Source organism: Muscardinus avellanarius, assembly GCF_963383645.1.
Source record: "Muscardinus avellanarius genome assembly, chromosome: 13".
In the NCBI taxonomy this organism is placed as follows: domain Eukaryota; kingdom Metazoa; phylum Chordata; class Mammalia; order Rodentia; family Gliridae; genus Muscardinus; species Muscardinus avellanarius.
In genome coordinates, this window is record NC_137799.1 from 40,578,560 (window position 1) to 40,649,369 (window position 70,810).

Below are 70,810 nucleotides of genomic sequence, written 5' to 3' on the forward strand. Positions count from 1 at the left end.
TCAGTGTGAGACCCTGTTTCAAAATAAAGAATAAAAAATAGGTCAGGGGGTGTAGTGCAGAGATCAAATGCTCCTGGGTTCCATCCCCAGTCCCTCCCCCCCCAAAAAAAAGAACAAAAAGAAAAAGAACCTAGACGAGTAGCAGTTGGAAAACACCTGGAGGTTACTTGGGCTATAAGATGGGTAGACCTATCAGAGGAGGATCTTTACAGACGTTTATCATTCATGACTTGCCGACAGCCATATACTGCTCTCTCCTGGGAAGTCCTGGGAATCCTATAGCTGCTTGGAAACTGGGCTTTCAGTACCCTCAGTAAACCAAGAACACTGCCTACATACTCTTAGAAGCTTTCCTTTCTTGATTCAGGCACTACACACGTACTAGAAGCCTATGATTCTGAGTGTGGCAGAGGTAGAACTTTTTTGTGGTACTGGAGGTGGAACCCAGAGGCTTTCTACCTCTGGGCTATACTCCCAGACCTTTTTATATTTTTATTTTGAAACAGGGTCTCACTAGGTTGCTAAAGAGCCTCACTGAGTAGCTGAGGCTGGCTTCGAACCTGCGCTGATCCTCCTGTCTCAGCCTCCCAACCGGGATTACAAGCGTGCGCTGCCATGCCCGGCTCAGAGGTAGAACTTTGAATCCATAAAGCTTTTATGGTGATAAAGGCCCAATGATGGCTCTCCCTAGTCTAGCTTTCCTTCTCAGTCATCCATGTTTCAGAGATTGCTAAACCCAGTGTGATTAGCTCTTTGAAAGAAACTCTTAGGCTGGTAGGGAGATAAGCTTATCAGAGAAAATTCATTCTCCACCCTTTGTAGGCTTTTCCTAATCCCCTCGGTTGTGAGCAAGAATGTCCAGAAGGCCTTGAGATAGAGGTCACCCTTAGTTCAAGGAAGAGAGAAGATAAACCTTTTTCTTTGGCTCCTGATATTATTATCACAGATAAACTTTATGAGGGATAAGAGAGGCAATCCAGAATTACTTCAAGTCAAACAACAGCGGTACATGACCCAAGAGAGGAGAATGGAGCTGCATCCCAAAGGGCTGCCACAAGAAGCAGTGCCCAGGGCAGAGGGCAGGGAGGAGAGGGTCTGAAGGGGCTCTCTAGACGGGGCAACGCATTCTCAGAGTTTCTTCTTTAGGAGAAGAATACCAGAGATTCAGGGATTCCTTTAAGGGCCAGAGAGGCAAGGGAGAAGTGAAGTCCAGGGAGACTGCAGCCCCTGACGCAGGACTGGAAGCTGTCCTGAGAGCCAGGAAGCTGGGAGGTAGCTAGAAGCTAAAGGTCGAGTGGCCCAGGGACTCCAGTGACCAAGGAATACCCCCACCCCACCCAAGTGTGGTCCCAGATCCACACTTGGATTCTTGGAGGGCCAAGTCTTCAAGAGAGTATTATTGTCATATAAAGTGACCAAATGATTGTCATAGTTCTGTCATTAAAAAATCACACACACACACACACACACACACACACAAATATCCAGGGGCTTGTCAAAGTGAGAAAACCTAATAAGCGGGTTTTTAAAGACTAAACCCATTTTCCTCCCAACTTCTTTACCTTCTTGAGGTTCTCTACAGCTCTGTGTGTATCTTTGTGCCCACAAGGAACTAAAATCTCCAAGTCTCCAAGGGTAAAAGTCAGCCAGCAGGTGGCGCTGTAGAGCCAGCCTCAAGGCATTCCTGCTGAGCGCTCCTTAACCTCAGACAGCCTGGTTTCTAGGGTCTCATCTGCTCACCCCCAGACGTGCTCAGTGAAGAGGAACAGTGTCCTGGGCTCTGTGTGTCCACCAGAGGGCCAGAGGGAGAGGTTTGGCTTAGCTAACTCTGATTTCAAGGCTTCAGGCCTCTGGGAAGAGCCAGGACAAGAATTTAGCGTGAGTGAGGAGAGGGGCTACCTTGGGAGTTCCAAGAACAGGAGAGCATGGAGCAGGAATGTAGGGTTGGAGTCTCCCGCCCAGGCCAGGGGATCAGCAGACATTCTTGTGAGCCAGACGCCTGGCTTGTGCAATGGGAGGAGCAGCCTCCTGCAAAAATCCCTCAGGTGAAGGACCAGGAGCTGTTTTGAGTGCCTCTTTCCCGGGGTGAAAGGCGAGGCTGGCAGGTTGTTGTGAAGCCCAGTCAGTGTCCACCTCTGTGTGGAGCCAGGCCCAGCTGGAGGTGGCACCGTCTTCCTGGCACCGGGGACACTGAGCTCCGGAGGGCATGCCTGTCATGGACATCATCTGGGGATGTGGCCATCATGCTTGGAAGAAGGGTACCCCTAGGAGGAGGCGCAGGCCCAGATGGAGCTGTAGACCTGCACTCCTGCAGCCCCGGCTCCTTCCTTCCCAGACTGGAGGGGAAGGACAGGAGATCACATGGCATCACTGAGGCCCTGAGGGCCGGAGTTGTCTCAGCAGGGACAGGCAGCTCAGATGCTGGAACAGACATCTCCAGAAATTATGAAGTTTAAAGATCAGCAGCTGTGCTCAGTGCCTCCCAGGACCGTGTCCCCAGCTGGGCCCTGGCAGCAGGAGTGACAGTCAGGACCTCTAGCTACCTTCTCCATGGCCTAGCCTGGTGTCTGGGATGTGTCTCTTCTGGTCAGTCACAAAGTCCTCCTCCACCCCCTCCTAGGAAGAAAATTTCTCTAATTCAGAGACGAACTTTGGATACGAGAAAATCTATTAGGCTTCTCACATGGCCACATCTTCTGAGGGGCATGGTCGTATGACCAGGGATCTTCTTCCTTCCCAGTGGTTTGCTTCTTCTGGTTGCTGAGTGGTGTCTTCTTTGTGGTGTTTGTGTATATGCTTTGGAAGTCCCAGGAATCTGAGCTTAGAGGAGGAAGGAGTCAGCTTATATCGTGGGCCTGCCTGGGCTTCCCAGTGACTGCCAGGGGCCTGGAGCGAGGCTGATGGTGGCACTGCATGCCCACCCCTGTCCCAGGTGTGTTGCTCCTGCTCAGATGCCGTATTTTTAAAATACTTTATTTTTTTCCATAATACTGTCATTACAAAAAAATACAAAAAAACTACTATAAAAACATTCAGGGGCTTGTCAAAGTGAGAAAACCTAAAGACCCCACCCCAGGACCAGCTGAAGAGTCTTCCCCCAGCTCCTTCACTATTTGACTTTTATACAACTGTGGGAAAGGGGTGGGGTCACACAGGCATAAAAGGACTGGAGATTCCCCACACAGCTTCCAAGAAGGGTAAGAAATAAGTAGCTTCACATATCATAAAAGTGGGGTTTGGAAGTTTGGGGTGGCTAGGCCCTGAGTTCAGAGGTGTGGGGAGAAACCTGTGACCCTGAATCTCTTGATGGGGAATAGCTGCCACCTGACCCCAAAGCCCTTTCCATCCTGGGAGATGGGCCCTGCCCCAACTCTTAGCCTCAGGACCTGAGGCCCTCTTCCCTTCCTTCTGCCCTTAAACACTGCACGGAGCGGCAGCAAGGACAGACCTCTGGCTCTGTGGGTGCGGGCAGGGCATTGTAGCAAGGCTGCTGAGGGCCCGCTCACCTCCCTGCCCCGCATGAAAAGTGTCTCGTGCTCAATGGCCCTGTTCAGGGGTTGCAGACTGTCCCCGCCTAGCTCCTCTCCCCTCTTATCTCCTGGAGAGGCACAGACAGTTCTAGATGAGTGCTTCATGTGCATGAGTATGTGTGGACAACCTTGGACACTGTGGACCTGGGGTAGGGTTGTGAAAGCAGTGCCCTTTCTGTCCTCTTCCTCTCCCATCAGGAAGTAACCGCAAGGAAGGGAGAGGAAAGGTATTGACAAGGCTGAGAGGGGAAGGAGGACATGCTATTTACAGGCATGGACAAGGAATCTATAACTTCAAGTAGCACTCAAGTCACCTCCAGCCACTGGAGTTGGAACTGGATTTAAAACTAGTGACATGAAAATTAACCCCTGGTCTGGGCTAGCTCTCCCCGCCTCCCTCCCACTTCCCCAAAGCAGCCCAGCTCTGAAAGGGGTCAAGGGCAGGAACATTTTCCTGAAAACCAGTGGCTTATTATTATTATTTTTTTTTGCATTTTAGAAAAAGTTGCCAGTGTCCAGTGGACATCAAGCTGGGTGCAGGCTGGGTGGGGCGAGTGTGGGGGTATTGCTGTGGTAGACTCTGGACGAGCTGGGGCAGAGCCTAGGAACAGGGTAGGTGCTGCTTAAGGATCTGTCGTGTCTGAGGTGTCAATCTGTCTGGGAAGCGAACTTTGAACTCAACGATAAGGTCTCCCCGCTGAGTGGGCACCTTGGGGAAGGGAAGGCCCTCCCCACGGAGTCTCTTCACCGTGCCTGGCTTGATGACGTCGTTGCAGGGCAAGGGGATCACTCGGCCGTCGATGGTGGGAATGTTCACGGTGCAGCCGCACAGCGCCTGGGAAGGAAGGGAAAGGGTTGAAGTGGGGAAGAACTTGGAGCGAGGGAAGGGCGGGGGCCCCCGCGCGCCCCACCTCCCACCCCCAGCGCGCCAGGCCCCGCAGGCCCTACCTCCTTGAGGCTGATGAGGGCGCTGTAGAGCACGTTGGTGCCGTCCCTGCGGAAGTGGGCGTGGGGCTTGTCTTTGAGCACGAAGACGATGTCAGCAGGGATGTTGTCCGGGGTGGCGTCGCCCTCTTTGGGGAAGGTGATCTTGGTGCCTTCCTTCCAGCCGCGCTTGATGACGATGTGCAGGATTTTGTCCTCGGTGCGCACAGTTCGCCCGTCAGGGTTGAGGCGCCGCCGGGTGATCTTCATGCGCTTGGTGGAGCCGTGGTAGATCTCCTCCAGGGACACCCGCAGCTCGTGCACCACCGGTGGGTCCTGCACTTTGCGCCGGGGGTACAGTGGTTCTGGGGCTCGCCTTGGACCCCTGCTCAGCCCATTGAAGCCAAAGCGGCCAAAGGCACCAAATGGGTCCTCCTCCTCATCCACGTCCATGTCATCGGGGTCAAAGCCACTGAAGGGCCGAGTGGAGCGGCTGCTGGCAAAGAAGATATCGAAGGGGTTGGAGCCACCAAAGAAGGAGGCAAAGGTGGCGTGGGGGTCCCCATGAAAGGTGTAGTGAAAGGAGCCACTGGAGCCACCTGACGTACCACCGCCGGTCTTCAGGCCTGGAGAGGAGGAGAAGTTAGGGGAGTGTGACAGTCCGACCCCCAGCCTCTCCCCCTGCCCTCTAGCTCCGGGTTCATGGACCTAGAGAAAGAAGCGAGCTTTGACTGCCACAGAGGGGGCCAGGTGAAGAGTAAGAAGGGCTTCTGGCGAGATAATTCCTACTCTTAAGTATGTAGCTACACAGATCTAAGAATAATGTGCGTCTTGAGGTTCAGAGAGGCTGCGTTACCCATGAGATGGAAGGGCCAGAACTAAGGACCCCAGAGGGTGTGACTTTCAGTCCTTACAGTCTTTCCCCTGTACTCACAGCCCGGAGGTGTCTCACAAAGCCTGGAGTGGCTGGTTGGTGTTTCATTTGGAGTCATACTTGGCTCCCAAATTTCTGCGCATCCCCAAAGACACACAGGGTAAGAGGCAATCAGGTGGGATTTGGTAGGTGAACTGTCCCAAATGAGGCGGTAACACTGCTTCTAGCAATGTTTCCTCTTCCCTTGATTCCAGCTCCAAAGGAAAGTCAGAGGAGCTCAAACACACAGGAAAGGGCTGGGCATGGCGGCAGAGGCCTGTAGTCCCAGCACTGGGGAGGCTAAGACAGGAGTACCCCAGGTTCAAAGCCAGCCTAAGCGACTTAGTAAGGTCCTCTGCAATTTAGCAAGACCCTACAAGAAGAAGAGAAGAAGAAGAAGAAGAAGAAGAAGAAGAAGAAGAAGAAGAAGAAGAAGAGGAGGAGGAGGAGGAGGAGGAGGAGGAGGAGGAGGAGGAGGAGGAGGAAGAAAAAGGAGGTTTTGGTTCAGAGGTAGAATATCCCTGTGTTCAATCCCCAGTACTACAGAAAAAGAAAATAAAATAACAACGGAAAAACAACAACAACAACAACAACAACAACAACAACAACAAAAATGCAGGAAAGCTTATTAATTCAGAGATGAAGAACTATTTTTCTAGGAAAAAAAAAACAAAGAAAAAAATTCAAACACTTTATTCCCATGCTCTGCTCACAATGTTGCATAGCTCCAGGGAGTCATTCACACACTGTATACAGACCACAGTGGGAATGGGGCTACTGGAGTTAGATGACATCCCTACACTCCACATCTAATGTGGAACCACCACCACGCATCAGTGGGCTGGCACATTGCGGTGGTGAGCCCATTGTTTTCTCTGGAGTCAGATCCTCTCTAAGGGGCTCAGACTCCTGGATGGTGCCTTCATGGGAGTGGTGGTGGTAGTGACAGAGGTCCTGGGAGGTGTGGGGAGGGACTGAGGCCAAGACAGGAGGATTGCAGGTTTGAGAACAGCCTTAGAAACTTAGTGAGACCCTGATTTAAAAAAAAAAAAATTAGAGCCAGGCGTGGTGGTACACGCTTGTAACCCCAGCATTTGGGAGGCTGAGACCGGAGGATTGCGGTTTGCGGATAGCCTCAGCTACTTAGTGAGGCTCTCTGCACTTTAGTGAGACCCTGTTTCAAAATAAAGAATAAGCCGGGTGTGGTGGCGCACGCTTGTAATCCCCGTGCTTGGGAGGCGGAGACAGGAGGATCGTGCTGGTTCGGAGCCAGCCTCTCTGGCTTAAGAGACCCTATTTCCAAATAAAAAGTATAAAATAGGTCTGGGAGTGTAGCCCGGAGATAGAAGGGCTTCCAGGAACCCCAGTACCGCAACAAACAAACAAACAAACAAACAAAACCAAAAAAAATATAAAGAATTAAAAAAAAAAAAAAACAGGGGCAAGGGATGTAGCTTGGAGGTCGAATGCCCCTGGGTTCCATTCCCAGACGCACAAAAAAAAAAAAAAAAAAGGCCCAGGCATGGTGGCTCATGCTTGTAATCCCAGTACTTAAGAGGATCATAGGTTCGCAGCCAGCCTCAGCTATTTAGTGAGGCTCTTTGCAATCTGCAACTTAATGAGAACTTGTTTCAAAATAAAGAATAAAAAATAGGGCTGGGGGTGTAGCTTAGGGGTAGAATGCTCCCGGTTTCAATCACCAGTATTGTAAAATAAATAAATAAGTAAATAAATAAATAGGGCTGGGGTGTAGCAGAGTGGTAGAACCTTCCTGGTTCAACCCTAGTAACACACACACACACACACACACACACACACACACACACACACGGATCTAGAACATGTAGACTTAGGGATGGGGCCCAGGCTAGGGGAAGGGGCTCTTTGAAGTTTTTTTTTTTAATCTAGAATTTCAGTTGGCCATGGAAACTGGAGCCTGAACCAGCCTCTTATTTTCTGAGACCACAGGGCAGAATTGGGTTTCATCAGGGAGGTCAAACGGCAGGCAGTTCAGGGACTAGCGGTGGCAGCAGCCTCTTTACCCTCCCCAAGACTTACGGTCTTTTCTTTCCTCTTACTGAGCGGATGACCATCAAGCAAGTTCAAGAAACTTGGCAGAGCCCAGTGAAAGGGAAGTTGGCCTGATGATGCCAGGAGGGGTGGTTCTCACTGTGGGGATTCCTCCTCTCCCATCACCACCCCCTTGTCAAGTTAGGAACAGTTTGTCCCAAGCCAGGGCTGCGCAGAGTCTTGTGTGCACAATTGTTCTGGCTGGCTGTTGGGAGGGGGCAGGGTGGACAGAAATGTAAGCAACATTTCCAAAGCTGCTTCTCCCTCTCCAGGCCCTAGAGGTCCCTCCTCCCCCGAGGCCTTGGTGCAGCCTCAGGGCCCTCCTGGGATGGGGATCCGAGGAACTCCATGTCTGGGCCCAGGGTCTGAGCACTGCCCTTTACTTTGGCTTGGTCCACACAAGGGGTGAAGTTTCAGGGCAGCTCCCTGCTCCCTTTTTCTTCCCAAACAAAGGTGTGTCTGAGTGGAGGGATCAGTGCAATTCCGAGACAGGTCACACGGTGGCACCGTGTCTGCGCTGCTTCCCTCTTTCCACTCTTAACAGTTCTCATCCCTTCATTCCAGAAAGAAAAAATTCTTAGCTGGGAGAATGCTGGCGATGCCAGCAGCCGCCTGGTGAATCTGGGAGTGGGTAAGTCTCGGAGGCGAGCAGGTAATCGTGGAAGGTACTAGCAGCGTGGAGAACAAGAAGAGGAGGGCTGGGGCTCACAGAAGATAGGGCAGAGAGGTATGGAGCTCGGAGCCAGCAGGAGGGGAGGAAGAGCACCCCTTGGAGCCCCTGCTTTGCCTCCTATCACTAGCCTGTTTCATTTTTGAGGACAGAGTGGGGAGGGTGAAAAGCAGGAGACTGCAAAAGGTAGAGATCACTAGGGAGGAAGGACAGTTCCTCCCAGGAAGGAGAGTCCTCAGCTGTGACAATGTCTCTTAATATAGCCTGACAGGTGCCTGTGGCTGGCGGGTGGCGGGCGGCCCTGAGGGGCAGGCCCAGAATTAGCAGCTACATCATGCCCGTGGGATGCGCTGGGAGGGGCCTCCCTCTCTGAGGCTTTATTTGGGCCTTTCCTGCCGCCCGCCCTGTGCTTGGCCACCAGCTGCCCCAGGGAGGGGGTAGGATGCCGGCAGCAGTTCCCCTTCCACCCTTGGATCCCTGCCACTTCCTCTGGGAGGCAAAGCTCCATTTCTGTTCTCCCCAAGTGGGCAGGGATGGGGAGGGAAGGGCTGACCATTTCTACTCTGAGCTGGGGTGCTTAATCCCCAGGCTGCTTCAGAGCCAGACTTTTATGCTGATGAATGTAAATGATCTGTCCTCAGAGAGCCACAGGCTCCTCTCCCCAGCCTTTCCCAACAGCCAATGAAGCAGCAGGGACTTCAGGCAGGACTAATAAGGCTGGGGAGCAAAGAGGGAGGGAAGGCCTCTGGTGCTGGCTTCAGACTCGACCAAGGCCTGAACTAGAGGACGGGCGGGGGGGGGGGGGGCAACGGTGCACTGAGGTGCAGTCCTGCGTGGTCTCCTCTCTCCCCGGTGTTAGTGCTGGGACCACCTGCCTCCCTCACCCTCCGCAGCCTCTGTCCCCTGCATAGTACTGGTTCACTCCAGACAAACACAGGGCCAGGGTCGGGCTGCAGCGAGGCCCTCTTACCTTCCTCCCCATACTGGTCATACAGGCTTCGTTTCTTAGGGTCACTCAGCACATCATAGGCCTCTGCAATCTCCTTGAACTTCTCCTCAGCATTGGGTTCTTTGTTCTTGTCTGGGTGGTACTTCAAGGCCATCTTCCGATAGGCTTTCTTGATTTCATCCTCGTTGGCCCCCGATGGGATCCCAAGAATCTTGTAATAATCTTTTCCCATCACAGCCACTGGACCGGCACTGGTCTCCTTGTTTCTGAAAAAAAACCCAGGGCCAATCCTTGGAGCTCTTCTTCTCTGCTCCCCGGCCCTGCTCCCGCTGATCCTGCAATCCCTGAGCGACTCCCTGTGTGACCTTCAGCAGGTCATGCCTGTTCTTTGGGTCTCTGTCTCCCCATCTGTACAGTGAAAGGTTTGCACTAGATGATCTCTTCCAGCTCTGACATCCTAGGGGTCCATGAATCCTTCCCCAGCTCCTGGGTTTTCCCAGCAGGAAGCTGAAGGTATGGCCCACTTTATGGAATCAGGCTGAGGCCCCAGCCCTTGGGCTAGACTGAGGACCCCCCGAGAGGCCCTTCTGAGTGAGGTGGCACCGTGGACTGACAGACCCACGCACAGAAGCTGGCGAAGGTCAGTGTACTGGGTGAGGTCACCTGAGCATCGTGGTTTCCTACGCCACACCTCAGGCATGGTGCCCGGCTGAGGGCAGCTGGGAACAGGCCTGGGTCTCCAGCCAGCTGTCCTGGCCAGCCAGGGTGAGTCAGGGTATGGGTGTCTGGAGTCTTCTTTGCCACGGGGACCCTAGGCCTCCCTGCTCCTGCCCCCAGACTCTGTTAAGCTTCACCCGTGACTCAGATCACAGGCTGACTCACAGCCTTTGGAAACTGCTGTTTCCAACACCCTCATTGGCAGGGGGTGGCGATGTCCTCCCCCCCACCAGGGCAACAGTTGCCTTTACTCATTTCCCAGTGTCTACACATAAAGCAGTGTGCGGAGAGTTGTCTGTGCTGCCTGAGCACTGGTGTCAGTGAACAAAAGTGTCCCAGGGATAGGGCTTTTTTTTTTTTTTTTTTTTTTTTTTTTGGTGGTACTTGGGGTGGAACCCCCAGGGACTTTCTACCTCCAGGCTATACTCCCAGACCTGTTTTATATTTATTTGGAAACAGGGTGTCACTAAGTTGCTGAGAGCCTCACTAAGTAGCTGAGGCTGGCTTTGAGCTTGTGCAATCCTTCTGTCTCAGCCTCCCAAGCGCTGTGCGCCACCATGCCAGGTGATAAGGCTTTTTTTTTTTTTTTTTTGTGGTACTAGGGGTGGAACTTAGAGGCTTTCTGCCTCCAGGCTATACTCCCAGACCTTTTTCTATTTTATTTGGAAATAGGGTCTCACTAAGTTGCTGAGAGCCTCACTAAGTAGCTGAGGCTGGCTTTGAACCTGTGTGATCCTCCTGTCTCAGCCTGGCGATAGGGCCTTTTAATGATGAGGAGATTAGGTATTAGCCACCATTTCCTTGATTTCTTCCCTGTACATCTCCCTCTCACCTGCCCCTGTGGTTTAGAGTCTGGCCTGGTACTAGATCCATACTCCTCTGATAATCCCTTCTAAGTGGGGTGTAGGGGCAGCCATGAAGGAGAGAAATGGGGCTCCAATTGTTCCGTTCTAGTCTCCCCCATTGCACCTGTGGAGGATATGAAGGGAAGGGGGTTTCCTGAAGCTGGAGCTATCTGGGGCATGGCCAGAAGCCATTCTCTGGCCCTTTGGAGACTTGGCTAACCTCTGCCAAAGCCGGGTGAACCAGAGTCTTTCTAGCAATGGCTCTGGGCTCGCTCTGGGCTGGCAGCCACAGCAGAGGCCCGCCGTGCTGCCTCTGTCTGCTTCAAAGCATGGTGCACAGAGCGTCCTGACTTGGGCGAGGGCTGTGACGGGGTAAGGTGGAGGCCTCCCAGGCCCCAGGTAGGCAGGGATGGCGGCCCCAGCTCCTGCCTCCACAGGGCCTGCTGAGGGTGGCTCCGTTGACTCATGGCACTGGGAGTCACCTCACTCTAATGAAGAGAAGGCACCATAAAGGCAGATACTCCCCCATCTCCCCACACCAGCAAGTCACGCCTGTGGGGGAGACCAGGGTTGGGGGAGGCAGAGAAGAAAGAGTGCCTGGGGGAGGGCAGCCATTTTCGGAAGCAGCAGTAAAAGCTGTCTGAGGGGGAGCTGGGGGTGGTCTGCCATCTCCACCCCAGCCTACACTCTCTTTCCCCTGGGACTGGGAACCAACAGGGTGTCCCAGGGAACTCTAGGCTTCTGGGCAGAAGGCAAATGGACCGGCTCCCCAGGCCACCCACTCTCCTTTGCTGTCCCTGCATTACCTTTTCACCTAGCCAGCTTCCTCCCTGGCACCCACCTGCTAGCTATTCTAGACCTGTAGTTTTCTTGCCTCCTCAGACACAGAGCAAACTCTTTCAGAGCCAGCCTCCTTTTCCTCCTTCTCCTTCCACCCTCCCTTCCCGGCCCCACACGCCACGTGGTAGAATGACAAAGGAGCCCCATGGTATGGCACTGCCTTTGATGGAGAAGAACGAGCAGGATGTTAACATAGAGGCAGGAATGAAAAGCGGGGTGAATGCCAAGAGGGACTGTTGAGGTAGAGGGAGGGGAGATGGTTGATACAGAAGACAAGGGCTGGTGGAGAGGGTGGGAGATGATCAGTGAAAATGGCTGAGGTGGAAGATGGTTACTGGTGGTTTGGGGGGGCTGTAACAGTTGAAATGTTGGTGGAAAAAAGAAGACAGGAGATGAATGGTAGGGAGTGCAGTTCATTCAAATGTATGGGCGAGGTGGCAGAGGGCTTTTGCATGTGACTGAGGATGAGAGGAAGTAGGAATGGAAGGGGATGGTCAACGTGGAGAACTGGACATGGTATGGATATGAGTGCCCTTCTCAGGAGGGACTTACCGGAACTTCACAAACCCATTCAGCGTCCACGCTCGAAGTTTTAAGGGCTCCAGCTGAATTTTAAACATCAAGCTGGCTAAGAAGTCTTCTCCCCAGAAGTGTGGGAAGCTCCGGAAAGCTCCTCGAGCCTGTAGTGGGGGTGCTGCTGGGGATGGGCAGGAGAGCACTGTGCGCTTAAACATGCCCAGCCAAGCCCCTCACCTCTGATCGCTCCAGCGGAGCCTGCTTGCAATGCTGTAGCTCTGGAAGCCACCTCCTCAGATTCTGAGAGTCCCTTGCCCAGCAAGGCCTGTCTGGTGCTGCAGGAGCCGGACCTGATGCCCAGGTGCCGAGGTGAAGGGCGAGGATCCAGGGGGGCCACCTGCTCTCAGGTGCAGTCGTGTCTGGTTGACTGTGAGTGGCTGTATGGCAGCGTGACGGTGAGGCTGGCAGTGACAGCGTGTGCTTGAGTGGCAGCGTGTGTACCTGTGACAGGTGTGCTTGTGAGGGCCCGAGAGGCAGTGAGCTCCTCTCGTTTATCTGGGAGGACCCAAGCCCAATCCCCAAGAACCTACTCAATGAAGTCACTGGCGGGGAGTCTCCTCCCCCGCAGATGGGCGGGGAGAGGCGGGGCAGAGCCGAGCCTGGCCGGGACAAAAGCCGCGGCGGGGAGAGGCGAGGAGGGGGCTCGGACGGGGGAGGGGGTCGGTGATGTCACCCGCGCTGGCTGGCCGGCCTGCTCAGAAACGCCTCCGCCCGGCGCTACCCAATCCGACCCCACCCGATCCGACCCTGCCGGACTCCGACGCCGGCTGCCCGAGAGCCTTGCAGACCCGCGTCCCCGTCCCGGCACCCCCGCAGCAGAAGAGCTGACGGGCCCTCGGCGTCCCAGCCCCCAACACCAAGACCCCCGGCTCCGCGACGTCCCACTCCCGGGACCCCCGAGTTCTAGCTCGGCGCCCTCACCGGTGAGGAGCTGCGGGCGCCGCCGCGGTCCGTCTGACAGCCGCTGCCCCCTCCCCCGGCTCCGGTTCCGCCGCCTCCACCCGGGACAGGAGTCGCCTGCCCGCCGGCCGCAGACAGCGGGACCGGGAGCCCGCCCCCACGGCTCCGCCTCCGCCACGCCCATTGCGTCGTCTGCCCGTCACTCAGCTCAGCCCGCGCTGTGATTGGGCAGCCTTCAACGAGCGGCTCGGTGATAGCCGCCCCTTCCCCGCCCCTGTCGCCCGGCCACACACGCGCACATTCCGGGCAGTGATTGGTGTGGGTCTGATTGGTGCCCTCTGGCATCAGTCAACCACACCTCTCCGTCATCGCGTCTTGTCATTGGTGAAAAGGGTAGAGGGTGACAGCTCCACGCGCCCTTTGATTTCATTGGTTCGTCGGCGGGGCTCAGATCCCAGCCAGGGGGCAAATCTATTAGTCCAATCTCCGGGTTGAGAAGGTGGGACGTACTGGCCACCGCTCGAATCCCGGGAGAACCTTCTGGAACCCTTGCAACGTCAAAGGCAACCTTAAAGAAAAACTGCGCCCACCAGTTGCCCGTGTCACCGGGCATTCTTTCCTCTCTTCATTGGGGAGAGCGGGGGAAGGGGGAAATAGTGCACTCTGGGAGGTGTAGTCCCTGGACCAGGGCCAAAGGTCAACCCTTCTTAGCTAGCTTCCATCGAACTGACCTAATTGAGCTTCACCTTACTTTGACCTGGAGTTGACCTGACATGGCCCAACTGAATCTCAAAGCAGACTTCTATAGACATGAAGAGTTTGCGTCCTTATGATTTTTTTTTTCAGTAACCTGGCAGCCCTCCCCAGGAGTGGCACCTCCACGATTCTCTTTCAGAGACCCTTTCCATCCTCTTATAATCCCTTCACCCCGCTTCCCTCCGGAGCCGCTGCCTCTCAGCCCACAGTTCCCATTTCAGGTCCCTTAGCATCAGCAGCTACCTTTCATCTTACTTCCTCTTTGAGTTCCTGAACCCCCTTTGCTTGCCTCTTTTCTTGCCCCCTACGATCTCCTGTTTGTCCCATTTCTTTTTTTCTTGTCCTATTCTTAATCCTTTCTCTACATCCCTGGTCTCTCTATCACAGCTCCCCCTTTAACCTTTCATCTCAGCTCCCCATGGTCCCCTTTCCAAACACCCTCAGACGCTCTCATCTCTGCCCCCTAAGTCAGTCAATCTCAGCCCCAGTGTCCTCATGCTCCGAGCAGGCGGGGCTGCGGAGGCGGTCGCCGGCGGAAGCCGCCGCTCCTGCAGACACCGAGCCTGGCGCCCACGTTACTGTCTCCCAGGCCCATCTGTGCTCCAGGCAGCGGGGGTGGGGAGGGGGTAATCTGGGGGTGAGGAGGGGGAGGGGTCCTTAGGAGGGTTCAATGACAAAGGAAGGGCCCGGGGAGAAGCTATCACCTGCCTCTTTCTTGGCCATTGGCCAGAGACAGAGTTCAGACACCCTTGAGGTCAAACAAAGTAGCTAGAGCCGGACACAGAGGTTTGGCGTGCTAGGTCACAGCGGCGGGCAGGAGAGGGGTCTCCAGGTCCTGGGGTCAGCTCTGCAGATTTTCCACCTCCTGCCTTGGCCTCTTTTGAGGCTCCAAGTGTAAAGGTGATGAGTTTAAAGGAAGAAAGGGAAGAGGAATTGGGGTCAGGGGAGTGAGGAGGGGGATGGGGTACTCAGTAGGGGGTGGGGTAGGTGGGATGGGGGAAGGCAGAGGGGCTGGGGTGGGAGGTCCTGAGGAGGGAAAAGGAGAGGTATAAGGAGGGAGAGAGGTGGGTTGCTGGGTTGGGGTGGGGTCAGAGGGGAGGAGAGATGGCATAGCATGGAATGATGGAGAGGCAGTGGGGAGGGGATGGAGTGGTGCCGTGGAGATGGCAGGGTGGGAGGGGGCCCTAGGGCTGGTGCTGGCTCCTCAGATGTGGGGGTTCTCACTCCTCCTGACTGGGGGGCTGGGCTGTGGGTGGCTCTGCTTCTTCCTATTCCAGTTCTGTCTCTTCTGCCTCCCTCAGCCTTGCCTGTGCCAACATGGAAGCAGAGTTTAGTCACCAGCCCTCACCTGGGCCCTGCTAATGCTGAAGTGTAGGCTTGGACCTTTGGGACCACAGGGCTGGGCCCTCATGTGCTGATGGCTTGAACTCCATCGTCTACCTGAATCTCCACTGCTGCCCTCAGTCTCGTTGTCTTGGGCTTGGGGTTTGTGTGTTAGGAAGTGGGGCATAGACTGAAAACGTGGGCCTGCAGTCAACCTTAGGAGGCTGCTTGCCACACCTGTGTCTCACTTTGTCCTGTCTAAATGGAGAAAGGTAACAGTGGTACCTAGTTGGGTTGTTGTGGGGTTAATAAGGTGACATATGCAATGAACTTAGTTCTGAGCTTGGCATGTAGTTAGTGCTCAACCAAGTTAACTATTACTCTGTGTTCACGGATATCTGGGTGTGTATGTGTCTCTATAAATGTGTGAGAATGCGACTTATTTGTACCGTTGTATTGGCAGTTCAGTTTGTGAGAGTGTATCTGTATAATTACTTTTGTGTGATAGCATGCCTGATTCTGGGTTGTTGGCTATAAGCATGCGATTTAGTGTCAGTGTACATGTGTGAGTAAAGGACTGTGTTGGCATGTGTCTACATGACAGAGAAGTCTGTGGTCATTGAGACACTGACACGGTGTCTGCCAGTATATGTGTGCGTCTGTGATCCAGACACCCCCGCTCACCCTCCCTCCCTATGGAGACGTCACAACCCTAGGTGTCCCTCATTTCCTCACCCTGAGGGAACCGGAACCCCGTGGGCAGGGCGGGGGTGGGTGTCAGTGAGGAGGTGTTTAGACAGGAGCCAATGTTCCCTCCCAGACTGTGTTTGGGAGGGGGACCCCCCTATTTTGCACACATCCCAAAGCCTCCAGAGGAAGTGCTCCCCCCTTTGGCCTGTTCTCAGTTCCCTGTCTTGTCACCATGGTAGCAGTTGCTAGGGGCTCCCGTGGTTGCTAGGATCTGGGTGTGGGAGGCTGCCAGGTCTTGTTGCCAGTAGAAACAGAGAATCCTGGGGGGAAGGAAAACTACCCCCACAGCTGCCAACTCTGTGTAGTGACAGCACTGGCCTTTGGGCCTCTCCTGTCTCCAGATTGTACCTATGATTTCAATGTAGTAGTACAACAGTGGGGAGTGGGGGGTTAACAGGAAGCTGAAACTGGAACACTGGGAGCTACCATCTGAGAAGAACGGGGGCTCCTCAGTCTGCCATTATTATCTCAAAGGTTAGCAGGTCCTCCCCATCCCTCATACTTCTCCCCTGGACAGTGTCCTGATTGGCATCGAGTTCTCCAGTGATTGGGTGCTCATTATCTGATGCTTTCATCTGAGCATAGGAATGCTAGGTTGACCCATTACCTTGGATGCAGACTGTGTGTGTGTGTGTGTGTGTGTGTGTGTGTGTGTGTGTGAGAGAGAGAGAGAGAGAGAGAGAGAGAGACACAGACAGACAGACAGACAGACAGACAGAAAAAGAGGAAGACTGGAGATTGAACCCAGGGACATTCTACCTTCAAGCTGTACCTCAGAGCCATTTTATTTTTTATTTTGAAATAAAGGAGCCAGGTATGGTGGTGCACGCTTGTAATCCCAGCATTCAGGAGACTGAGACAGGAGGATCATGGTTTGTGGATAGCCTCAGCTACTTAGCGAGGCACTCCATAACTTAGTGAGACCCTGTTTCAAAATAAAGAATAAAAAATAGGGCACTATACGTTGGCCTAAATCCTGTGATCATCATGTCTTTGCCTTCCAAGTACTGGGATTATAGTACTGGGCCTATAGCCCAGTCACTCACACCTTAAGAGTCCTGTGGTCAGACTCTTAAAATCTCTCCCAATTCATACTTCATGCTGACATCTGAGCCTAGACTTTGCTCCTATACTGAATGCCATCCTGAGGCACTGACTCTGGTTATACTCTTGGGTGGGACAGTTCCCCAGATCCAGCCCTAATTTTGATACAAGATATTTGAACTCATCCTTAGATTCAGTTCTGGTCCTGGATACTGACTGATCACTGACCAGGCATCTAACTCTCCAGGACTTGCCTGGAGTCTCCCTGCATGTCCTAAACCAACACTAAACAGGCCAGGAGGGTTTAAAGGGTTCTTTCTTTGGGATGAGATGGCAGTGCTAGGGATGACCAGCAGAGGGCGTACAGCATCCTGTTCCAGAGGCAAGTTTCCAAGGGCCCACCTGTGAACTAGGAAATTGAAGTTTCTGAGTTTTTGATGCCATGTGGCATCATGTTATTTGGGTCCTTCAACTTACATATCTTCTCCCTCTAGCTCATCTGGGCCCATGGCTGGGCATGTTTCAGAAGGTGTTTAACTATTTACTGGCATCTCAGGTCTCAAGAGGACTCAGTACCTGGTAAGGTATCTCACTCCCATTCAGCATTCCTGTCACCTGCGTATACACCTTCTCTGCCCTTCCTGTTATCCAGTTATCCTTTGGTACTATTTAGAATAAGTCTGCCTTCCCACAGTGCCCACCTGTTGTCTTAGTTCTGTCCTTGAGACCATATCAACTCATCGGCCCCATCCACCAAATGTTAGTCATCTGTGTCCTGTCTGCCTCTCCCCGGGACTCGCGTCTCCAAGGGGACCTCCTCTGCCTTGTTCAACTAGGTTCCCCTTCATGAGTTTCTGTTTGTGATTTCTGACTCTGATTAACGCTTTCCTTTTCCTTCTCCTCGCCCCTTCTTTATTTTCTTTCTTTCTTGGTTCTGGGGTTTGAGCCCAGGGAAATTTTACCTCTGAGCAAAACCCCCAGCCCTATTTTATTTTTATTTTGAAACAGGGTCTCACTAAGTTGCTGAGGGCCTTACTAAATTATTGAGACTAGCCTTGAACCTGTAATTCCTGTCTCAGGATTCCAAGTACTAAGATTACAGCCATGGACCATGGTGCCTAGCTTCTGATTAACTTTTTTCTTGTTTTTCTTTACTCGCTCTCCTTCTTGCTTTCATATTGGGAATTGAACCCAAGGGCATTTTACCTTTGACCTGTATCTCCATCCCCATTTTTATTTTTTATTCTGAAACAGGGTCTAAGTTGCCGAGGCTGGCCTTGAACCTACAGATCCACCTGTCTCAGCCTCCCAAGTATTGTAGCACCATGCCTGGCTTCTGATTCACATGTCTAAGAGTGCTGGTGCAGTGTACAAATGAGCCAGCTTGCCTCCCTTCTCTAACTTGGAAATTCTTTTCATGTAGCCTCAGATTGTGTCAATTTATTTTTTGTTAGGCACCTCATAAAGATCAACTGTACAGAGTTAAGACCATAAGTTCTTTTCCTCCCTGAGCAGCTAAGTCACCTCCTATGAAAAACCAAAGATACTTCAAATAAATAAGAAACATTCTGACAACAACTTCTGGATTTTAGAGCAGTTTTTGTCTCTGTGTGTGTGTGTGTGTGCACATGTGTGCGCATATGTGTGTGTGCGTGTATATATGTGTGTGTGTTTTACTGAGGACTGAGCCCTGGGGCATTCTACCACCGAACTACACCCCCATCCCTATTTTTAATTCTTTATTTTGAAACATGGCCTCATTAAGTTGTGGAGGGTCTCACTAAGTTGCTAAGGCTGGCTTCAAACCTGTGATCCTCCTGTCTCAGCCTCCCAAGTATTGGGATTACAAGTGTGCGTCACTATGCCAGCCTTTAGAGCAGTTTTTGAACTTTAAAATATCAGCACTTGATGTCTACTTAAAGATGGGTCAAGCTGGACGTGGTGGTACACACTTGTAATCCCAATAGTTGGTAAGCTAAGACAGGAGAGTTGCACATTTGAGGCCAACCTCAGCAATTTGGTGAAATTTTGTCTCAAGGTTAAAAAAATGGACTAGCGATGTATATTGGAGGTAGAACACCCCTGGCTTTAACCCCCAGTAGAAATAAATAAATAAATATTTTATTTTATTTTTTTTTGTGGTACTGGGGGTGGAACCCAGGGGCTTTCTACCTCTGGGCTATACTCCCAAGACCTATTTTATATTTTATTTGGAAACAGGGTCTCACTAAGTTGCTGAGAGCCTCACTAAGTAGCTGAGGCTGGCTTTGAACCTATGCGATCCTCCTGTCTCAGCCTCCCAAGTGCGGGGATTACAAGCGTGCACCACCACGCCCAGCTTAATAAATAAATATTTTTAAAATGGTGGGACAGAGCCGAGCGTGGTGGCACATGCTTTTAATGCCAGTGCTTGGGAGGCTGAGACAGGGGAATCCCACAGGTTCAAAGCCAGCCTCAGCTACTTAGTGAGGGACTCAGCAACTTAGTGAGACCCTGTTTCCAAATAAATTGTAAAAAAAAAAAATAGGGGTGTAGCTTGGAGGTAGAAAGTCCCTGGGTTCCACCCCTCAGTACCACCAAATAAATGAATAAATAAATAAAAATAAATGGTGGGACAAAAAAGGACTGAAAGTCCCTAGATGTCTTGGCTGTGACTTCAGCACTTTGGACAGAGGCCACTGGCTGTGCTCTCAGCTATTCCTTGAGCCTGCAGGAGGGCAGAAGATCACAGTTCAGATGGGGCAGAAATCCTTGCTGCTCCTTAGTGCCTTACAGCATACAGTGCTCTCCTCCTCCTCCTCTTCCTCCTTTTTTTGTAGTACTGGGAATGGAACCCAGGGGCATTCTACCTCTGAGCTACACTCCTAGCACTATTTTTTATTCTTTATTTTATTACTATTATTTTTTGTGAGTCTGGGGATGGAACCCAGGGCATTCTACCTCCGAGCTACACCCCCTGCCCTATTTTTTATTCTTTATTTTGAAACCGGGTCTCACTGAGTTGCAGAGGGCCTCACTAAGTAGCTGAGGCTGTCCACGAACTGTGATCCTCCAGGTCTCAGCCTCCCGAATGCTGGGATAACAAGCATGCGCCACCACACCCAGCTCTTTTATTCTTTATTTTGAAACAAGGTCTCATTGAGTTGCAAAGGACCTCACTAAGTAGTAGCTGAGGCTGTCCTTACCACCATGCCCTTGCTGCCAACACTCTCTTCTTACCAATCTCCTTTTGTCCTCACTCAGTTACCAGCTCCGGAGGCAGACAGGTCTATTTTTCTGGATTTATACAGACGAGGAAATAAGTTCAGCAAGGTCAAACTCCAAGCAGCCCTTGGTGAGGGTGAGGAGAGAGAACACTAATTGTTCCATGTTTAGCAAATTTAGCAGCCATTGTTTCCCTTTGGGAAACGACTTTCCCTAGGAGCAGAGGGTTTGCACTTGAGCCAGAGCAGGGCAGGGCGGGTGGGGTTGTGAGGCAGGAGATCATGTGCCGGTTGGTGGAAGGGACTGTCCTGGGAGGGCCTACAGCTCCAGCCAGGATTGCTGGACAGAGGGTGGAGAAACCTTGTTCTGGTCCTTGGAGACCTAATCTTTATCTCTTTTTGTGCCCCAGTGCTCAGCTTCACTGAACCTAGAGGCAAAGAGAAGGGACAGATGTAATAATATTAAGCTGCCTCTGTGTCTGATGGACCCCTCCCCCACCATGGAAAGGTCCCCAGGGAGGAGAGGTATGGGAGCCCAGAGAGGGGGGTGAGTGGTGCAGGTGGTAAGAAATCTGTGACTTGGCTACAGTCCTGGTTACCTCTCTAGGTGTATTCCCAGGGGAAGGGGAAGGTGCTAGCCCGCACTGTGCCAGTTCCCCTGAGATGTACTTTTTTTTGTGTGTGTATGTGAGTCTAGGGATGGAACCTAGGGGCATTCAACCTCCCAGCTACAAACTCTGCTCTATTTTTTATTATTTATTTTTGAGACAGGGTCTCACTAAGTTGTGGAGGGCCCAAGTAGCTGAGGCTGTTCAAACCATGATCCTCGGGTCTCAGCCTCCTGAATGCTGGGATTACAAGCTGCGCCAACACGTCCACTCCCTGAGGTGTTCTTTGATAGCCAGCACAATGAAGTGGCCAAGAATGTGGATGCCGAGGAGAGACTGCCTGATTTCCCTACTTCCTGTGACTGTGTAACTTTGAGAAATGCAGCCTCTGTTCCTCGCTTTTCTCATCTGTAACACAAGTCCCACGGGGCTCCTTGTTTTGTAGTGCTTGGAGATAGAAGACAGGACCTGCCCATGCCAGGCAAGTGCTCCCCCAGCTACTCTCATAGGGTTGTTTAGAAGATTGCTTGTTCTATGGGAAGCACTTAGGATTTCATAGTATGTGCTCAGAAATGTTAGCAATTACTTGTACTTGGGACCCCTCCTTGGCTTTAGAGATAGTGTCAGTGCCTGATTCTTAGCTCAGAGAGGTTCCATCCTATTGAGACTGACTGTTCTTACCAGGTCAAGGGGAGATTTCATAGTTGGGATTTTCTTAGTCCTCCACATGTCTCTCTAAACCTTAAGTTTTTCCAGTCCTATCATATCACATTAAAATAATTTGTAAAGATGGGAAGGAAACTCTCAGACTAGGAAGGTCCCAGAAGACCAGGAGAAAACAGCTAGCTTTCCTACTTTGAAGTTGAGTGGGAACTGAGAGAAGCATCTAAACTAGTCCTTGGTGAGGAGTAACTGTGTATCAGATGTGCGGGGAGACCCTGCCACCACTCGCCTTGTGTGTCTTCCCCTCCCCGCTCCCCTTCTGTATCTGAGGTAGATAAGGAGGTAGACACATTCCTGGATCTGTATGTGTGGTGCTGCTCCCTGTGCCCATCATTTGATCCTTGGGAAGGTCAGGGCCAGGAAAGAGCCAGAAGAGGGCCACAGTGGCCCCTTGTTATCATCAGACACAGAAACTGGTCAATGGTGGGGAACCGCAGAGAAATGGTAGGTTTCCCAAACAACAGAAAGCAGGAAGCTGCTTAACATCACAATCTCTTTATTATGATTCCCGCTGTGTCCAGCCTCTGGGGGCTCCTTCTCCAGAGTCGAGGCTGAGCCATGGGGAGGAGCATGCAGCTGTAGATGGGAAGACAGGGCTTGGGATGTTCCCGTTAGCTGTCAAGTTACCTTCTGCAGAAAAGTGCATGGGAAGGACACTAGGGATCAGAAGACGTTGCATCCCCCGCGGTTGCTCTCAGAGCTCCCCTTACAGCCGTGTTTGGCTGGGAGGCAGATCATGGCCATACCTTAATGGCTGGGGGGTAAGCTTGAAGACCTGTGTTTCCCATGGATATGGAAAGGCCAACCCAGTGCTATACAAACTGGAATGTGTCTGGACTCTAATCCTTGGTCCAGATGAGACCTGACCCTCTCCATGCTCAGGGTCATTGGGGCATGTGGCCCAGAAAAGAGCAGCTTTTCCTTAGTGATGGTTGGATCTAGTGGAATTCTCTAACCTGTTTTATTTTTTCTTTCAAGGTTGTCAGAAATAGTGGCAGCAGGAAAGCGGCAGCAGGGAAAGTGCCCAGCTCCCCCAGCCCCCGGCGAGCTGTGGGGAGGGATGGTGCCATGATAGTGCCTACCCAAGGAGATCTCTGATGTTTGGGCCAGCCAAGGGCCTAGAGAGCTATCATGGCAAACTCAAACTAAGTGGCGAGGAAATGTAGCCATTTTATTCCACTGTAAATAGAGGACTACCAAGGAGCTGTGGTTACAGGTGCTGCCAGGAACCCTAAAATTCTGGCCTCACAGTTGTCCTGCCTTGTAGTGCCAAGTACAGAAGTACAGTCATGTGCTACATTTCAACCAACAGTGGGCCAGGTAGAGTCATAAGATTGTTACCTAATCATATCATAGCTGTCTTAAAGTGCATGCTATGTTTTCATTATGAAGAACGTGCCCAGTGATACAGTTCTCAGAGTATCCCTGCTGTAAAGCAATGCATGACTGCCTTTACTCTGCTGGTTTGAAGGCGGCATGCTTGCAGGAACTCTGGTCTGCTACCAGCTCTCAACCTTGACTGGAGGTTACTCTTGGCTCTGGGAGGCTCATGGCTGGCCTTGACCCTGCTAGAGGGATCCCACTGGCCTCTCTTGGCTTCACGGCTTCCTGGCACCACTTTTGCTGCAGCTGTGATGCCTGTCCTGGTTGGAGTTGTGCTTTGGGCTAAGAGGCATGGGCACAACCCTGGAGCCCACTCCCCAGTGAGGTGGCCTAATCCCAGGCAGTGTGATTCTGTGCTTTCCATATTGGTGATAGGAGTGGGGGAACCCTAAGACTTAGCTACTTACAACAGGGCCAGGGTGACATCCCGTAGGGAGCACTGAGGCCAGAAAGGCAGGTGTCTGCTCTGCCAGCCCACTGCTTGCTTGGGCAGACAGTAGAAAGAGGCGATATATTCATGGCTTCTGCTGCAGCTGTCCTCAAGGGAAGAGCACTTGAGAATTGGAGCAGTATCTAGGAATGAGGAAACCGCTCCATCCCTGGGATCCCATATGGGCCACTGTTCAAATTCTTGGCTGGAGAAGGCTGGTCTCGGGAGAGGAGGTCAAACAGTAGGCCTCGAGAGGTTGTGTCCACAGCCACTTCCTCAGTGACCCTCAGTCTTATTCAGATGTCCTTTTATTTAAACACAAGCATGGAGAAGAGGACTGCTGGGCGACACAGAGGCTTAGAGTAAGTCCTTCGGAGGAGTATCTGAGTGACCCAAGCCTCCCGTGGTTGGTGTCTTGGGGAAAGCACTGGTCTCAAATTTTGGCAGCCAAGAAGAGAAGGCCAAAACATTTTCCTGAACCCTTATTTTTGTACTTGGCAGAATTCCAGACAATCACAGTGACAGAAAGTCTTGAAAAGGGAAGAGACCTCACTAGTTGATAAAAGCTTGAACATCTCCATAAATACTACAGAGGAACTCTAGGGATTAGAACATTGCTGCGGAAGATTCTGAACATGGGGTTGGGGCAGGGCTTCTGCGACTCTGCACTGGGGAGCAATGGACCCTCCTTTTGGTAAAAAGCTAGATGTGTGTGGAGACGAGGCTGGCTGCCTCTGTGTGCTTTTGTGCTCCCCAGGGCCGCTGGGGATTGGGAACTCTATTCTTTGCTGGGGGCAGCGCCCTGTGGGCCCTCTGCAAAAGGCCCCCCACCAACGCAGCCAGCCACCCTTGGATGGGGAGAGGGGTGACCCCAAATGGGCCTGTTTCCTTTGTGGAAGGACTGTGGGGCCTGATCTCCAGGCCCTCTGACACAACTGCCCTGATCTGGATCACGGTCTCACCATACCAGCAGAGAGCAACTCCAGCACAGATCAAGGCATCACCTTGATCTGTGAAGGCCCAGGGAGCAAGAAAATAAACTTTCAGTCTCTGTGACAGATGAGGAGGCATCACTAAAAGCTGCTCAGCTCTTAAAGTCCAGAGCTTGCTACTCAAGATGTCCTGTCTATGAGATCCAGCACACAGCCCTGGAATAGAGGTGACTCACTAGGAAAGTAGGCATGAGCTCTCGTGTTTAACATACTTCAATCTTCTCAGTGCAAAATCCCAGGCCTGGCTAATTCAGATGCAGCCCGTGGGCCCAAGAGTGGGATGTTTGCCTGCCTTCCTTCCTTCCTTTCTTCCTTCCTTCCTTCCTTCATCACACTGAGAAATAGCCCCTCTTCCTCTCAGTCCTGTGAGCATGGCTGAGGAGTATCTAGAAAAACTTTGAGTTCTGAAATGCTCAGAGGCATGAATATCAGTCCACATTTGTCCTGTGTCTGCTTCCTTTCAGTCCTAAAAACAAGCATCCCCAGCAGCTTATCCCCCTGGTTCTAGGCCAGGCCATTCTTGCAGGGGAGTCTAACAGGGCTCTTACCAAGGCCTGGCCGCAGCTTCCTACTTCCCCTGAGCATCTCAACGCTGAGCGGTACGCACCTTCTGTAAGCACCCAATTTAGAAAAAGTGCCATAAAAGCAATGGAGATATGTTAGCGTCTGCTTGCTCAATTCCGTCTTAAGAACTCTTGGTAGTCAGATCTCGCTACACCTAAGTCCTTTGATAGAAACAGAAACCTAGAACTTGGACCCCTGGCCAGGGTTGACCCGTGCCACACACTGACTTGAGAACTTGAGAACTTGGGAAGAGGGACTAGGCTTGCAGGCCAAGCCCGGCGCCCTTGTGGCAGGCAGGGTATGTTTGCCCCACAGTTCTTTCATGCCGGCACCAGGCCCTGGCGTGGAGGAGAGGGCATGTAGTGAGCAGTGGGGAGAGGCAGCAACTGAGGCCACATCTCAGTGCTGGGAAGAAGGGGAAGTGTTCTTCTCTGTGAGGTTCTATGGGACCTTCTCTGCTTGAGAGCTGAGATGCAAATCCTCTTCTCCAGCCCAGGCTGTCTCCTAATCAGTCAGCGCGGATGAAAGGAGTCCCTGCCCAGGGCTTCTGCAGAGCTGCTCTCTCTTGGGCTGTGGAAGAGGCTGCTCTGTTCTCCACACAATTGTACACTTTTCTAGGTCTGTGGCTGAGTTGGGCTGGACCGATGGAAAAGCATGAGCCCTCTCCTCTCCTCTTCCAGGCTGACCTTATCCTCACTGGCCTCTGTGGTCACTGACTTGGGTGGAGCATCTAACACAGAGGCCTGTGAGTCTTCCCAGCATATTTGTTCCATTCAGGTCTCTTGAGACATTGGGCCATGAACCACCATCTGAAAAATAGGGACCAGGAAGGCTCACCTGGGTTTTTGACTGTTCTGTTAAAGACTTTTGGACTTGGATGACCTAGCTGAAAGATGATGGGTTTTTGGGAGAGGCTGCCTTTCCCTTTCCCAGTCAGGATTCCACAAGCTAGTAGCCTTTTCTGTCACAAGGAATTAAAATAGAAATGAATCACAAGTTAAACTGCAGTGATGGTTTTCAACCGTTTTCCCACCCCAACACACCTGACATAGTAGACATCTACTAGTAACAGTGGCACACCACAGAAGGGCTTTTCATTATAGGTAGAGGGACCTCTCAGCATCCCCAGACAGGAATGTGAGTCTGATATGCTCCCTTATTAAGAGTCACACTTGGCCATAGTCTTATCCACTAGGAGCTAGAATTAGCATAAATAAATAAATAAATAAATAAATAAAACAGATAAAAAATAAAAATAAGACAAAAAAACCCCAAAACAAAACAAATAAACAAAAAGTCAGGTAAATAGAGACTCCCTCATCTAATCCAGGGGTTTTATAAAAAGGGCGTTAGTTCTTCTTCAACTAAAAAGAACCAGGCTTTTAAAGGCAAGGCTAGCTAGGCCTGTGTATGAACACACGTGTATGTGCACACATGTACGCATGTGGCGGCAGGTCCAGTCTATGGCATGAGGGCAGGGAGATGGTCCTGGAGTGGATGTTGTCATGGCTCCCAGGGCTTCTCCCCGCGGCAGTGCACTTACTGCCTCTGTTGTGAGGAGAATGGTGGTTTCAGTGCCATAAAGCTTAATGTCAAATTAAGATGCTGGCTGTGCCCCATCCCCATGAGTCTCAGTGCTAGAGTTTGGTGGAAGAAAGGGAGAAAGGAAAGGAGGGAGAAGATGCCTCTGTCCCTGAACCAAACTTCTCTGTTCCATGCTATCCTGGGGGTTTCAGGTGAATGGCTGCACTGTTGGGGCGAGCAGCCAAGATGTAGACAACATTTTCACGCAGGAAGGTGGGCCAGTCCACAGATCTGCAGTAGAAGCAAAGAACAGGTTTGTGAGGTTGGGTGCAGAGTCCAAAATACTCATGAGACCTGATCCCAGTGGCCGTATGGCTTGAGCTAAAAAAACCCTCAGGGAGGACTTGGCTTATGCCTGACATGGTTATCGCTGGCTGTGTTGATAGATCAGTTAACCCTAGGCATGTGGAGTCATATGTGCACTCTTGGAGCTTGGCTGGGGCGAGCATCTGCTATTTGTGGTGGGAGTAGGTGATGCCCTCTCTTACTTATAGGTGTGAGTTGGGGGCTTGAGGGTCTAGACAGCCAGTGAGGAGGTTCCACTCACCTGCACTCCTGTTCCGCAGGTAGCAGGGCCTTATCCTGACTCTTGCTGCTGCTGCTGGCTGGGCTGCTGTCTGCTATGGGACCCACGTGGCTGATGCTGCCAGGCATAAGCACATGTGGTTAGCAGTGGGACAGTGAAGGGCCTGGCCCCTTCCAGACTCTGGTGAACCTCTGGATGTGCCTGTCCAGGATTTTCTAACATGTGATAATACGGAGTTTAGAGTAGAGGCCACTGATGTCCTGACCAATAGGAACCACCATCCTCTGCTTAATGCACAGGAGGATTCTCTCCTGGCCGTTGGCAGGAAAAGCAGGAAGGTACCTTTCATACCAAGGGCCACTGGCATGGAAAAAAGAGGAGGGAGGCTGAGTGAGGGCAGGGACTGGTAAGGAGCAGACCTGACGCTGCAGGAGGGAGCCTCTACAAGGCGTTTGCAGAACCAAGAGTGCTGGGCCCTGCGGCATTCCGCTTCACTGATCGTGCTCCCGCTGCCCTGGGCCACGAAGGTGGATCGGGCTCGTTCCCGCTCCTTGACTGTCAGAAGCCGTAACAGAGAGTTCTGGGGAAAAGAGACAAGTTAAGACCTTGGAGGTGAAAATATCTTGTAAACTGTCAAGCCATAGAGAATCTTACTTCCATCACCTAAGCCTTGCGACTTCCCTTAGAAGTGCCCAGAGCCTTTCTGGTACCATCAACATCTTCAGGGGAGTCCAGTGGAAGCCAACCTTCCTTGGGCAGTTTCCTTGGCCTGGGCGCTGATCGCCTGTCACTGGTGGAACCTGAGTCCCTTCCTGATACTGGGTCCTGTTGCGATAGTACCCCGGACTCCTCCAGCCCACCGGGTGCACCTCCCAGGCCTCTGTCACCCAGCATCCTGTGGACATTCAGCCCAGCTGCCCCTCACCTGGGGACGCAATTGCTGCAGGAGTAGGAGGGACTCATGGGACAGGAAGTCAGGCCACTCGATGTGGCCTCGATGTTCAGGGTCCAGAGCTGCAAACTGGCGGGCTGCCTGCTCCTCTTGCTCGTCACTCAGGGCTCTGTTACTGTCCCCCCGCTTGGCTGCTTGGTGGCGGTAGCGCAGGAAGTCCTCCAGCGTCAGGGAGCAATCTGCGGGAGGCACCTTTTCTGTGTGTGTATGTGTACTTCCAATTGAACCCACGTCCTTGCACGTGCTGGTAGACCTAGTGGTCTACCACTGAGATATACCCATAGCCCTTTATTTTTATTTCATTTTGAGAGAGGGTCTTGGTAAGTTTCCCAGGCTAGCCTCAATTTTATAATCCTCCTGCCTCAGCCTGCCGAGTAGCTGGGATTCAAGGCATGCACACCATGCCTGGCTTTGGAAGGCACCTCCTGCTGCCCATGCCCACCTCCCCTCAGCCTGGGGCACCCCCAGTGCCCCCACAACTACAGTTCTTGCCAAGTCTTTGCTCCCACTGTCTGGTTAGCTCAGGCTGTGGTGAAGGGTGGGTGCCTCTGCTGGCCAACAACTCAGGAACAAGGGCCCATTTACTCTTTACTCCCCAAATCCCAGAATACTCTGTTCATGGTTCATCCTAGAAGGATGAAGGTAAGTCTGTAAGACCCTTCTCCCAGCAGTACTGCTCAGCCTTACCAGGGATGACTTTACATCGCTGAAATGTCTCTGTGAGGCTGTACATTTCTTCCTCAGTAAGCAGCAAATTGAGGTTGTCCTGAAAAAAAGGAAAAGCCCAGTGAGTGGCCATACAGGCCAGAAAGAAAGAAAGGCTAAGCATCACGAGAGATGGAAATAGTGTTTCAACTGGAAGGTAATCCAAGATCATCTGACCTTAGGCTTCCATTGCCAATCAAGGAGGCTGAGGCCCCAGGAAGGGGGAGACTTGCTGAGCTGTCTCACTCTGGAGCAGAATATTTTACAGAATCCAGGCTCTATCCCAGTCCCTTTGACTAAAATATTGGTTGTCAAATTATCTTCTGAGCTAACCTAGGGATTTCTTAGACATGCCTTAGAAAGAGGGCAGTGTTGTGCATCCCTGTTTCCACCAACCAGAGCAGCTCCAACTTTATACATGTTATGTATCAGCTTCTGTGTTAGGCTATGTGTTAGGCTTCTGTGTTAGGTGGGAGGATGTGACTCAGTAGTAGAGAGCTTGTCTAGCATTATGTGAGGTCCTGGGTTCAATCCCTACCAATGCAAAAAAAATTATATAGCTTTACCTTTGGTGGTATTATTTTCAATGACTCCAGAATGGTTTTGGAAGAGATACTGTCATGACAGTGTTTGTGAGCATTTCAGTTAAAAAATTAGTTATCGTGACACATCTCTGCTTTCTTTTAAGCAGTAGGAAGATTAGGACAATCATCAGATAATCCTGACTCTAAAATCAGAGCATAATGAAGATATCTGCAGGACAACATATCAATGAAAGACATGAACTCTATATAAGTTGATGAGAAGCAGATATGAATGTGGCTTTCAATGGAAACCTTAGATTCTTCCCATTAAAAGTTGGAAGGCATGTATATATAACTTGCAAAGCTCTGAATCTATAGAGATGTATTATTTAATTCATGTAACAATAACTTCAGAGATAAAAGATGTTTCTAAGAGCCGGTGGTAGGTCAAGTGAGGATCACAGGACTAGGTAGTTTTCCTGTTAGGAACAAGCTGCCCAGGGTCTCAGGCTGGGTTTTTTTTTCTGGATGAGTATAATGAATGAGAACTACAGACTACTGGAGAAAGCACTGCTTGCTCTGAGCAGCATTACTTCTGAGTAATTAGGCCTCATTCTACTCAGTCTACCCCTGGTGCTGTGGCTCTCAACTGGGGGTGATTTTGCTCTTTCCAGGACACATTTGACAATGTCTGGAGTGGAGACATCCTTGGTTGTCACAACTCGGGTGTGTGCTACTATCTAGTGGAGTAGAAACCAGAGCTGCTGCTAAACATCTATAATGCACCCATCTCCCACAGCAAAGAATTTTTTAGCCTCAAATGTCAATGGTACTGAGTTGAGAAACCCCGTCCTAGCTCTAAGACCCTTATATGTCCCATTAGAAAATGCTTTAGGTCACTGTCTACAAACAAGTGTTCTAAGATGGAGTCTCCAGGAAAAATGCCAAGTCCTCTGTGATGAAGCAGCCTACTGTCCCTGTAGTCCAGGCTCACACAGTAGTGGCAGCTCCAGCCTGTTTCTGTGTGGGCCATCTCTGTCACTTCTGCGGCACTGTCTCCTTGGATATAGCCCATGCGGCGCAGGCAGCCATCGTGGAAAACCCTGGTGCAGACCCTGCACGGGAAGAGGCTCTCAGCTGTCCACACTTCACAGATATCACACATCTCATCGTTGACAACCTGGGGAAAGATGACAGGCGTGAACAGGGATGTGAAGCTGCAGGCACTGAGAGCCTATGGGTGCAAGCACAGAGCTACCTACATGGGCTGAGCTTCCCTGAAGCACCCGAGGGGAGCAGGTTCATCTGAAGCCAGTGTTAAGGTGGTAGAGCTGTCTTCCTGGCAGATGAGGGCCAGGAGGCTCCTCTAACTACTTTGGCCTTTGTGACCATGTTTCTGAACAGGGATTCTACTGGCACTTTTAGAAAGAACAATCTGTTGTGAGTGACTATCCAAGGTACTATAGGACATTTAGCATCCCTGATTTTGTTGGTACCACACACCAGTAGAAATCCCCAGTCATTGTGAGCTCCCTAAACTCCACATTCCCAAGGTTCCAAATGCCTCCTGCAGAGGTTAGTACTGCCTGTGAGAACCCCTGCCATTCCTTAAGAATTCCTTACCACTCACTGCCCCTAGTCTTCACTAAGACTAATCCAAAATGTAAATATTTTTCCTTGATCCTCAGAAAGGCTAGGACTGGCAGAAACTGCACTAAGTAGATACTCACAGTCTCTCTGGGCTCCAAGAAGATATCTGGAGGCTTGTCATCATCCAACTTCCGAGTAGGGCGGATGAAGGCAGGGGGTGTGAATCGATTGGTCCTGTCGAACTCCTCAGGCTCCACTCCACGCCCATCTCGGAGCCGCTCCCAGGCTGCGCGGTTGACACTGCTCTCTTCCTGGACCACTAGAGTGCCTGCTTCCGCTTCCTTCTCCTCCAGCACCTCTTGGACAGAGCCCTCTACAGTGCCACGCCGAGACCCTGGTAGCTCACCCGTGCGTCGGATGGAAGGCCTGTCCCGCAGCCCATCCTTGAAGGCAGACACGGCCAGGCTCACCTTCTGCACCTGCTCCACCGTCTGCCGCTTGGACATCAACACCCCCATGGCGCTGTGGACAAAAAGAAGAGGGCACAGACTCAGCTCATAGCTGAGCATGTTGGGCCAATCAGTTTCAACCATTCACTGAAGTGGAAAGTGCTATTAAATAGCCTCCCCCTCTTCTAAAGAACATGGTGGGGCAGAGAAAGCGAAGCTTGTGTTAAGGAGTCAGAAGATGTTGATTCTACTTTTGACTGGCCCTGTGACTTTGGTTTTCCCATCTAGGGAATGAGTGCTGTCTGCTCAACCTTTTTCCCAAGGCTAGTATAAGGATAACGTGAGAAAATGGGGACAGGGCGTGGTGGTGCACGCTTGTAATCCCAGCATTTGGGAGGCCGAGACAGGAGGATCGTGGTTCACAACCAGCCTTGGCTTCTACTTATGAGGCCCTTTGCAACTCAGTGAGACCCTGTTTCAAAGTAAAGAATAAAAAATTTGGACTAAGGGTGTAGCTTGGAGGTAGAATGCCCCTGGGTTCCATCTCCAGTACCACACACACACCAAAAATAAATAAATAAATAAATAAATAAATAAATAAATAAATAAATAGGAAAGAAAAGAAAAGAAAATGGACTTAGTAAAGTGGAAAGTACTCTACATATGTCAAATGCTGTCCTTATCTTTCTTTCTCTTCTAGAGGTAGTGTGGTCCAGGTGTCCCAGGCCTCTGCTACTTCAAGACAGTTGGAGACTTGAGAGCTTGCTCCTCCTCTACTCCACAAGAAGACTGAAGGCTCGAAACAAGCCTGCAGCAACACACTGCAGGCCTCTGACTGGAGGAAGGTGCCTCCCGTAAGTGCTGTGGCTCAAGCCATCCAGGGCTAATCCTCCTCAGATGCCCACTACTTTTTAGTTAGAGTGGATGAATTCTTATTTTTAGAGGATTTCTGTATCAGGTAGTTAGAAGACTTTGCCAGCCCTAGGCATGTGGTCAAGGTCATAAACATTCCTCGGCCCCTCTAATCAGTAGCTGTGGCTTTTCTGTGCATCTCTTAATCTCTCATAGACAACTGGCCTATTACAAAGCTCTGCAGGCCTTTTTACTTTTCTAAGATTTCACTAATGTTGCCACATTTTTAGCTTTGCTTTTCTGAACTGTTCAAGAAAGGACCAAATCCTTTAAAAAGAAATGTGATTAGTGCCTTTCTCAACGGGACGGAGTACAGCATTGAAAAGTGAGGATATTACGTCGCACATTGTAAGGCTGGTCTGCTATATCCTAGCCTGAGTCTTCATGGAACTCAGTTGGAGAGTATTTTTCTTTTCCTTCCTCCATTCCTTCCTCCCTCCCTCCCTCCTCTTTCTTTCTTTCTTTCTTTCTTTCTTTCTTTCTTTCTTTCTTTCTTTCTTTCTTTCTTTCTTTTTATGGTACAGGGGCCTTATACCTCTGGCTATACCTCTAGGCCTATTTTATATTTTTATTTTTAAAGGAGAGTCTCTCTAAATTGCTGACAGCCTCACTAAGTCACTGAGGATGGCTGCAAACCTGTGATCCTCCTGTTTCAGCTTCCTAAGTACTGGGATTACAAGCGTGCGCCACCATGCCCGGCTGGAGAATCTTTTTCTAAGTGGAGCAGAGTCCATTAAATGGTGTTATGTGTAAGGCATTAACTACTCATCATAGAAAGCAGAAGACAGGAGACCAGCATCTTACCATCAAGTTATTTAATATTAGAATTCAAAAAAGCCAAATAAAACATCGGGGATACTGAAAGGAGAGCGAGACCATGCTACTGGGGATCACAGAGGACCCCGAGGGACGGGTAGGAAGTTAACCTCAGTTTATTTTGGAGAAAGTAATAGAGGGTAGGAGGAGAGGGAGAGCCAATTAGAAGGCCACTAGAACAGTCCAAGCAAGAAGTAGATAGAAAGTTTAAACTGAAATGAAGACAGCAGGAATGATATTGAGTTTACTTGTTACCATGGAAATAGAATTAGGAATATTTAGGAATAAATTGATAACTTACTAGATGAAGGATAAAGAGAGAGAGAGCAATTTTATTTATTTAATTAATTAATTTATTTATTTATTTATTTATTGAGTGACTGGTGGTACTGGGGGTGGAACCCAGAGGCTTTCTACTTCTGGGGTATACTCCCAGACCTTTAGTATATTTTATTTGGAAACAGGGTCTCACTAAGTAGCTGAGGCTGGCTTCAAACCCGTGTGATCCTCCTGTCTCAGCTTCCCAAGCGTGCGCCACCACGCCCGGCTGAGAGGGCAATTTTAAATTGACTAATCAGAAGAGTGGTGGTGCAAGTTAAAGAAATTGGGAAATAAGAAAGATGGGTAATTAAGTTGGATTTTTTACATGTTGAATTAAGGATATATTTGGGATATTCAGGTGCCATCTTATTCCTGCTTAATAATTTAAGCAGGAATTTAAGCAGTAGCTTCCTCCAGCTTTTGCAGTAAAGTCCCTCAAGTCTGACCCTGTGCTGTGGCCTGTGAGGCCCTGCGCAGCCTGGCTTTCCTTCTTTTCTCCGTGTTCCAACCACTGTGGCCTCTTTTCAGCCTTTATTTGCTGTGATCCCTGTGTTTTGGGGGCCTTTGAACACTATTCATTGGTCCAGCTCAGCTCAAGCATCACTTCCTTGGGGAAGTCGCAGCTGACTGCGGTCCAGGCGCAGCACTCGCGGTACCCTGCCCTTCTGCTCTGGGTGTTTACCTCATCACTACATATTTAATAGGATAATTATCTGATCAGTGGAAGCTCCTCTATTAGACTGTTTTCTCCTGCACAGTACCTAGCTCTACTGTCTAGCAAGGTTTCTTGAACAGACTAGATGCTTATTAAACATGTTCCAATTAACTAATTAATTAATTGTGGAGAAGTCTTGTTTTTAATAAACCTTAATATACATAATATCTGATGACAGCGACATATACTTTCCAAAACACTACTTGTTTGCAGCACAGTGTGCAAATTTTACCCTGCCACCTACTGTTACCAAGGAAACTCATATTCTTGAACCTATAGACTGACTGATAAGAAAGGTAAGACCTACCTCTCTCCACTTATAAATTTGTAATATTGAAATATATGATTAAAAATATTTACTTTAAATACGTAATTTTTATGGAGCGGTTGGCGAAAAAGATTTATTGAGTAAGTTCAGGCGTGGTGGCGCATGCTTGTAATCCCAGAGCTTGGGAGGCTGAGACAGAAGGATCACATAGGTTCAAAGCCAGCCTAAGCTACTTAGTGAGGCTCTCAGCAACTTAGTGAGACCCTGTTTCCAAATAAAGTATAAAATAGTTCTGGAGTATAGTCCAGAGGTAAAAAGGCCCTGGGTTCCCCCCAACACACAAAAAAAAGATTTAATGAGGAAATTTACAAAATCATGCCTCAGTGGACAATTAATAATAAATTGTGACAAAAAACATTTTTTTCTTCTTAATTGAAAAATACTGGAAGCCTGGCATGGTGGTGCACACTGTATTCCCAGCATTCGGGAGGCTGAGATGGTAGGATCCCCGTTCAAGGACAGCCTCAACTGCTCAGTGAGGCTCTCTGCAACTCGGTGAGACATAAAACAGGGCTGGGGGTGTAGCTCGGAGGTAGAATGCCCCTGGGTTCCATCTCCAGTATCGAAAAGAAAGAAAGAAAGAAAGAAAGAAAGAGAGAGAGAGAGAGTGAGAGAGAGAGAGAGAGAGAGAGAGAGAGAGAGAGAGAGAGAGAGAGAAAGAAAGAAAGAAAGGAAGAAAGAAAGAAAGAAAGAAAGGGGACACTAGCTGGGCATGGTGGTGCATGCTTGTAATCCCAGCATTTGAGAGGTTGAAACAGGAGGATCCTAGTTCAAGGACAGTCTCAGCTACTTAGTAGGCCCTCTGCAACTGAGTGAAAGTCTGTTTCAAAATAAAGAATAAAAAATAGGGCTGGGGGTATAGCTCAGAGGTAGAATGCCCTTGGGTTCCATCTCCAGTACCGCAAAAATAAAAAATTAAAAAATACTAGAATATGGATAAATAGTTCCATAATTGATAAGTAAATGAATAGTTACACCATGGTACCCAGGAAGATTAAACAACAAAAACATTGAGGTAGAAGTATAATTATTGATGTGGAAAGACGTTCAAGATATGTGAATATATGTTCTTTTTGGTACTGAGGATGGAACCCAGGGGCATTCTACCCCTGAGCTACACTCCTACCCCTATTTTTTATGTTGAAATAGGGTCTCAAAAAGGGCTTCACTAAATATCTGAGGCTGGCCTCAAATCTTGATCTTATTGTCTCAACCTCCTGAATGCTGGGATTACAAGTGTGGGCCATCACGCCCGGCATATGTAGACATATTAATAAAAAAATAAAGCTACGAAAATATTGCCATGATCTAATTTTAAAAAATGTGTATATGTAACTTTAATCTTCTTGTTATTATATATTTTCTAATTTTCCTACATTGCAAATTGATTATATTTTTAAAATTCCTGCCAGGAGCCGGGCATGGTGGTGCACACTTGTAATCCCGGTACTTGGGAGGCCGAGACAGGAGGATCGCACAGGTTCGAAGCCAGCCTCAGCTACTTAGTGAGGCTCTCAGCAACTTGTGAGACCCTGTTTCCAAATAAAATAGAAAAATAGGTCTAGGGGTGTAGCCTGGCAGTTGAAAACCTCTGGATTCCATCCTCAGTACTACAAAAAAAAAAAAAAAATCCTGCCAGGTATGGTGTTGTGTGCCTGTAATCCCAGCACCTGAGAGGCTGAGACAGGAGGAATGCAGGTTTAAGGACAGCTTCAACAACTTGGCGAGGCTCCCAGCAACCTAGAGAGACCTTGTTTCCAAATGACAAATAAAATTGGGCTGGTGGTATAGCTTGGAGGTAGAATGCCTTTGGGTTCAATCCCCAGTACCCTAAGAAAACAAAAAACAAAAACAAACAACCCAAAATCAATGCTAATAATGGTAATCTCTGAAATGATTTCATGAACTACTAATGGATTTGAATTTGCAGTTTGAAAAACCTATCCTGCTGGGTGTGGTGGCTCATGCTTATAATCCCTGTACTTGGGAAACTGAGAAAGGAAGAGCGCAGGTTTGAGGACAGTGTTAGCAACTTAATAAGATCCTAAGCAACGTGGGGAGACCTTGCTTCAAAAAAAAAATTAAAAAGGGCTTGGGGTGTACAGTAGAGGTAGAATGCCTGGGGGTTCAATCCCCAGTCCCCTCAACCCTCTGGAGGGGGGAACCTAGCCTTAGGATTACTTAACTTTTTTTTAATTAAAAATTATACCTTTGTTGGGCGTGGTGGCACACGCTTGTAATCCCCGCGCTTGGGAGGTGGAGACAGGAGGATCGTGCAGGTTCGAAGCCAGCCTCAGCTCCTTAGTGAGGCTCTCAGCAACTTAGTGTGACCCTGTTTCCAAATAAAATATAAAAAAGGTCTGGGAGTATAGCCCGGAGGTAGAAAGCCTCTGGGTTCCATCCCCAGTACCACCAAAAAAAAAAAAAAAAAAAAAAAATTCCTTTCTTTCAATTTAAAGATGGTCATCTAGGCTGAGCATGGTGGTGCACGCTTGTAATCTCCATGCTTGGGAGGTGGAGACAGGAGGATCGCGCAGGTTCGAAGCCAGCCTTGTTGGCTTAAAAGACCCTGTTTCCAAATAAAAAAATATAAAAAGAGGTCTGGGAGTGTAGCCCAGAGGTAAAAGGGTTTCCAGGAACCCCAGTAACCACCAAAAATAAAAAAATAACAAATAAAGATGGTCATATATAGAGACAAGGTATATGGAAAGCTCTTAAGAGTCTGGTAGTTTTAAGGTCTACTAACATACCTTTGACTAAAGAAAATCTACTCTGATGAAACATGAGAAAGACTTAAGTGGCTATTGCTGGCTCTGAAAGAAAGAGGAAGGAGCGGTGAGCTGGAGAAGGCAGGTGGATTCTAGAAGCTGGGAAAGGCAAGAAAAGAGCCTCACCCCTAGAGCCACGAGAAAGGAATGCAGCCCTGCTGATAGCTTGGTTTTGGCCCATGAAACTGTGCTAGAACTGACCCCAGAAATGTAAGACAACAAATCTGTGTTAAAAGAAAGGAAGAAGGGAGGGAAAGAAGGAGAAAGGGAGAAAAAACCTACCCTATACAAGAGACTGATCCTCTGACCTGTAGGCAGATATAAAAGAATATTTACTGGGGCATTTTAAATCTCAATAGGGAAATTACTGAATAAATTGTGATACATTCAAACTATAAAAAAGGGAAAAATTAGTGTTGTGGTGCACGCTTGTAATCCCAGTACTTGGGAAGGTGAGACTGGAGGATCAAGGTTTGTGGCCAGCCTCAGCTACTTAGTGAGGCCCTCTGCAACTTGGTGAGACCCTGTTTCAAATAAAGAATATAAAATAGGGCTGGTGTATAGCTCGTAGGTAGAATGCCCCTGGGTTACATCCTCAGTACTGCAAAAAAAAAAAAAAAAAAAGAGGAAAATTAATTTGATTTTTTAAACACAAAGACCAAAGCAATGATTCTCAAATGGTGAATTGTCCAGATCATATGGAACATTGTCAGGGTCTATATCAGAAACTCCAGACAAGTGAATTGGTTTAAAGAGCATACCAATTATAATATATATATTTATATTTGGAAAATATTAAAAGTTATCAGTTGTATATGTGTGTCTGTGTGTGTAGCAGAGACTACAAAACAGCATAGCTTGACAGTATTTTCTTGGCCTCTGGGGATAATAGAAGATCCTAGCTCCTCAAATAGTTTGGGGGCGTCTTCTCTATAAAGTTATATCAGAAGTTTAGAAAGAAGGCGTGGGTTGAAAAAAAAAAAAAGGCCAGAAACACTTTGAAGATCTGGAATAAACACACTTAATTCACTTTTTCATGAATAATTCATTGGAAGAAAAGCAATAGTATGCATTTGGTTTTTACTAGCTTCTTCAGATGATATAATGAGAGTTATTGAATGAAGGCCAACCAATTAGAAGGGTTGTTCTATACGTGAGTTTACTACTCATGAATAGTATATCAGCAAACTAACCACAGAGACTTCCCAACACACTGTAGTCCTGCTTCAACCATAATTTACTGTAAGGATACCATTATCTTCTGTAAGGTTATCAAGATTTGCTCTTAAGCTAGTTCAATTGCTAATGATGTCATTGCAATGGTTTTGAGGGTTTATTCTTTTTTGTGTATGTGTGTGTGTGTGGTACTGGGAATGGAACCCAGGGGCATTCTACCTCTGACCTACACCTGCAGCCCTATTTTTTTTTTTTTTTTTTTGGTGGTACTGGGGTTCCTGGAAGCCCTTCTACCTCCGGGCTACACGCCCAGACCTATTTTTACATTTTTTTAAAAAATTTGGAAACAGGGTCTCCTAAGCCAGTGTGCGCGGCTGGCTTCAAACCTGCGCGATCCTCCTGTCTCTGCCTCCCAAGCGCGGGGATTACAAGCGTGCGCCACCACGCCCGGCTGCAGCCCTATTTTTTATTCTTTATTTTGGAAAAAGGTCTCACTGAGTTGGGAGGGCCTCGCTAAGTAGCTGAGGCTGGCCATGAACTGCAATCCTCCTGTCTCAGCCTCCCGAATGCTGGGATCACAAGTGTGCCCCACCACGCCCGGCTTTTGAGAGTTTATTCTTGAAGGAATTTCTGTGAAGACTGAAGCCGACATCCAATAACAAAACAGCCAAATATAAAAACAAGCAATCCTTTCATTCAAGAGGGCTCTGTTTTCTAGGCTACTTTATGCCTCTAAGGGCAGAAAAAGTAGAGCAGAACCATTAAAATCCAAACAAGATACCAAGTAAGTTTTTTGTTTGTTTTGTTTTCCCATTATGTACTGACATGGCTTTGATTTTGATTGTAAACTGTGAGGACACAACAGAATTAAGCCTTAAGAATAAAGCTAAAACCCTTAATACTTAATGGAGAGGATTGGGCCTGTACAAAAGATACCTTGATTAAAAGTGAGTGTGCTGAAATATCCAAAATGTGCACCTGGGGCGTTTCAGAAATGAACACAATCAGCTCTAATTCCTAGACAAACAAGTGGTACTGATTAGTGAGGATAAAAACAAATGCCGGGAGAGAGAATCCTGGTCTCTACTGTGCTGGAAGAAGTCCTAGGAAGACGAGCGAGTTAAAAGGAAATCAAGTTGCAAAAATCCCACAAATTATTCCTAATGACTAGTTCTTTGTCTGGTGGGTGGAACTGTAGTTTTATGCATCCTTAACAAGAATGAAAGAGGATAAAAAGATGTTGTACCAAGAATGAAGTAACTATCAAGAATTTATGGCATATAGGGAAGGCTCGGGACAAAAAATCTTGGGGGATAGGAGCCGGTGGTGGAAAATGACGGTGGGCCGAGAAGATGGGACAGGGCACCAGGCTATAGGAAATGGGAAAAAAACCCCAAACTGAAAACAGCAACAACCAGAATCTTTCTTTCGGTGAGACTCCTGTCTAGATGTGTTTGTCAGGCAGTAAGTCGTATGTGGGTAGCCTGGGATGTGTGTGCGCATGACACACCCATTCTCTGCAGAGCACCTACTTATAATGCAATGGGAGTCTTTATGAGGGCAGAGTCGTGGGAGTAAGGAGGTGGCGGGGGGGTGGGGGGCAAAGGCAGCCAGGGAACCTCCCTTCCCAGGCACTCTATAAGATTCATAGCTGTGAGAGCCTGAGGATCAACCCTCCTAATAGGCAGGGGTTTCCTCTCACAGCATGCTAAATGTAAAGTACATTGACTTGCCTTTTTTTTTTCTTTTCCTTTTTTTTTTTTTTTTTTTTCCGTACTGTGGATTGAACCTAGGGCATTCATTCTACCTCCGAATTACACCTCTAGTTCTTTTTTTTTTTTTTTTTGGTGGTACTGGGGATGGAATCCAAGGACTCTTTTACCTCCGGGCTATACCCCCAGACCTATTTTATAATTTATTTTGGAAACAGGGTCTCACTAAGTTGCTGAGAGCCTCACTAAGGAGCTGAGGCTGGCTTCAAACCTGTGCAATCCTCCTGTCTCAGCCTCCCAAGTGCTGGTATTACAAGCGTGCACCACCATGCCCGGCTCTAGCTTTTTATGTTTGTTTTGAAACAGGGTCTTGTGGTTTGCTGACAGTCTCACTAAGTTGTTGAGGCTGGCCTTGAACCTGCAATCTTCCTATCTCAGCCTCCCAAGTACAAGGATTACAGGAATACACTACTATGCCCGGCTGGATTGAGTCCTGATATGGGAATGGCTCACAAGCAACTAAAAAGGCTAGAAAGGCTTCTCTGGCAGGAACAAGGCCATGAAAGTTTCTGAATGGGTGAAGGGAAAACAAGCAAATAGAGTAGAGCAGGTAGAAGGAATCGCGGTTTTCACGGAGATCAACAGGAAGAGAGGTCTAGTTAGTTACCACGGCCTTCACACAGCATGTGTTCTGCAAATGTTTATTGAATGAATGGTGCAGAGATGCCTGGGCAACATGAAAAATTCACCTGCGACCGTAGTGTTAGTGTCCTTTCTCTTCCTCAAAGTTGGCCAAAGAATCAGACAAAATCATTGGAACTCAATTCTAGAAAATATGGGGTTGGCTCATCTCACCACATTTACTCTGCCTTCCCAGAGGGGAAGCCTGAGTGGCGAGTCAGGGCTCACAGGAATGAGAACATACAGGAACTACCGGCAATTTCTCTGACCACAGAGGAGAGATGGAAAATGTTGGAATTTAGCCGGTTCCTACAACCACAATGATAAGACAAGAAGGACCAATATTACCGAAGTCAACATTTTTCTGAATTTATGCTGTATCCTGTGGACTGCAGTCTGGTCCACAGGAGGGTAGTTGCCCTGAGGGTGCAAGTAGGAGGTCTGGAAATGCATCTTTTCTGTCCTGAGTTTGAATTGGAGAAAATTATCACCAGCAGCAACACACATACAGGGAAAAAATTCCAAAGTGGTCAATAACTGGCTCCTGGAAGCAGATGTATATCTAGAGGTTTATCTAAGAACCTTAAGAAGGCCCTGGAGTTAACACAGAAGGTGACTAGCCACCAGGCAATGCAAAACTAACAGAAGCAGGGTTTGTAAAAAATGCAGAATGCTCAGCACAAAACCTGAGCTCACTGTACACGTCGGCATCAACCCCAAGACTTTAAGCAGAAACCATCAAGAAGAGTCCCTTACCCTCTGCTGATCTTTGAGGAAATCCAAGCCCCACGCGGTCCGGCTGGTCTACACTGGCTGGCTGCTGCTTTAGGAATCCAGCGCCTCACGACGGTGTTCTTGTAGTCTGTTCCTAGTCAGCCATTCTGTCATCTGACAGTAGTCTACAGACTATTTTTAATTTTCCTATCTGTATACGCTGCAGGGGTCTTCCTAGTACCTCTCCATCGCCTTCCAATCACCTGGGCTTATCCCAGAAGACACAGTCACTGTAACCTACACAGGGATTTTCTGGGGGAACAGTCTTGCTAAATATTGAGTAAAACTGTCTTCCTGGCCTCAGCTCAAGACTATGAGCCATGAGGGAGATCCTGCTGCTGTTTAATATTTACTGAAAGCTCACAAAGCTCTAATATATACAGGAACAAAATTATGGCATGATCTTTAGCCTCTGGGGGACCGAGCTGAGTCTTCATTAAAAGCCACAGTGCTGACTTCCCACAGAAGCGGAGCAACGGTTAAGGAACATCACACCATCGGTGATTGGCTGGTGCAACCGCACTGAGCCAGCGGAGCACTTCAGCAAGATGGAGAGCCACTCCCTGTTTTCTGCTCTAGATCCCCAAAGCCCAGATTTGGCCCCATATAATGCAGTTATCGCACTTCAGTTATTACCACTGACTTGTTTGTTGATTCTACAAACACTCGCTGAGTGCAGCCTACTATGTGTGAGGCACAAATCAGGTGCTAATAACTGTTGGTAGAATGAACAAACGGAACCTCGCTAAGCCCGAGAGGATCAGGGAGTATGTGCGTGTGTAGGGGGCATAAGTGTAGGATTAAAAAAAAAAAGGTGTTGCTTGAGCTAAATTTTGAATATGAGTGGGAGTTACCCCAGTGGATAAGGGGAAAAAAAAGCATTCCAGGAAGAGGTAAAAACACACGCCAAGGCATGCAGCCATATGGGGACTCCATGACTGAGATGATATGAAGCCAGCTTGGGTGCTGGATAGAAATGGGTGAGGGGATCTGCCTTCACATATGAATTAGCATAAGACCAAAGAACTGCTTTGGGGTAGTATGCTTAAAATATCTGTGAAGGTAGGAGCATTCATTTAAAATTCAGGGAGTAAAAAAAGACAAAAACAAAAACCCCCAAAATCCAACAACCTCAGAAAATTTGATTTCTTGAGGCCAAGAAGAGGTATATAGCCTTAAGTCCTAGAGCTGACCAATGAATAGACTGCTTGGCTTTAATTCCCAATTGGAAACTCTTCCGCACAACCCAAGAGCTGGTAGGTGGTGACTGTAGTGAATCACTGCGGCTTTCTCTATGGGAGATTCACAAACCTCAAAAGCAAATAGCCACCCACCAAAGGAGGATGAGCCAGCTAGCCCGCTTCAAGCTACTTTATGAGAAGACCCCAGCAAGAGGAAATTTTTCTCAAAACCAAATATATATATGATCTATGACTTCACAAATTGTAACATGCTACCCAGTGCATAATTGTGCCATACTTTCCACATTCTCTTGCCTTCCACATTTATCGAAAAGCAAAAGTGTGGTCAGTTCACTCAAAGCATATGGGCAAAAGTAATTTTGGCAGAGAGGCTAGAACATGGCTGACCAAAGGGGTGCAGAGCGGCACTGAGTTTCAGTCGTGCCTCGGGAAAGGCATACTCTATAATGATTGCAGTGGATACTCTGTACAGCTGAATGTCCCCCTTACATTTCCTCCTCTTTATAGTAAATGATTAGAGAAATGTAGGCCGATTCTATATGAACTCCTCAAGGGCAAAAACTCTTATTTATACAACACAGTGCTGGCAAGTAAGTAGCACTTAGTGTGTAGTGGGTCTCGGAGGGGGTTGCTGGGAGAGGGTGGAGAATGGAGAGAGATGCTATAATGGAAGTAATAATCATGCTTTCAGGGCACTGATAGTCTAGGTTTCTTGGTCCAGAGCTGGTAAGCAATTCCCATCAGTGCTTGATCATTAGGATTGAAGTGTGAGCTGGGTGTGGTGGCACCTGCTTATAATCCTAGTACTAGTACTTGGGAGGCTGAGACAGGAGGATTGCAGGTTCACGGCCAACCTCAGCTACCTAGTGAAGTCCTCTGCAATTTAATGAGACCCTGTTTCAAATTAAGAACAAAAAATAGGGCTGGGGGCATACTTTGAAGGTAGAATGCCCCTAGGTTCAATTCCCAGTACCAAAAAATAAATAACGAAAGAAAGAATAAAAAATAGGGCTGGGGGAGTCAGGCGTGGTGTTGAGTACTTGTAATCCTAGTACTCGGGAGGCTGAGACAGGGGGATTGCAGGTTCGCAGCCAGCCTCTGCTACAGAGTGAGACCCTCTGCAACTTAGTGAGACTCTGTTTCAAAACACAGAATAAAAAAAAAGGGCTGGGGGTGTAGCTCAGAGGTAAAATGCCCCTGGGTTCAATCCCCAGAACCCAGTAACCCCTCTCGAAAAGAATAGGGCTGGAGTAGCTCAGTGGTCGAATGGCCCTGCATTCAATCTCCAGTACCGCAATAAATAAATAAGTAAATAAATAAATAAGCAGATTAGATAATGATATTCCCATTAGAAATGAATAAATCAACCAGGTCAGATGGAACATGCTTATAATCTCAGCTACTCAGGAGGCTGAGGCAGGAGGATTTCAAGTTCAAGGCCAATCTCAGCAACTTAGCAAGACTCTGTCTCAAAATACATAAAATATAAAGGGCTGGGGATGTAGCTTCGTGGCAGAGCACCCCTGGTTTAAATCCCTAGTACCGGGGCCTTCAAGGCCAGGATAAGAGCCTGCCGAGGGGTTAGGCCGGTGCTGGGGCCAGCAAGGCCAGCATCGGAGCCTGCCGTGAGACATGGCCAGTGCTGGGGCCTCCTAGGCCGGGAACGGAACCTGCCGAGGGGTTAGGCTGGTGCTGGGGCCAACGAGGCCGGCATTGGAGCCTGCCGTGAGGCTAGGCCGGTGCTGGGGCCTCCGAGGTCGGGATTGGAATCCTGCCAAGGGGTTAGGCCGGTGCAGGGGCCAATGGCCAGCATCGGAGCCTGGCGTGAGGCAAGTTCACTCCTGCGGCCTCCAAGGCCGGGACCAAAGCCAGTTTAGGGGTTAGAACGGTGCAGGGGCCAGTGAGACCAGAACTAGGGCCTCCCATGAGGCAAGGCCGCTGCTTGAGCCAGCGAGGTCTGGATCAGTCCACTGAGTAGCCAGGCCACTACTGGGACCATCAAGAGTGGGATCGGTACTTGCAATGCAGCATGCACAGAGAAATATCGCAGAAAATATAAATCAGACGCTTCTCTTAATCAGCAATAACTAGGAGGAAAAGGGCAACAGGAAGAGGTTGAGCTATAGAAAGGGCCCTATAGTGAAGCAACTAATGTGACCAATCAGAGGGTATGGAATATGGAGGACGGAGCCTCTTTAAAACGTAGGAGGTACATTAACAAATGTATCAAAGTAAATCACCAAAGAAGCATGGGATGGAGGGAGGGGGAGGGAATGGGATGGGGGCTGGAGGAGGGCTAATTGGATGATGTGTGCTTGTATATCCTCTCAAGTCTTGTACTCCAATGTGATTGATATATGACTACAATGCACCAATTTAAAAAATAAATTAATAAAAAAATCCTAAAAAAATAAAATAAAATAAAATAAAAAGAAAGCAAAAATAAATAAATAAATAAATCCCTAGTACCACAAAAACAAAACAAAAGGACCTATGGCAATGAATAAACCAATTTGGGAAATGAAGATAGCAAAAAACAAGCAGCACTGATGGGGAGAGCCTGTGGGACTGAAAGATAAAAGATTATGTAGCTAGAGAGATGGGAAATTATTTGCATAAATACAATGCACTGAGGAACAGGTGTATTGGAAAAATGCAAGGACTGTGGGAAACAGACCTGGAAGGTTTTACTATACATGTTTGAGGAGAAGGAAGCTCTGCTAAAAATAAGGCAAATGTTGAGAGAGGAAAACCATGAGAATGTGACCAGAGACTATGTGTAAGATCAAAGGCTGAGAAATCCAGACAGTAAAATCTAGACACATTTTTGAACCAGGTGAGCCATTTTCTCTCTGTGTTTCCCTTTGGAGAGAGCACTTTTAAGAAGATTATGGCTACCTGGTGATATCCTTCATACTCATTCTGGGATGATCTGATTTGCAGACTTATGTTGTGATTGCAGGGGAGTTAGGCACTCTTACTAGGATTTTTGAAATCTTAATGTTTATCCAATGCTGGACATCAGGAGACACGTCCAAGGCCCAAGAAGTGGGGAGCATCTGCAGCAATCAAGTGATTTTTCCAGGGTCACGAGGTAGTGTGAGCCCAAGAACCCTCAGTGAAAAGACCAATTTAGGAATAAGACTCCAGTGAAAAATCTCTAAATTAATTCTTCATTTTGAAACAGGGTCTCACTGAGTTGTAAAGGCTCTCACTAAGTATCTGACGCTGACTTTGAACCTGTGCAAACCTCCTGTCTCAGCCTCCCAAATGCTGGATTACAAGTATGTGCCCCCACGCCCAGCTTGAAAAAATCTCTAAATTAAAGCAAACATTGCATTTCCAGGTTTGGTCTTTCTGATTTTCTTTAAACACACACACACACACACACACACACACACACACACACACACACACACACTATACCTTTGTTTATTTTGTTCTGCTAAACTGATGAGAGGGGCTTGAACTGAAAGAAGATTACAAAGGGCTTTAAAATGGGGGGTGCTAGCCAATCTATACCTATGTGAGAGTTTATTCCCTTGAGCTGTGATGAGGGACCACACCCATCCTTCAGGCAGCCAGCAAATTAAAACCAAACCCTAACAATTGGTAAAATAAGTTGCTCTGTCTCCTCACCAGTTTAGGCTCTCTTCTCACTGTGTAATACCAGGAAACTAAGGTTGCTGGTTTTATTAAAGGAGATGGCACTAGGTTTGCTGTGTGGAAGAAGGGAGGAAGGAAAATAGAGTCTTCCAGAATGGCTCTTTGGGAAATTTCGTTGTTTGGTCCTCTCACCACTCCATTTTTTAGACAAGACACCATCTGTCTTTGGGCCCAAAGTTAAACCCTTAGGATTCAGATGGAGTGAAAACACAGAGGGCAAAAGTCAGGGGGGCTTCAGTATGACAGAAACAGACCCTTTGCTCTCCCCAGAAAACAGACTCCAGCAAGGCTTCCTTGGCTTTCACCTCCCCTGCCCTCCTCCTCGTGCAGAGTCACTGTTGGCAGAAGTGTTCCGAGTGGCATCCATGGAGGACTATTCACTGGTGCACACAGGGAGAGGGCCAAGGGGAGTGTGTGCACCAAGCTTTCTTAAACGTGATGGTGCTTCTCCTTTCTCTCCCCCAAGGGCTCTGCGGCAGGGAAGGTGGCCTGGGGACACGCCATCTTCTGAAGGGTCCTTCCAGTTCCCTGAAGACCTATCAAAGATCATACCAGAGGCTTGTCCCAGACTTAATTAGCTCCAGAACTGGCATCATTACAGTGGGGCTGCCAATGAAGGAAGCCACATGTTGAAACCCGGAGGGTCAGTGGAAATCGGTTCCCGCAACAGTCTCATCTCCAGTTAAACTGTCCTCATCCACTTGTTCAGTCACATTTATTGAGTATATACTACTGCAAAGCCCCATGCTTGGCCCCTAATGCAGCTTATTAAAAAATCCATTGTTTTTTTGGCCTCTTCTTGGTATTATTTTTTTTTCCCCAATGAAATTTGAAATTTGAAGAACAGATCTCATGATTCCAAGCTTTATGATCTTGGGCAAACTGCTTCAACTCTGAGTCTTGGTGTACCTAATGTGTCAGAGGGGGTAATTTCATGAGGCTGTTGCAAGGATTAATATGAGATGTTTAAACATACCTAGTACAGTGCCTGGCCCGTTAGTGTTCAATAATCGTTGGTGTCCTTTCTTCCTTCCTCCAGAGGACTTTCCTTTCAGGGCGTGCCTAAGACAGTATTCCATCTTACTGCCCCGGTGTGATTAGCCAAGGGCCCAGCTCTCCTGTCTGTGCCTGGGGCCTCACTAGTCCCCTTCTCCCTTGGGCCCTGAGCTCTTGGCAGCTTCAGCCTCCACTAAAGTCCAGCTTGGGGCCAACTGCGCTCTCACAGAGAAGAGAAATTCTAATGGGTGGGGGCGTAGGCGCCAGGAATGGTCGCGGTCCCACATGGTGCCCACCTCTCCACCGTGTTGGGGCTGGGGGAGAAAAGTGGGGGCACCCTGAGCCCTACAGGAGATCAAGGCCAATCCTTGGAGCAATGGGAAGGCACGCCTGGATCCCCAGGCAGGTCCCCCTTTCCGCAGCCAGCGGTCCCTTCCAGGCGGCTCTAGAGCGCAATCCAAAGCCCCCCCACGGCTGCATCACCACGCAGGCTCCAGGGAGCCAACTCCAGAGACCCCCGGGCGCAGGCGCCCTCCTCACTCCCTGGGCCTCAGGACGGCGCCCTGCACACGGGGCACCCATGGTGGCAGGCGCAGAGCCCCGGGCGTCTGCAGTCACGCCGGGGTCGGCCAGGGGCGCCGCCGCAGGGACTCGGGCTGGGTGGGGGCGGCGGCCACTCGCACGGGTAGCTCCTCTTACGCGCGCCCCCCAGAGCCCCGCAGGGCCGTCCTGCGGCAGACCCGCCCCTCGGGGTCCGCGCCGCCCCCGTCCCCGCTTACCGGGACGGTCCGGGCGCGGGACTCGGTTCGGCTGGGCTGTGCTCCGCGGCCCGCGCTGCCGACGTGCGGGCGAGCGAGCGGGAGCGGGCGGCGAGGCGGCGGCGCGCCCAGCACACCCACCGGCCGCGCCCGCGCGCGTGCACCGCGGGGCTCGGGGGCGCGCAGGAGCGCAGGGCGCGGCCCCGGGCCGGGCCGCCCGGAGCGCGGGCACTGCGGCAGGCGCCCTGCGGCAAGGGCGGCGGCGGGGGGGCGAGGGCGGAGGGCAGGGTGCAGGTGCAGGGTGCAGGGGCAGGGGCAGGGTGCAGGGTCAGAGTGCAGGGTGCAGGGTGCAGGGGCAGGGGCAGGGTGCAGGGTCAGAGTGCAGGGTGCAGGGGCAGGGGCAGGGTGCAGGGTCAGAGTGCAGGGTGCAGGGGCAGGGTGCAGGGTGCAGGGTGCCGGGCTGGGGACAGGGACTCGCCCGGGCCCCCGCGCCCGCCGCCCCCGGGCTGGGCTCGCGGCGGCTCAGGCACCTACCTCCGCTGTGCCCGCGCGGAGTCCTCCTCGGCCCCCGGCGCGCCCGTGCCCCTGCGCTGTTCGCTGAGATTATTGGTCTTCCGTCTCCCGCAGCAAAGCTGTCACGTAACCCACTTTTTGCTGCAGCGTTCTCATCCCTCAGACTCTCCCAACTCTTGTCAGGAGGCCAGCAGTTCTGGGGACTCTACGGTGCAACACCACAAAGTCCATGCTTTGAAGAGGGCAAGAAAAGAGAGTCACGAAGCGGCTGGCAGGGGATGATAAGGAAATAACTGAAAATACGCACACACCCCCAGAGCCCTTTTACTTCAGTTTATTGCATTTGCATTGTTAACACACCTTCATTTCTTTGCGCATTCAGTTTCTATATCCCAAATATAATGCACATCGCCATTTCTTGAGCAGCTCATATATATTTTTTCTCCCATACTGTCTCACGTGTTGTGGGAGATACAAGAATGGAACTCATTTTGTCTGGGATGTGGAATTTACCAATGGGGGTATAAAGTAAATATGATACCGCTATTGCTCTCCTTTTAAAGCACAAAGTGCTAGGTACTATTCTAAATATCTTAAATATATTGCCACTCATGTTCCCACCGTCTCTGCGGGACTGTACTGCTAGGTTCTTTTTTTTTTTTTCCTTTCTTTCTTTCTATCTTTCTTTCTTTTTTTCTTTTTGGTGGTACTGGGGGTGGAACCCAGGGGCTTTTCTACTCCGGGATATACTCCCAGACCTATTTTATACATCATTTGGAAACAGGGTCTCACTAAGTTGCTGAGAGCCTCCCTAAGTAGCCGAGGCTGGCTTCGAACCTGCGCGATCCTCCTGTCTCAGCCTCCCAAGCACGGGGATTACAAGTGTGCGCCACGATGCCCGGCTATCACTTTTTTCCATTATAAAAATGTATCAAAGGAGTCACTTGAGTTAGAAGCTTGGTTTAACAAGGCAAAAGACTGAAAAACCCATTAAAACGATGGAAATTTACCTTTAACCTACTGAATGGAACCTAAATGAAATAAGTCCCATTACTCTAGGTTAAGAGACGGCTTTTCTAAATCAGAAAAACTTACTTCCAAGCTCTGCCCTCTCACTTCACTGCCTCAAATCCTGCAAACTAAAGCTCACTTGTGATGGCTCCTCTGGAAGTCAGCAGGTGGCCCAGGGCAGGGTGGACGCAGACAGTGGGCCCAAAGCTGAGTCTGTGCTGTGTAATGGGACCCTACTGTTCAGCATCCACTGAACAGGACACTTTTGAAAGAGAAAGGTGCTCTGATCACTTGAGAGTGAAAGACAGAAAACGCAGCTGAGGAGGCTGATGCTGGAGGACTGCTTGAGCCCAGCCTGGGCGGCAGAGCACCCTCTGCCCCGCCCCATGTCCACGTGGCCACCCTAGTGGAAGGTACGGAGGAAAACTACATTTCCCAGTATGCCCTGCCCCTCAAAGCCAAAAAGCCTAACTGGCTCAAAGTACCCTGGGACCCATAGTTAGCACCAGTAATGAGGGTTATGAGGTAAGCAGTCTAGAGCTGATTGGGGACATGAAGGCTTCCCCATTCCATGGTACACTTAACCAGACACTGAACACTGAGCTGCGGTGGAACTGAAATGGATCTTAATCCTGGCGTGGAGCCTCTCTCTCCACACAGGTGTGAGGCTGGGGCTCTGCCTGGGCCTGCAGCCGTTTCCCCTGGCTGTGGCCTCTGCTTCCCCACGGCCTTTAGTTTTTTGGGGGATTCTGAGCCAGGTGCTGCTCTCACTCGACTTCACCCAACTTGTACAGATCCATGGTGGCCTGGGCATCTTCCACAGAGGAACGTCCGCGTTGCCTACTCTGCACGCGGTGGTTCAGTAGCTGCTTGGTAAGACGCTTCAGAGAAATGGCAACATTCTCGGGAAGTGCCCTTCTGGTTGAGGAGGGGAATATGGGAGGTGTCCCAGGTGAGGGACTTGGGGTGAAAGTGCTGCAGGGTTTTGAAGTCCCTGTGGATGGCGTGGCCCACCGCGACCTTCCCTGAGAGGATCTTCAGGATTTGGCTCTGAGCTATCTTGAATGGGGTAGCATTCATCGTGTGCTTGGTGATACTGCTCCGTCTGGTCTTGTAGTCCACGATGCGGCAGGGTGGACGAATGTATTCGTCATAAAGTGCATCTCCGCTGTAGTTGACAATGCTACATCGAACTAAGGAACTAACGTGCCCCTTGGGTCCTGTGCCCAACATCTCACAGTCAGTTGCCATCATCTTCCCTGGCAAATTCTGGGATGCTCTAGAGCACTTTTTCTCTGAGTGAGCTCTGGTGGAGTTCTGTGTCCCCCTCCTCTGAGGAGGCTTCATCTGGGGGCCCTTCTTCTGGAAGACTGATTGGGCCCTAATTTTTGGAAGCGTGCTCTGGAACTCCCCCAGCAAATCTACTTTAGTTACAAGACAATTGGTCTTCTTTGGAGGGGCTGGGGTCAGCCAAGATACTGCAGCCGTCTTGTTCTGGGACTGCTCTGCCCCACTGGAGGCAGCTGTTTTCTTTTTTGAGAGGGGAAAAGTCTTCTAGGCACCATCTACTTCTTTCTTTTGAGGTTCTGGTTGCAACTTAGGTGCCTTGCTTTTTGGGAGGACATTCCCCAAAATCCATATTCAGGAATAAGGTAGACATGAGGAGAGTGGAGGTTGGGAGAGCAGTTGAGAACAGCGATTCATGGGTGGGAGAAAGATGAAGGACTCTTTCTCTGCTGAATCACATTGTACAACATGAGGATGTTTGTGCAAATATCTGGGAATGAAAGTGATCCTAGTAACTGCACCCATAGACCTATCTCCAAGATGGGCCCCACTAGAAATGGGCTAATAACTTTATCTAATCTTAATCACTTCCACAACCTCCACATCTAAATAAATTTCTATCAGAATAAATTTCCATCATCTTAATATATCACAGTCAGGATTGAAATTCAGCACATGAAGGCTTGGAGATATTCAGATCATATCTGAACCATAGCATCTACTTAGATCTTATAGCTTCAATACAACAACTGCTATTCTGTCAAAGAAACACAATCATAAGCCTTCTTTGTTATTAGGACTGGCAATTGAAAAATCTTGATATACAACTCTATGGTTAAAATTAATAAATCACAGCCGGGCGTGGTGGCACATGCTTGTAATCCCAGCATTTGGGAGGCTGAGACAGGAGGATAGTGGTTCCCAGACAGCCTCAGCTACTTACTTACATAGTGAGGACCTTTGTAACTCAGTGAGACCCTGTTGCAAAAAAAAAAAAAAAAAAAAAAAAAAAAAAGGCTAGGGCTGTAGCTTGAAAGTAGAATGCCCCTGGGTTCCATCCCCAGTGCCAAAAAATAAAAAATAAAAAAAATCAAGAAATCACAGCTTTCATTAAAGAGTTCAAGATTTTCCATCTGGAGATTTTTCTTTATGTAAGAAGTAAAAGTAAGCCGGGCATGGTTGTATACACTTGTAATTTCAGTACTCGGGAGGCTGAGACAGGCGGATCACGAGTTGGTGGTCAGCCTTAGCAACTTAATAAGGTCCTCCACAACTTAGTGAGACCCTGCTTCAAAAATAAAAGAATAAGATTGGTCTGGGGGTATAGCTCAGAGGTAGAAGGCCCTTGGGTTTTATCCCTAGTAACACACACACACACACACACACACACACACACACACACACACGTGGCAGGAGTTATCAACAGCCATTTGGAGATTGTTGTCTCCTTAGCTGTGCCTCCGCGCTGCTTCCTTTTGTCCCTTGCTTTGCTTACTTGATCTGTTACCATTCTGAACTCTAAAGTTTCCCCTTTTCTTAATGATTTTTTTTTTTTTTTTTTGGTGGTACTGGAGGTGATACCCAGGGACTTTCTACCTCCGGGCTATACTCCCCAGCCCTATTTTATATTTTATTTTTTCACTAAGTTGCTGAGAGCCTCACTCAGTAGCTGAGGCTGGCTTTGAACCTGTGCAATCTCCTGTCTCAGCCTCTCAAGCTGGAGATTACAAGCGTGCGTCACCACGCCCAACTTTGAATTTTTTTTTTTAATGTCAGCCCATAATGATCTCTTATCCTAAGATTTTTTTTCTATTGGCTCATTGTCTTATTCTGACTACTACCTGGTATGGTTTAAATGTGTTCTCTCAAATGCACGTGTTGAAAACTTAATTCCCCAATGCAATAGTGTTGAAGTGGACCTAATACGTGTTGATTAGGTAACATCATTATCATGGAGGTGGGTTAGTTATAAAAGCAGCTCACTCCCCTCCAGCTCTTGCCCTCTCGTGCCTTCCTGCCTTCTATCAGATGATACATTAGTTCCAAGGCCCTCGCTAAATGCTCACACTGGCGATGCCTCTAGACCCACGGGACAAAGCAATTTCTGTTTAATTTGAAATTACCTGGTCTGTGGTATTCTGTGTTACAGTAGCATGAAATGGACTGATGTTACCTTATCTCTTTCCTACTTAAAAAAATTCCTTATTGTTCAGGACAGTTTTAGATGTATGAAAAATGGCAAGTATAGTCCAGAGAGCTCCCATAAATCCCCCACCAGCTTCCGTGTTATTAACATCTCTTATTAATTCATATGGCTCACTTGTGACAGTTAATGAGTTTAATATTGATATCTATTATTAACTAACATCCATCCTTTATTCAGATTTCCTTATATTTTCTTCATGCCTTTCTTTCTGTTCTAGGATCCCATCCGGGATGCGGTGTTACATTTTATCATCACGTCTTCAGCATCTTCTCAGCGGGGAGGGTTTCTCACACCTGTTTTTGATGGCCATGACGGTTTCGAGCGCTACTCAGGTATTTTATAAAATGCCCCTCTATTGGGATTCGTTTGATTAGCTCGGGTTGTGGATTATTGGGAGAAAGACCACAAAAGCGAAGTGTCATTTTATTGCTTCTTATCAAGGGTGCCTGTCACCCTGGCTCATCTCTGTTCACGCTGAGCTTGACCATCCGGCTGCGGCTGTGCTCGTCAGGTTTCTTCACTGTTAAGTTACTCTTCCCTTTTTCCTCTCCCTCTTGTTCATTCTGTATTTTTTTTTCTTTTCTTCTTGTTACTGGGGATGGAACCCAGGGGCGTTCTACCTCTGAGCTACACCCTGAACCCTATTTTTTATTTTGAAACAGGGTCTCACTAAGTTGTAGAAGGCCTCATTAAGTAGCCGAGGCTGTCCACGAACCCTCCCTCCTCCTGTCTTAGACTGGGGTTACAGGTGTGTGCCACCACACCTGGTTCCATCCTGTATTATTTGTAAGAAAGTCACTATGCACCGCTCATACTTAGAAAGGAGAGGAGTTAGACTGTACTTTCTTGAGGATGGAGTATTTACATAAGTCCTTTGAAATTTCTTTATACGGGAAATTTGCCTTTTTCCACTTATTAAATTTACTCTAAAAGCTTAAATGTAGTAAAATTTACTATTTTTTTTGAAGTGTACATTTGTTAAAAATTTTTTTTTGTGTGTGGTACTGGGGTGGAACCCAGAGGCTTTCTACCTCCGGGCTATACTCCCAGACCTATTTTATCCTTTATTTGGAAACAGGGTCTCACTAAGTTGCTGAGAGCATCACTAAGTAGATGAGGCTGGCTTTGAACCTGTGCGATCCTCCTGTCTCAGCCTCCCAAGAGCTGGGATTACAAGCGTGCGCCGCCACGCCTGGCCATTTGTACACATTTTGACAAATGTGTTCAGTCATGTTACTACCACCAAAATCGAGATGCAGAACTGTTTTATTACCTTCAAAATTTGTTCATATATTTCTTTTCTTTCTTAAAAAAAAAACCCACCAAAATCATTTACCATACTCACAGATGTGCAATTTGGGAAGAACTTGGAAAGGGGTAGCTGTCCTCTAGTCCTCTAAGTTTCAGCTGAGGTGGCTTAAATACTGGGGTCTGTCTGGTTTTCTGTACCCAACGTCTTCCTCATTCATAACCCTGGACAACCACTAATATATTTTCCTTGTGCAAGTACATGCGTTATTTTTCTTTCTTTCATTTTTGGGGGGTACTGGGGGTTGAACCCAAGGGTCTTCTACCTCTGACCAATAACCCCAGTTCTATTTTATTGTTTATTTTGAAACAGGGGCTCATTAAGTTGCAGAGGGCCTTGCTAAGTAGCTGCTGGCCGCGGAACTATGATCCTCCTGTCTCAGCCTCCCAAGTACTGGGATTAAAGTGCACCACCGTGACCAGCTCAAGTACATGAGTTCTTGTGGGAAAAGTAAAGAACAGGGCCCTCGAGTCACACAGAATGTGCAGTTACTTATATATATTTTTATTAATAAGAATCATCCAGTGCTAGTTTTTGGCTTGGGGCACGGTATTTCCTAGATATGCTAGCGTTTCTACACTAAGGACAATTTAACCTTATGAGGGAGACAGATATCATAGTAATAATATGCATCGTGTTCTGCACTCTGATAAAACTATCAAAAATGAAAAAAAGAGGTAGGGATGCAATGAGAGCACAGAAAATGACCTATTTCTGTTTGAGGTAACAACCCAGCAAAGAATTAAGATAAGATTCCATTGACCCAGATGCCCCAAGATGAGCAGCAGTTCACAAAGGGAAATGAAGGGGGAGGGAATTGTGGTCAGAAGCACATGCGAAAAAAGGCACGCTTTTTCAGAGAAGCCTGGCATATTGAGAGGGTGAGAAGTCCAGTGTTCCCTGCGGAGGGCAGAGAAAGCAAAGGTGGCAGAAAGGCTGGAAAAATGGTTTATTTGTTATCAAATGTGCAAATCTGACATGTCATGGCTTTGCTTACTTTACTGGATCCCAATTACTTGTAGAATAATGGAATAATAATCAACTTTCAATGCTTGATATGTTTATTGCTTTGTGTAAGTAAGAGGTGGTCTTAATTATTAATATGTTTCAATTAACTTCCCAATACCCCCACCCCACCCCCACACACACTGTACAGATTGGGAAACTGTGGAATGAGATAATTTATATGCATAGGGCAAGTTAAACCTTATTATGGAGATAAACGCCTTTAATAAAAGAATGTAGGAAGAACCTATGCTGGGGAGGAAAACAATTAGAAGGAAAAAACTAGAAAGGATAGCATTTCTGATAAAATCTAATATATTTTAAGGTGTATTGAACTTTATTTCTTATGAATGAAATATCCTAATAATTGAAAGTAATTATGTAAATAATTGTTTTTATAAATCCCAGATAAAACTGGGAGATTTCCAAATAATATTGGGAATATTTTTAATCAAATGTCTAATAGGTTTAATATTCCTTTTTTTTTTTTTTCAGTACTGAGGATTGAACCCAGGAACTTTCTTTTTTTTTTTTTTAATTTTTTTTTTTTTTTTTTTTTTGAGGTCTGGGGATGGAACCCAGGGGCATTCGACCTCCAGCTACATCCCCTGCCCTGTTTTTTATTCTTTATTTTGAAACAGGGTCTCACTAAGTTGCAGAGGGCCTCACTAAGTAGCTGAGGCTGTCTGCGAACCGTGATCCTCCGGTCTCAGCCTCCTGAATGCTGGGATTACAAGCGTGTGCCACCACGCCCAGTACCCAGGAGCTTTCTACCTCCAAGCTACATCCCCAGCCCTACTTTTTATTCTTTATTTTGAAACAGGGTCTCACTAAGATGCAAGGGGCCTTGCTAAGTAGCTGAGGCTGTCTGTAAACCTGCAATCTTCCTGTCTCAGTCTCCCAAGTACTGGGATTACAAGTGTGCACCACAATGCCCAGTTTGGTTTAATGTCCTTTATTTTTATGTCCAAATACTAAATAATGTAAGCATATTCCAGCTTATGGCCAGACTTTGCAAATTATAGAGTTAATTGCTTATAATTTTATCATTAAATTCAAAATATTTGTTATTAATCAGTAGTATATAGAATATGTTGTTAACAAGACAAATCTATTTTTTTTTTTTTGTGGTACTAGGGATGGAACCGTGGGAGGCATTCTACCTCTGAGCTACACCCTCAGCCCTATTTTTTATTATTTATTTTGAAGCAGGGTCTCACTGTGTTGCAAAGGGCTTCACTAAGAAGCTGAGGCTGTCCATGAACCGCGATCTTCCTGTCTCAGCCTCTCAAATGCTGGGATTACAAATGTGTACCACCACGCCCCACACAAACCTATTTTTTAGGAGGATATAAAGAATCTTGTTAGCTGGGTGTGGTGGTACATGCCTGTAATTCCAGTACTTGAGAGGCTGAGATATGAGGATCACAGATTTCAAGACAGCCTCAACAAATATCCAGTGAGATACTGTTTCAAAACAAAAATTTAAAAGTGCTAGGGTGTGGCTTAGAGGTAGAACCCCTCACTGGGTTCAATCCCCAGTAACACACATGCACACACACACACACACACACACACACACACACACACACCACCAAACTACACCCCCAGCCCTATTTTTGTGGTACTGGGGATGGAACCAGGAACATTCTACCTCCAAACTACACCCCCAGCCCTATTTTTTTTTTATTCTTTGTTTGGAAACAGGGTCTCATTGAGTTGCAGAGTACCTACCTCACTAAGTAGTAGCTGAGGCTATCCGCGAACTGCAATCCTTCTGTCCTCAGCCTCCCAGATGCTGGGATTACAAGTGTGTGCCACCATACTCAGCTCTACAACACCTTGTTACTGGCCTAAATTTTATTTATTTATTTATGGCCTTTTCTTTTTTTTTTTTTTGTGGTGCTGGGGATTGAACCCATGAACATTCTACCTCTGAGCCACACCACCAGCTCTGTTCTAATTTTTTTTTTTTTTTTTTAATTTTGAAACAGGGTCTCACTCTGTTTCTGAGGGCCTCACCAAATTGCTGAGACTGGCCGGAACCTATAATCTCCCTGTCTAAGTCTCCCAAGTACTGGGATTACAGGCATTGTGCTGCCATTCCTGGCTCAAAATTATATTTAAATTACATTTTTTTTTTTTGGTAGTGGGAGTTGAATTTAGGAGCATTCTCCTCTGAGCTATACCCCAACACTTTTTCATTTGTATTTTTGTATTTATTTATTAGCACTGGAGAATGAACCCAGAGGCGTTCTACCTCCATGCTACACCCCCCAGTCCAATTTTATTTCTTATTTGGAAATGGTCTCATTGGGTAACTGAGAGTCTCACTAAATTACAGAGGTTGACTTTGAACCTGAGATCCTCCTGTCTCAGCCTCCCAAGTACTGGGATTACAGGCATTTGCCACCATATCCAGTTTAGGTTACTTTTATATAAATGTAGAATACATATCTACAAAACCAGCAGAAATACTGGTTAAATTCAAGGCATAGTGATAGATGATTAAAAATAAATTTTAAAAATATTACACCAAATAACAATTTACCAAGTTGAAGCGCAAAGCCCAAGTTTTAAGCATTTCCTTAAAATTATCTTGAGAAATCTGACTTTTTTTTTTTTTTTTTGGTGGTACTGGGGTTCCTGGAAGCCCTTCTACCTCCGGGATACACTCCCACGGGCTACACTCCCAGACCTATTTTTTACATTTTCATTTTGGAAACAGGGTCTCCTAAACCAGCGCACGCGGCTGGCTTCGAACCTGCGCGATCCTCCTGTCTCCGCCTCCCAAGCGCGGGGATTACAAGCGCGCGCCACCACGCCCGGTGAGAAATCTGACTTTTAAAAATAGTGCAAAACATTGGAAAATTGTGTTTGACTATATAACATCTGCAGCAGGAAATAATCAGTTCAGTGTGATGAAAACAACATGAAGTCTGCGATGATGAAGAAGACTTCTTTTGGAATTCTTGTGTCTCAGCCATTTTCTTTTCTTTTTTTTTTTTTGTGGTGCTGGGGATTGAACCCAGGGGCATTCTACCCCTGAGCTACACCCCAGCTCTAATTTATCCCTTGTTTTGAAACAGGGTCTAAGTTGCAGAGGGCCTCACAAGTTGTTGAAGCTGGCTGCGAACCTGTGATCCTCCTGTCTCAGCCTCCCAGGTGCTGGATTATAAGAGTGGTAACATTCCAGGCTTCTATTTCTTAATTGGTAACAGAGGAAAAACAATATTTACCTTGCATAGCTTTTCTAGCTAATAGTTAAAATGTAGAAATAATCCAGGAAAATGGCCTTTGCATGGTATGAGCAATTAAGTATACTTTTCTTCCTTCATATAAAAAATGATACGAATGGTTCAACATTATAATAGTCAAGTTGATTAATACTTAAGACCTCTACTGCTTATAGAATATTTTCTCTCCATCAAGAGTAACTTGTGTCTGCTATTTTTTTTTTTTTTTACCAGAACTAACACACAGCCTCTTTAGACCTTTATTCAAGAGTTTCCTGAAAACAAAAGTTATGCCTGACACTACAAACACATGAGCACGGCAGAGCGGAGTCAGGTCAGCGAGCCTGATGCAGATGTGCTCGTCTTTGAGCATTTCGTGCTATTGCCTTTTGTTAAAGGAGGAAGTCTATTATTATAAGCAACTCAGTTTAAATTGGGGGGTTATTATGCTATGGAAATATTGAAAATGAAATTACCAAAAATAATGTTTTTTTTTGTTTTTACTAAAAGAGCATTTATTCCTTAAAAAATATAACCACTTCACTCAGTTCTTGGCTTACACAAGATGGAAATCACTCCAGATGCAGTCAATAAATACAAGTTGAATTCTTTGAATTGATTTTGTCTTTAGTAATTTACAGTTTGTGAAGTATCATTCGCACCCTCTTTCTTTTCTGTTGTACTGTCTTCCATCCTGCTCCTCGTTGTGTCTTTCCTTCTGCTTGCTTTGGGCTGTTGCTCACCCTTTCCTGAATTCTTAAATTTATAGCTTGGGTATTGATTTGGAATCATTATTTTCCAATATAGAGATTTACCTGGGTGTTTTATCTTGCCTTCCCTTCTTGGAATGCTGCGATGGTGTCCCGATTTTAACTGTAAGCGTTGGTCATCTTTCTTATATGATTTAGGAATTGTCCATTTTATGTCTTGAAGGTTGCCGATGGGGCAGCAAGGTGGTGCTCCGGGCATCTCTTATCAAACACCAGCACCCAGCGTCGTACCGTAAGCACTGACAGAGTCAACCGGAGGCCGCGGGGCTCAGCAGCAGCAGGGCATCGGCGTCGTCAGTGGCCTGCTTCTCTGGCATCGTTTTTTAATTGCCTTTGCACTGAGCAGCCTTCCTTTGTTATTATCTGTTGGTCCTCTATCTTCAGCCTTCCCAGGGAGTCTGGGCTACAAAATGCCTTTTCAAAAAAACTCCTTTTTAAACTAAGCCAGACATAGTTGTTTTCTGTTGTTGATTGGTATCTGACTGGCACAGGCACCTGCTATATCTTGCATCACAGTTTGGCTGTCTGAAGCTTACCTTTGTGTGTGTGTGTGTGTGTGTGTGTGTGTGTATGTGTGTGTGTATGTGCGCACATGGGGGGGTGCTGAAAAGAGCTATACCCTTAGCTCTTTTTTGAAGGTGTACTGGGGATTGAACCCAGAGACATTTTGTGTGTGTGTGTGTGTGTGTGTGTGTGTGTGTGTGTTTGTGGTACTGGGGGTGGAACCCAGGGGCATTCTACCTCCGAGCTACACCTACAGCCCTATATTTAATTTTTTTTTTTTTGTGGTACTGGGGGTGGAACCCAGAGGCTTTCTACCTCTGGGCTATACTCCCAGACCTATTTTATACTTTATTTGGAAACAGAGTCTCACTAAGTTGCTGAGAGCCTCACTAAGTAGCTGAGGCTGGCTTCGAACCTGTGCGATCCTCCTGTCAGCCTCCCAAGCGCGGGGATTACAAACATGCGCCACCACGCCCAGCCAGAAGCATTTTATTTTATTTTTTTAAATAGGGCTTTGCTAAGTTGCGGAGGCTGGCCTTTAACTTGTGATCCTGCGTCTCAGCCTTCCACACTCTGGGATTACAGGTGTGTACTAACTACTGTAACTGGCTCTACCTTCATCTTAAAGTCAGGCAGATAGGATTTCTTCCACACCACCTAGGTTTGTACCCATCCTCTGGATTTATATGACATCCTGTGTTTTTTCCTATTCTCATTTCTACTGTTTTGTAGCATTATCTGTCATGTTTCTGTCTCTCTCACTAGACCACGAGTTTCTTAAAGCCAGGTACCATGTTTTATTTCCAATTTCTGAGATGTAGTGGGTGCACAAAGGCCCAAGTACAGATGTTTGGTGGATGTTGCTGTTTTTGTCCTTAAATTCTTGCCTTAAAACCGAATTGTAGCCGGGCGTGGTGGCGCACGCTTGTAATCCCCGCGTTTGGGAGGCAGAGACAGGAGGATCGCACAGGTTCGGAGCCAGCCGCGCTGGCTTAAGAGAACCTGTTTCCAAATTAAAAAATATAAAATAGCTCTGGGAGTGTATCCAGGAGGTAGAAGGGCTTCCAGGAAACCCAGTGCCACCAAAAACAAAACAAAAAAACCCCGAATTGTTTGCAGCATGGGACTCAACAGTTATATAAATGTACTAGGCCATGGAAGTCCTTGGTCACTTCTTAGAACTAATTTGCTTAGTTTCTAGCTAAATAAATTTAACCAACTTCTAGAATATTTTGCCTAGTTCTAAGATATTGAAAAAAGTTTTCTCTGTATTTCTACCGTATTTAGAGAGGAGTCGATAAGGATGCTATTTTGTCTGTAATTATTTCTGTGCCAGAATAATGTGACTTATTAATGAGATTGATTTAAAGTCCTGGCAAAACCTAAGAAAAATCAGATGGTCACAGTTGGAGAAAGGAAGGAAAATTCATAATACAGGCAAGAAAAATTTGGTTATAGACAGACTTTTTTTTGTCTTTTCTTTGAGAACTAAGATTATGCATTACTTTTCTTTGTAGTCCTCAGAATAGCTCATACACAGTAGATAAGCCAAAGGAATAAAAATCTCTTCTTACCCTAAAACATTTTTTTATTCTGTAATTTTGGGCAGCTTAGGAAATATTTGGACCAATAAAATATGTACTTCCATAAGAACCAAAGTGATTTTGGACCAAGAAGACTGCAGTTTTAGGTCACTGAAAGGTTTATGTAGATTGAGTGAGGAAGCCAGAAAGAATTTTTCTAAGTCTGGACTCTGTGTCTGCTTTTTGTACCTGTGACAGCCAGAATTATAAACAGTTTTAAAATCTGTTGATGAGTGAAAACGCTCTTGTACAGCTTCTTAATCAGCTTTATGGGGTTCTGTTCCATATGGAAATAGATGGAGAACGAATTGGAGTGTTCTGGAAGCTCCTGGGGAATCAGTGAGTGGTTCTCTGAGAGGATCCTACTTAAAATACATCTGTAAGAATTGGAATAAATATGAGAATTAGTGATCCCAAGTGCAAGAGCAGGCTCCAGGGAATTGCTGCCCTTAGGAAACAGGTAGATCACTTCCCAAGCAAGATCCTTGCTCTGTAGTGGACTTTATGGGCAAGCAGTAAACAAAGATATTAGGCCTGTGAGGAGCACTTCCCCAGCTGGTGTGGAGTATGGCTAGCGCAGGGGTAGAGAAATGAGAAGTCTGCAGTCTCCTGGGAGACACAGGTAAACAGGAGTGGATTTGCCATGAGGTCACTTGCATAGGCCTGTCCAAAGCCCTGGGAAGCGCTTAGCAATGTTATAATATTTTCCCTTAAAGAAGTCCTCTCCCTTAACAGACAACCAAATTGCATAAGCTTCTGCTCATAAAACCTAGATTTAAGCCAGGTATGGGCACACTTGTAATTCCAGTACCTGAGAGGCTGAGACAGGAGGATCAGAGGTTCAAAGCAGCCTCAGCAACTTTTTGAAGATCTCAGAAGACTAGTGAAGACCCTGTTTCCAAATAAGAAATAAAATTGGGCTAGGGGTGTAGCTTGGAGGTAGAATGCCTCTGGGTTCAATCCCCAGTACCAAAACAGAAAACCCTAGGTTTTTCTCTGCATTCAAGTATAGCCAACAATTACAGCATGTCGTGATAAAGTATCATAAAGATATTCATATATCTTTAGAAGCACTAAAGAAGAGCCTTCTACTCAAAGCGGCATGGAGTAGGGAGAAGTCATACTCTAGGAGGCAGGAATTTTTATCTTTTTGTTCATCATATATTTCTAGTTCCTAAAACTTTGCCTGCCACACACCAAGTGGTCAACACACACCTTGTTGAAAGAATAGGAGTGAATCAAAGTAGACAGGGAGAGCGTTATGTGTGAAGGGTCCAGCAGCACCATGAGTAGGTAGGTGCCTCTGGGGAGCGCTGGTGCTGTGGCTGGAGAAGAGGAAGGCGGGAGCCAAAGTGTGGGGCTTTCTGTTTTATCATGTTCGAGTTCTGGACTGTCCTACTCGCTCTAGCAAACCCAAGACCTTAAGCTTGGGAGTAATAAAATTTAATTTTAGAAAGATCTTTCTGGAAGCTGCATGGGGAAGAGAGCAGAGGGGGTTGAGATTTAAGGTAGGAATCTAATGCAGTGGAAAGTCAAGAAGTGATCTGGAGTCTGAACTAAGACAGTGACATTGCAGATAAAGGTAAAGGAACATATCCAGTAAATAATGTAGGAAGTAAAATAGCACGCAACAATAACACGCAACAGGTGCAGCGTGTATTGAGCTGTGAGCATGCCTGAATGTTGACTCCAACTGCAGACTTAGGGATTGCCTGCCGCATACCAAAGTTGTCAATACTCATTTTGTTGAAAGAATAGGAGCGAGTCAAGGTAGACAGAATGTTAACTCCTCTGATGAATGTTTATTGAGTACCTACTGTGTTCTAAGGTTTGTGTTAGACATTAAAAGGGAGGTATTAGTGAGAAATTTTAAAAGGCCCCTGCTTGGAGGGACCTTATTATATTGTGATAAGTGCTATGAGAAGGAAAGTTTAAAGTGTGACAGGAACACAGGAGAGGTACCTTACACGGACCTGTGTGGTTAGCAAACAGTTAAAACAGATGAATAAAAGTTAGATAAGTGAAGCATTGGTACAGTGAAGGAGGGAGAGGAAAGACTCTGAAATGATGGCTTGAGGCCAGGGTAAGAAAACTGTGGCCCATGGAGCCATTAACAGAAATGTGGACTGAAGGAGAAGGTCCAGGTACTTGTGAGAAGGTGATGTCAGGTTTGAGAGGCCGGGGAGCCGTCTCAGTGGGGCTGGAGGATAGCAGGCAGGAAAGTTACTAGAGGTTGGGCTGTGAGCAACAGTGTAGCGCTTGAGGACACAGAGTTGAGATCATTCAGGAGACTGGACAGAAAGACTGTGAAAGGAGACGGAGGACAAATTATCTTAAAGAGTTATAAAAAGAAGAAAATTCTTGGAAAGCTACTTCTTCCACTGAAGGAGTGATTGAACAGGAAGAAGAAACAATCAGGAGAGCATGAAGCTGAGGAGCTAGAGGAACTCGGGAGAGAGTAAAAAACGAGCCAGGCGTGGTGGCGCATGCATTAATCCCAGCACTTAGGAGGTTGAGACAGGAGGATCGCAGGTTTGCAGCCAGCCTCAGCTACTTAGTGACCCTCCCACATAACTTAGTAAGACCCTGTTTCAAAATAAAGAATAAAGCTGGGCGTGGTGGCGCACGCTTGTAATCCCCGCGCTTGGGAGACGAGACAGGAGGATGGAGCAGGTTCGAAGCCAGCCGCGCTGGCTTAAGAGACCCTGTTTCCAAATAAAATATACAATAGGTCTGGGAGTGTGGCCTGGAGGTAGAAGGGTTCCATCCCCAGTACCACCACCAAAAATAAATAAATAAATAAATAAATAAATAAATAAATAGGACTGGGGGTATAGCTCAGAGGTAGGATGCCCTGAGTTAAATCCCCAGTACTGAAAAATAAAATAAAATAAAAGAAGACCAAAGATTAACTGAGGAACTATTGCTGAGTTCCAGGAACATTGAAAAAAATTCATTGAATTAGATAGACAATGTGGGTGTTACTGGGGACTTGGCAAGAGTCATGTCAGAGGGGTTGATGGTAGATACCAGTTTCTCTGGATTGGTTCTGGGAGGTAATGGGGAATTCTGAGGTGTATCCTGCCAGCCTCTAGTAGCATGATAAATATCCATTAGAGGGAATTGGTAGGCACATCACACTTAGCTAAGGTTTTGAAGATGCCTACTGGATTCTTGTACAGAAAATAACTCTCATTAAATTATAAACGACAATGTAGACTATACTAAGTATGTTAGTGAGAGAAAGGAAAGTCATGAGCCTTTTGTTTATCATACTCTGCCTGTCAAAGACCTTATTGGATCTCTTGTTTTCCCTTCATTTTAAATAAATTAGATATCCTAGCAAAATTGTTGCAAAGTTCAGGAGAAGAGGAACTTTCTATTTTCTGAGCTTCTGGGTGGGGATTCTAATAAAGAACACATCCCTCAGAAGATGGCTATGAAATGACCCGCTTCTGTGTTCCTTGCGCCTCTGCACAAGACTTACCACTTATATCAAAGCGGTTCGCACTGCATGCGTAAAATTGTCAGTGTTTGATTTAAGAGGGAGTTGAAGTTCCTTATTCTAGCCCTTAAAAGTATAGAATGTAACCAGAATTTTATTACCTGAAAAACAAATGTTTATCTTCATTCAATAGTTTTCAAGAACTCCATTGAGTGAGGAATTATGAATGTTAGAAAGAGGACATCTGTGGATTTTAAAAGCATTCTATCCTCACATAATAGACACAAACTGACCACAAGGGAGGCTGTATAATATGGTGGTAAAGAGCATGGGTTCTGGAGAGAGAGGGGGGGGGAGGGAGAGGGAGGGAGAGAGAGAGTTTTGTACTCAGATCACAAAACTACATTTGGTAGATATGTGCCCTTGGGTCCTTGGGGATGATTTTTTTTTTAATATTTCTGAGTCTTGGCCTCCTCAATTGTGGTTAGATACAATAATGTTTATAAAGCTATTAGCATTATGCTTGACATAAAGTACCTGCTAATAAATATGTTCTTTTATTGCCCAAGATCACAAAATCATTCAGTGCTAGAATTCAGATTTTATAAACATTGTGATACCCTGTATATGACACTCTTCTTAAACTTAGGTCCGTATCGAATCATAGAGAGGGTATATTGGTATATGTACTGTTTATGATTATCTGTTAGTTTGGAAATATAGGCTTTCTTATTCTGCCATTGACTCCTTTTCTTTCTTTCTTTTTTTTTTTTTTACTCTTTTTAATGTTCTTTTCTATTACCTTAAGTTTATTCATTAAATCAATACATTCTTTAGGTTTCTGAGCTCTCTTTCATTTACAAATAACAGAAACCTAATTTGAACAAATCTGAGCAAAGGAAACAAATTGAAGCAAAAGATTATATAGCTGGGGTTTCAAAGGCAGAGTCGAGTATAAATTCTCAAAAAATATCATTTTGTCTGCGTCCCCCTTTCACTCCTGCTGCAGCCTGGCTTCTTGGATACAAGATGATGGTGTGGATATGGGGACATGGGGGCAGTTTCAGGATTATGTTATCCTCGTTCAGCAGCACTCGAGAAAAGAGAAAACATCTCTCTCCTGTGTTTCATATATAGCCTAAGGGGAGGTGGCTGGGCAGAATGAACAGGATCATTGTGCCCACTCACTGGTTCAGCCACTGGGGCCAGAGGACAGGACTCTACACTGGCTAATCTGGGTCTCATGCCCGCCCTATGGCCGGGAAGTGGAGTGTTATAATTGCCATTCTCATGAGAACCATGGGAGTTGAGTGAGGGAAACTCTCCCAAGGAGAGAATTACTTTATTAAAACAAACAAACCTGTCCTCTCTGTGCTTTCATATTGAACCCAGGTCTTGGGACTTGAGAAATTTTGACTTTTTAAAATTTCCTTCCCTTATTCACTATATCCAATTAATTACTAATTTTGATTATTTTCCATCTGAATCCTTCCTTTCTCCTTCCTTCCTTCCTTCCTTCCTTTTTTTTTTTTTTTTTTTGGCAGTACTGAGGATTGAACTCAAGGGAATTCTACTTCTGAGCTACATTCCCAGCCCTATTTTTTATTTTTTATTTTTTGTGGATCTGGGGCTGGAACCCAGGAGCATCTGACGTCCAAGCTATACCCCCTGCCCTATTCTTTCTTCTTCATTTTGAAATGGCCTCACTAAGTAGCTGAGGCTGTTCACCAACTGTGATCCTCTGGTCTCAGCCTCCTGAATGCTGGGATTACAAGCATGTGCTACCACACCCGGCTTATTTTTTATTTTGAAACAGAGTCTCACAAAGTTGCAGAGGGCCTCATTAAGTAATTGAGGCTGGCCGCCAACCTGTGATCCTCCTGTTTCAGACTCCTAAGACCTGGGATTACAAGCATGTGCCACCACACTCAGCTTTGAATGTTTCTGATCTTTTTCCATTACAAATGCTATTACTCTAGTCTATATCTTCATGACCTCACCTCTGCTTGTGTCAATAAATTTCAAATTGGTCTTCCCGACCTGTCTTGTTTTTGTGAAACCAGTTCCCACAAATTCTGTAGATAAATGCAACTGTGTGTGTGTGTGTGTGTGTGTGTGTGTGTGTGTGTGTGTACTGGAAAATGAACTCAGGGATATTCTACCTCTAAGCTATACCCCAGTCCTATTTTTATTCTTGATTTTGAAATAAGTTCTCACTAAGTTGTGGAGGCTGGCCACGAACCTGCAATCCTCCTGTCTCAGCCTCCCACTACTGGGATTACAAACTTGTGCCACCATGCTTGGCCTCTAAATGCAACTTCATTATCGTTATCATAAAATGGCAATGTTAGCATTTATTTAAGTTTTATATACTATTTTTTGTGGTATTGTGGGTGGAACCCAGGGGCTTTTCTTACCTCTGGGCTATACTCCCAGACCTATTTTGTATTTTATTTTGGAAACAGGGTCTCACTAAGTTGTTGCAAGCCTCGCTAAATAGCTGAGGCTGGCTTTGAACCTGTGTGATCCTTCTGTCTCAGCCTCCCAAGCGCTGGGATTACAAGTGTGCACCACCACGCCTGGCTCTAACTTTTATATACGTGTGTGTGTGTGTGTGTGTGTGTGTGTGTGTGTGTGTGTGTTGCTGGGGTGGAACCCAGGGGCTTTTCTACCTCTGGGCTATACTCCCAGACCTACTTTATACTTTATTTGGAAACAAGGTCTCACTAAGTTGCTGAGAGCCTCACTAAGCAGCTGAGGCTGGCTTTGAACCTGCGCGATCCTCCTGTCTCAGCCTCCCAAGGGCGGGGATTACAAGCGTGCACCACCATGCCTGCTTTTATATACTTTTTAAAGTACCTTCACATATTATCAAAGAATGATCCCAAATTCAATTTTCTTTTCTTTTTGGTGGTACTGGGGTTCCTGTAAACCCTTCTACCTCCAGGCTACACTCCTAGACCTATTTTTATATTTTTTTTGGAAACAAGGTCTCTTAAGGCAGCAAGGCTGGCTTTGAACCTGCGTGATCCTCCTGTCTCCGCCTCCCAAGTGCAGGGATTACAAGCGTGCACCACCATGCCCGGCCCAAGTACAATTTTTGATATACAATATTTTGACTTTTATTAGACTAATCTAATTTTTGTCTGTAAGCCTGTAAAACAGCAAATTCAGATCTTTGAGTATAGAAAGTGGGTATGGAGGTTACTAGAGAAATAATGTCAATCATTTAGAAAAAGACCAGTTTATAGGCCAACCATTGAAAATCTTGGTGAACAGCATATAAGAAACTTTTTATCAGTTTTCATCATGACAGTGTCAAGATGTCATGGAGGAGCCAGGAGCAGTGGTATATACCTGAAATCCCAGTATTTGGAAGGCGGAAACAGGAGAATTGCAGGTTCAAGGCCAGCCTCAGCAATTTACTGAGACCCTCAACAACTTAGGGAGACCCTCTTTCAAAATTGAAAAAAAAATTTTAAAGTTACAGGAGCATAGCTGGGAGATAGAATGCTCCTGAGTTCAGTCCCCAGTATCAAAAGAAAAAAAAATGGGGGTGGGGAGAGGGAAAGATGTTAAAGAGGTAGCTTCTAAATGGTGAGACAATGAGATATTTTTTTCTTAAGGAGGAAAGCCAGGAATTATCTAACATAATAGTAATTTCAACAACTAGCAAAATACATTTGTTAAGTGATTGCTATATGCTAGATGTAAGTATTTCATGTATATTATTATTATCATTATTATTAGTCTGGGGATGGAACCCAGGGGCATTTGACCTCTGAGCTATAGCCCCTGTCCTATTTTTTATTCTTTATTTTGAAACCGGGTCTCACTGAGTTGCAGAGGGCCTCACTAAGTAGCTGAGGCTGTCTGCGAACCACGATCCTCCAGGTCTCAGCCTCCTGAATGCTGGGATTACAAGCATGTGCCACCACGCCCGGCTATACTATTTTATTTAATTCTCAAATCATCTTGCAAATTGTCGTGGTAGCCATGAAAACGAATGTCTGGCATCCTACATTAGAGCATAATTGACTGGCCACTCTAGCTGCTGCTCTCTGAATCTACTGCTTTTGTATCAAGGCAACACTTCCCATGCACCCTCCTTAGCCACCAAGTAGTCACAGCAGGGGATACCAGAGGTCGGTTCCTGGAAGATGCAGCAGTCCTCTGATCATTACTTTGGTTTGAAGGCTTCCCATGCCTTGATGAAATTTTCTTAGAACCACACATGCAATCTAACATTCTTTCTAACTTTCTTTCCCTCTCTTCTACACAGGGGCTCAGGCCTTCATCATGTAATGATAGCTCTCCCCACCTTCTCTGATTACCTCCCCCTTTTCCTTACAGGGATCCATCCTGCTCCTATCATAAATCTCTTGTGTATCTAATTTTATCTTGACATTTACTTTTTGGATGGTCCACATGGCCCAAGAAAACAGGTGCTAAGGGTGGATTCTGGGTATGTTTCACTTATTGTCTGTTGTGCAAAGATCCCGCCCTCTTGGGTGGGATGTGGAACATGTATAGTCCCTGCACACAGTGGTGGTGCGGTTGTTAAATTTAACTGATGGTGATCTGGCTTAAAAGATGACATTTGCTGGTGTGGTGATTTCGTTGTTTGGAAGATGGGGGAAACAAGGCATAAAAAGACAGCAGAGTTGGCTAGATTGTATTGATGCTTTGAAGGGGGATAATGATAGCCAGAGGGCCATTAGCATAATGTTTAAGTGTAAGAGTCCTTACACATGACGGTGAAGAAAGGACAGAGATGAGGAGCAAAAAGAGGATCTGATGGTAAGGACGGCAGAGCTCTGAAAACTTCATCAGCCAAGGCAAGTCTATTAGGCAGACCATTTAAATAACTATGCAGAAACTTTAAAATTATCAGCCAAGGTGGGTCAGGGGCCTGGTTGGGAAAAGCTTGAACCCTGACCTATGAGAGAGAGAGTCATCTGAATGGATGTTTCTAGTGATGTTGGCTATGAAGACCCTCTGAGCCCTAGGAATTTACAGAAGTGGCCTGCTCTTCTCTAGTAAGAGTTGACACTTTTGTTTGAAAATTATTTCAGAGTCCCTTTTCCCATGAAGCACTGGTAGCTCTCTCCCGAGCTCTACGCCCTTTCCTGGCTGAATACCAGCCCAGCCTGGATGGGAAGTGCTGGACCTGATAAGAGAGAAAAGATGCTAGATACCCTGAGAAATAAAAGAATTAGTTGGCATAAGAAGCAAGGTGGTATACCTTGAATTCAGGGTGCTTTTTCCAGGGACTCGAATGTAAGACTGGATAAGCAATATTTCATTGACTTGTGGACCACTTTTGGGGATGCAGGATTTTATACCCTGGCAAGAACCCTAGGGAATGAAGTGGTCTTCGTTCTCCTCTCTTCCTCTTCCTTCTTTTTTTTTCATTTGTGGTACTGAGGATGGAACCCAGGGGCATTCTACTTCTGAGCTATGCCCCCAGCGCTATTTTATTTTTTATTTTGAAACTGGGTCTCATTGAACTGTGGAGGTTCTTGCTAAGTTCCTAAGGCTGGCTGTGAACCTGTGATCCTCTTATGTCAGTCTCCCAAATACTGGGATTACAAATGTGTACTAGAACTTCCAGGTAGAGTAATTCTTAAAGGTCAGAAGAAAGTAATGGCCAATGTTAAGTAGAAATGCTTGGACTCTCCTGGAAGATGGTAGAAAGAATAAAGAGCCTGTGGAAAGTGGGCAATTAGAATGGCTCCATTATGTGAGACCACAAAGTATACCAATGATGATGTTCAGGGGAGAGCCCGGGAGGCACACCATTCACCCAGGCCATCCAGAAAGCACTGCTGGGAGAGTACCGGCATCTTAATGATGGCTGTTCTCTGTGGTTCAGACTAAAAGGAGAGGCAAGAGCTGGGCCCATTAATATTCACAGGGATGATGAACTTCAGATGAGGCCACAATAATTGTACTGACCTTCAAGGCCTGAGGGGCAGTCAAGGGGCTTGATCTGCGGGGAATTGTGGACACGTAGAACATGATGTTTCTATGAGGTAAATAAGTAGCAGCACCATGGACAATATATGGTGTGATG

At 47.3% G+C, this 70,810-nt stretch overlaps 2 protein-coding genes and 1 pseudogene across 4 annotated transcripts; all 3 read right to left on the reverse strand.

Annotated features, from left to right (window-relative positions):
* Positions 1–4,042: 4,042 nt before the first annotated feature.
* Positions 4,043–12,192, reverse strand: DNAJB5 (DnaJ heat shock protein family (Hsp40) member B5; the record flags this gene model as incomplete). The annotated part of the gene is made up of 4 exons (XM_080709522.1): positions 4,043–4,365; positions 4,479–5,080; positions 9,078–9,322; positions 12,011–12,192. 4 exons carry the CDS (start codon positions 12,190–12,192, stop codon positions 4,132–4,134), a joined length of 1,263 nt encoding a protein of 420 aa, XP_080565648.1. The 3' UTR covers positions 4,043–4,131.
* A 14,236-nt stretch (positions 12,193–26,428) lies between these two features.
* Positions 26,429–31,109, reverse strand: PHF24 (PHD finger protein 24; the record flags this gene model as incomplete). Of its 2 annotated transcripts, none has more annotated exons than XM_080708354.1 (7): positions 26,429–26,525; positions 26,842–26,937; positions 27,240–27,400; positions 27,746–27,951; positions 28,460–28,538; positions 29,996–30,181; positions 30,732–31,109. In XM_080708354.1, the coding sequence occupies 7 exons, from the start codon at positions 31,107–31,109 to the stop codon at positions 26,429–26,431; spliced, it is 1,203 nt and encodes a 400-aa protein (XP_080564480.1). The 2 variants fall into 2 exon arrangements, with proteins under 2 accessions (XP_080564480.1, XP_080564481.1); XM_080708355.1 differs by having other exon boundaries at positions 29,996–30,116; positions 30,732–30,859.
* Positions 31,110–50,120: 19,011 nt separating this feature from the next.
* LOC308272168 (interferon-stimulated 20 kDa exonuclease-like 2) lies at positions 50,121–70,755 on the reverse strand (annotated as a pseudogene). Its single transcript has 3 exons — positions 70,693–70,755; positions 70,575–70,610; positions 50,121–50,940 (listed from the first exon to the last, which is right to left on the reverse strand). The product of its transcript is annotated as an interferon-stimulated 20 kDa exonuclease-like 2 (transcript).
* Between the last annotated feature and the right edge of the window lie 55 nt (positions 70,756–70,810).